Source organism: Saccostrea cucullata, unplaced genomic scaffold, assembly GCF_032062105.1.
Source record: "Saccostrea cucullata isolate Sc308-1 unplaced genomic scaffold, CSIRO_AGI_Scuc_v1 ctg7039, whole genome shotgun sequence".
Taxonomy (NCBI): Eukaryota; Metazoa; Mollusca; class Bivalvia; order Ostreida; family Ostreidae; genus Saccostrea; species Saccostrea cuccullata.
Window position 1 is genome coordinate 1 of NW_026935160.1, and position 63214 is coordinate 63214.

Below are 63214 nucleotides of genomic sequence, written 5' to 3' on the forward strand. Positions count from 1 at the left end.
TTTTTATGAAACGTTTCAAAATTCAAAGAATAGAAACACATTAAAAGTGTAGTCACGATGATATAGCTTTCATGCATTGCACCTTCGCGCGCGTGCAATGATCAAATGACTTGTATACTTGATATGGCTGTTACTTTTATATTTCTTTATGAAATGCTTTGATGACCTTGACCTTTGACCTTGACCTTTGACCCCTTGACCCAAAGGTCACAATCCAGCTCAAGTTCGTAGATGTATTTACAAACTCACTTTAACAAATGCTTAGAATAAAAAAGTCACCCCCCCCCCCCCTTCTCCTTAAAAAAAAAAAAAAATCAATAACAACGTAGAAAATTTCTCTGAAACTCGATCAACACCTGGGATCGACATAAAATTTCACTTAAGGTGCAGAAAAGACTTCATAGAAAGTTTCCTGAAAGTTTTACGGTAAGTCTCTAAAGTATATAGAAATTATGAATTTTTACGGCAAAAATTACAAATTCTGTCGTGTTTGAAATTTAAGTGCAGACGAACAAAGATATGATATAAACCTTTTAAAGCCTATTTCTCCAGATGTCGTTAATAGCATTCAATTCTATTGATATGAATTAATATTTTAATACCAAGCATTCTTCTTTTATTTCACCATTGAAATTTATCTGAATTTTTTTTAGAATTACACAATCCCCAGAAATAGCGAGTTTCGGTATATTAAAAAGCAATACACGTTTCTTTCCAGTAAAACCTCACGTGTTTGAATTCATGAAAAAATATTGATAAGGGGGTGTTAAACAATACCTGTCACATTAGCTGACACCAAAAAACCAGGGTACGTACACGACATTTTCTGATTTATTTGCAAATGCAAACAGGGCTACCCTCAAATCCACGTGTTTTCCATGTCTTTATAAACATCACAAAAGCACCCCAGGAAGTAGCCTCCTATGCCCTGGAGAAATAGTTCCTGTTAAAAAACTTTATTTATTTATAGAGTAGATAAAATTTCCTAGGCACAGGTACCAGAGTTGTCAAACTGGCCTGGAAGGAAATTAAAAAAACTCTCAAAAGAAAGGAAAATCGGCTTAATGTATGGACCTACAATTGACTAAGTTCATTTTGATTGGTCAATTACCGGTGTGGTACCCCTAGTCGCCTTGAACCCAGTCCTGTCTTTCTGAAGAAAACCAACTCCGAGCCCGATGTAAAAATCTTAGTAGAGAAATGAGAATTTGAATTTTGCTGCCTTATTATGTTCCCCAAACGAAGTTTGGGAACATATTGTTTTTACTCTGTTTCTTATTATTATTATGTTCCCCAAACGAAGTTGGGGAACATATTGTTTTTACTCTGTTTCTTATTATTATTATTATTATTATTATTATTTTTCTTCTTCCTGGGAAAATTTTGTCCACGAGTGATCTTGTAAACTACACATCTGACTAAGGTAAAATGTTTTTAGGGTCAGTAGACATGTTATGCAGATTTGCCAAACGAAGGTCATTTTGCGCGCACGTGCTTGCAAGAGCGCGCACGTGCAACACATGAAATTACCAATGGATATGGATATTGCTGTAACATTTCTCTTTTTTTATGAATTTTTTTGAAACTCATAATGTAAGGATACATTAGTAGTATAGACTAGATGGCATGGTCAAAATAGCAAGATCTCACGCGCATGCACGTGCGCTTCGCTCTGATTGGCTGAAAATAAAGCCTCAATATCTTTCTTGTTTCTTGTCATAATCTTTTGAAATTTTGAACATAGTCCAACATTATGAAGATCTACAGCATGATATATAAAAAAATTCATGAAAGCATGCGCATGCGCGCGTGCTGCAATCTGATTGGCTGAAACTTTAATTGGCTATATCTCCTTTGTTTTTTGACGAAATGCTTTGAAATTTAAAACATAGTCATGCATTAGGATATCCTAAAATATGATATAGAAAAAAATTCATGAAATCACGCGTATGCACGTGTGCTGCAATCTGATTGGCTGAATCTTTATATGGCTATATCTCCTTTGTTTTTTGACGAAATGTTTGGAATTTTAAAATATAGTCATTCATTTAGATATCCTTCATTACGATAAAGATAAAAATTTATGAAATCACTCGCATGCATGTTTGCTGCAATCTGATTGGCTGAAACTTGAAATGGCTATAATTCCCTTGGTTTTCAACCAAACAGGATGGGATTTAGAACATAGATAGATATAAGGGCCTCCTACAAGAAGGTATGGTTATCATGCACGTGCACGCATGTGCATGCATTTGGAACGAGTGAAATTGAAAATACACTTGAATGAGTGATTTTTAATATTTTTGGACTAAATGTTTTCATATACAGTATATTTTAATATATAGAAAGTGTAGACAAGATTATATGATCATTATGCACGTGCATTCACATGGGAACGCGTGCAATGTAAGAATTTGAATATAATTGGTATCCTTCTGGGAAAACGTTGTTAAAGTCAAAAATGCACAGATGTTGTCTTATTTAATAAGGCTTACAGGGAATATGGCACCAAAAAGGAGTCAGGGAGCGTTTGGGGAACATCTGTAACGGTCCCCGTTACAATTAGCACTAGTTATTATTATTATTATTCTTTTTTCTTCTTATTTCTTCTCCGGTACTTTTTTGTCCGCGAGTGTTCTCAGAAACTGTTCACCCAACTGAGCTAAAACCTTTTTAGGGTTAATAGGTGTGTTGTGTAGGTGTGCGGAACGAAGGTCATTTTGCGCGCATACGCCTGCACGTGCGGGCGCGTGAAATGACTGAAATGACTAATATATTTAATATAGCCATAACTTTAACATTTTCCGATGAAATGCTTTGAAACTCATTATATAAGGATATATTAATAGTGTAGATAATGTGACACTGTCAAATTAGCAAGAACTCACGCGCATTTACGTGCGCTTCGCTCTGATTGGCTGAAACAAAAATCTCAATATCTTTTCCGTTTTTTGACGAAATGGTATGAAATTTAAAATATAAGCATACTTTAAGATGTCCTACAACATGATGTATAACATTTGTCATGAAAGCATGCGCATGCACGTGCGCTGCAATCTGATTGGCTTAAACTTCAAATGGCTGTAACTCCCTTGTTTTTCAACCAACCACGATGAGATTTAGAACATAGACAGACACAATAGACTCCTATAAGAAGTTACGGTCATCATGCACATGCATGCACGCGCATGCACGTGCGCTTTGCTCTGATTAGCTGAAACAAAAATCTCAATATCGTACTTGTTTTTTGACAAAATACTTTGAATTTTAAAACATAATCATACCTTAATACGTCCTAAACTATGATATATAAAAGTTTTCAAGAAACCACGCCCATGCACTTGTGCTGCGATCTGATTGGCTTAAACTTTAAATGCCTATAACTTTTTTGATTCTCAACAAAACAGGATGAAATTTAGAATATGAATAGATATGACGGATTCTTACATTATGCTACTATCAAACTTGAATGCAAGGACTTGCATGCACGTGTGCGCGCGCAATGCGTTAAATGACCGATTTACTTGATATAGTCGTAATTTTTTTTATGAAACGTTTCAAAATTCAAAGAATAGAAACACATTAAAAGTGTAGTCACGATGATATAGCTTTCATGCATTGCACCTTCGCGCGCGTGCAATGATCAAATGACTTGTATACTTGATATGGCTGTTACTTTTATATTTCTTTATGAAATGCTTTGATGACCTTGACCTTTGACCTTGACCTTTGACCCCTTGACCCAAAGGTCACAATCCAGCTCAAGTTCGTAGATGTATTTACAAACTCACTTTAACAAATGCTTAGAATAAAAAAGTCAACCCCCCCACCCCCCCCCTTCTCCTTAAAAAAAAAAATCAATAACAACGTAGAAAATTTCTCTGAAACTCGATCAACACCTGGGATCGACATAAAATTTCACTTAAGGTGCAGAAAAGACTTCATAGAAAGTTTCCTGAAAGTTTTACGGTAAGTCTCTAAAGTATATAGAAATTATGAATTTTTACGGCAAAAATTACAAATTCTGTCGTGTTTGAAATTTAAGTGCAGACGAACAAAGATATGATATAAACCTTTTAAAGCCTATTTCTCCAGATGTCGTTAATAGCATTCAATTCTATTGATATGAATTAATATTTTAATACCAAGCATTCTTCTTTTATTTCACCATTGAAATTTATCTGAATTTTTTTTAGAATTACACAATCCCCAGAAATAGCGAGTTTCGGTATATTAAAAAGCAATACACGTTTCTTTCCAGTAAAACCTCACGTGTTTGAATTCATGAAAAAATATTGATAAGGGGGTGTTAAACAATACCTGTCACATTAGCTGACACCAAAAAACCAGGGTACGTACACGACATTTTCTGATTTATTTGCAAATGCAAACAGGGCTACCCTCAAATCCACGTGTTTTCCATGTCTTTATAAACATCACAAAAGCACCCCAGGAAGTAGCCTCCTATGCCCTGGAGAAATAGTTCCTGTTAAAAAACTTTATTTATTTATAGAGTAGATAAAATTTCCTAGGCACAGGTACCAGAGTTGTCAAACTGGCCTGGAAGGAAATTAAAAAAACTCTCAAAAGAAAGGAAAATCGGCTTAATGTATGGACCTACAATTGACTAAGTTCATTTTGATTGGTCAATTACCGGTGTGGTACCCCTAGTCGCCTTGAACCCAGTCCTGTCTTTCTGAAGAAAACCAACTCCGAGCCCGATGTAAAAATCTTAGTAGAGAAATGAGAATTTGAATTTTGCTGCCTTATTATGTTCCCCAAACGAAGTTTGGGAACATATTGTTTTTACTCTGTTTCTTATTATTATTATGTTCCCCAAACGAAGTTGGGGAACATATTGTTTTTACTCTGTTTCTTATTATGTCGCCCCGAACGAAGTCGGGGACGACATATTGATATTGTACGCATGTTTTTTTTATCCAGGCTGTTTCTCGGAGATGGCTGGGACAATCTTCCTGAAACTTTCCTCAAAGGACGATCACTGGTTGTAGTTGTGCAGTGAGGTCGTTCAGTTCCAATATGTCTACCGTTGCCATGGAAACCTGTAAAAAGCGACAAATTTTGTCCGAGAGTGTTCTCTCTGGTCCCTTAAATGTTCGTCATGAAACTTTTCTTATTTTAAGGATTAGTATCTGTAGTTCTGCAACTCGTATTTAAAATTTTCATATAATCGATTATTGCCATGGAAACCGGGTGAAAGTAAAAATTCTTTAATTTCGATTTTCTCAATAACTACTCAGGCAATCGTTTTGAAACTTTCAATGTTTATTCCTTGCAATGTGTCAAAGTGATTTCTACTTTCAAAATAATTGTAATGAGTCGCTCACGGTTGCCATAGAAACGAAACAGAAAAAAAGATTCAGATGTACACATGTGTTCTCCAAGGTCTAGGTCAAAGGGTCAAAGTTCGTCGTATCCAATAAAAGTTCTTTTCACAAGGATTACATATTTGAAATACGAAAGCCCTAGTACTTACCGTTCAAACGTTATGGCTATTTACTATGTTCAAGACGACCCCCCCCCTTTTTTTGAAGCACACAGCCAAGTAGAATACACAGATATAACATATACAACTTACAAGTAACTTTTTAAAATCTTCATTCATAAAATTCAGTTCCCGTCATGTGATATTTTGCCACCATTCATTCTCCTTCTGTTTTGTCTCTTGAATTTATAAATATTTTATTTTATCTATATAAAAAAAAATAACGATTGTCAGCTGCATTTATTATCATTTCGCGTTTTCTTGTATATCTATCACTTGTATATTATTCATTTCATTAGATAGTGCAAGTATAAATTAAAAAATTGGTACGTCATTTCCATAGTTTTTATTCATTCATAAATTCTTTGATCCGCTCCTGATGGTTCGCAAAGCCTTGATCACCACTGTATACAAAACATTCATCTCGCCGAAAATGTTCATGATTCCGCTAAACTGAGAAAGTTCACACATGATTTATCATCTCATAACACACATCAGCTCTCTGCAATGCAGAAATGCTCGAATTGAAGGGGAAAATTCAGGAGTTATTGATGAGAAAAATTCAGGAGTTATTATGTCGCCCCGAACGAAGTCGGGGACGACATATTGATATTGTACGCATGTTTTTTTTATCCAGGCTGTTTCTCGGAGATGGCTGGGACAATCTTCCTGAAACTTTCCTCAAAGGACGATCACTGGTTGTAGTTGTGCAGTGAGGTCGTTCAGTTCCAATATGTCTACCGTTGCCATGGAAACCTGTAAAAAGCGACAAATTTTGTCCGAGAGTGTTCTCTCTGGTCCCTTAAATGTTCGTCATGAAACTTTTCTTATTTTAAGGATTAGTATCTGTAGTTCTGCAACTCGTATTTAAAATTTTCATATAATCGATTATTGCCATGGAAACCGGGTGAAAGTAAAAATTCTTTAATTTCGATTTTCTCAATAACTACTCAGGCAATCGTTTTGAAACTTTCAATGTTTATTCCTTGCAATGTGTCAAAGTGATTTCTACTTTCAAAATAATTGTAATGAGTCGCTCACGGTTGCCATAGAAACGAAACAGAAAAAAAGATTCAGATGTACACATGTGTTCTCCAAGGTCTAGGTCAAAGGGTCAAAGTTCGTCGTATCCAATAAAAGTTCTTTTCACAAGGATTACATATTTGAAATACGAAAGCCCTAGTACTTACCGTTCAAACGTTATGGCTATTTACTATGTTCAAGACGACCCCCCCCCTTTTTTTGAAGCACACAGCCAAGTAGAATACACAGATATAACATATACAACTTACAAGTAACTTTTTAAAATCTTCATTCATAAAATTCAGTTCCCGTCATGTGATATTTTGCCACCATTCATTCTCCTTCTGTTTTGTCTCTTGAATTTATAAATATTTTATTTTATCTATATAAAAAAAAATAACGATTGTCAGCTGCATTTATTATCATTTCGCGTTTTCTTGTATATCTATCACTTGTATATTATTCATTTCATTAGATAGTGCAAGTATAAATTAAAAAATTGGTACGTCATTTCCATAGTTTTTATTCATTCATAAATTCTTTGATCCGCTCCTGATGGTTCGCAAAGCCTTGATCACCACTGTATACAAAACATTCATCTCGCCGAAAATGTTCATGATTCCGCTAAACTGAGAAAGTTCACACATGATTTATCATCTCATAACACACATCAGATCTCTGCAATGCAGAAATGCTCGAATTGATGGTGGCATGTCAGATTCGTTTTTCGGTAGAACCTCTAAAATGAAAGTGAAAGAGGGACATTTCAGAGTTCCCACTGGCGTTACAATACACAAAATAATTCGGCTGATCTTCTTCATAAATTACATTTCCCAAGCTTTTATGATAGGAAAGATACTGCCAATTAACAAGTATGAGGCTCAGTTCAGTACATCTGCCAGATTTCGTTTATGCAAGTCTGCAAATTGAGGAACTTGTAATTTTCCTGCACTACTTCTTCTCTTCTCCTACCGATTCTAAAAATAATGAGAGGGATGTACCGAATTAAGGTCTTCCGTTTCCAATGGAAAGGACTGATATAACTCAAAGGTTTTCAAACTTAGCTTATGGACTTTTGTTTTAGTGATGAGAAAAATGAAAGTCTTGTCTAATACGGGGCGACATATGCTATTGCTTGCAATAGCAGACTTTCTAGTTATTATTATTATTTTTCTTCTCGGGAAAATTTTGTCCGCGAATGATCTTGTAAAGTACACATCCGATTAAGGGGAAACCTTTTTAGGGTAAGTAGGCATGTTATGTAGATTTGCGTAACGAAGGTCATTTTGCGCGCACGTGCTTGCAAGAGCGCGCACGTGCAACACGTGAAATGACCAATTTTCTTGAAATTGCCGTAACTTTTACATTTTTCGATGTAATGCTTTGATATTTAGAATATATAGACATATTATAAATGTAGATAAGATGACATTGTCAACATGCCATTTTGTGTGCACGTGCTTGCAAGAGTGCGCACGAGCAACACGTGAAATGACCGATTTAATTGATATAGGCGTAAATTTTTACCTTTTTGATGAAATGCTTTGAAACTCATAATATAAGGATATAGTAGTAGCATAGACAATATGACATGGTCAAAATAGCAAGATCTCACGCGCATGCACGTGCGCTTCGCTCTGATTGGCTGAAACTAAAGTCTCAAAATCTTTCTTGTTTTTTGATGAAATCATTTGAAATTTTGAACATAACCATGCATTAGGATATCCTACAACATGATATATAACAATTTTCATGAAAACACGTGCATGCACGTGCGCTGCAATCTGATTGGCTGAAACTTTAAATAGCTATAACTCCCTTGGTTTTCAACCAAACGGAGTGGGATTTAGAACAAAGATAGATGTAATGGACTTCTACAAGAAGGTATGTCACCATACTCATGTATGCACGTGCGTGCACGTGAAATGAGTAAAATCAAAAATACACTTGAATGAGCGTATTTTTTAATGCTTTTGGATTAAATACTTTAATATTAAGTATATTGAAATATATAGATTGTGTAGACAAGATGATATGGTCATTACGCACATGCATTCACATGCGCAGGCATGCAATGCTAAAATTTGAATGAACTTGGTACCCTTCTGGGTAAACGTTGTTAAAGTTTCAAATGCATAAAGTTTGTCTTATTTATTGAAGCTTACAGGGAATATGGCACCAAAGGGGAGATGGGGAGCGTTTGGGGAACATCTGTAACGGTCCCCGTTACAATTAGCACTAGTTCTTATTATTATTATTTTTCTTCCTGGGAAAATTTTGTCCGCGAGTGATCTTGTAAACTACACATCCGACTTAGGTGAAACCTTTTTAGGGTAAGTAGGCATGTTATGTAAATTTGCGGAATCAAGGTCATTTTGCGCGCACGTGCTTGCAAGAGCGCGCACGTGCAAAACTTAAAATGACCAATATATAATGGATATAACCGTAACTTCTCTATTTTGTGACGAAATGTTTTGAAACTTATAATGTAAGGATATATTAGTAGTATACACAAGATGCCATGGTCAAAAAAGCAAGATCGCAAGCGCATACACGTGTGCTTCGCTCTGATTGGCTGAAACTAAAGTCTCAATATCTTTTTTGTTTTTTGATAAAATCATTTGAAATTTTGAACATAGTCATACATTAGGGAGATCTACAGCCTGTAATATAAGATTTTTCATGAAAGCATGTGCATGCACATGTGCTTGCAAGAGCTCGCACGTGCAACACGAGAAAGTCCAATATAATTGATACAGACGTAACTATTAAAATTATTGATGAAATGCTTTTAAACTCATTTTATAAGTATATATTAGTAGTATGCACAAAATGACTTGGTCAAAATAGCAAGATCGCACGCGCATGCACGTGTGCTTCGCTCTGATTGGCTAAAACTAAATTCTCAATATCTTTCTTGTTTCTTGTCATAATCCTTTGAAATTTTGAACATAGACCTACATTATGAAGATCTACAGCATGATATATAAGAATTTTCATGAAAGCTTGCGCATGCCCGCGTGCTGCAATCTGATTGGCTGAAACTTTAAATGGCTACATCTACTTTGTTTTTTGACGAAATGCTTTGAAATTTAAAACATTGTCATGCATTAGGATATCCTACAATATGATATAGAAAAAAAACATGAAAACACGCGCATGCACGTGTGCTGCAATCTGATTGGCTTAAACTTGAAATGGCTATAAATCCCTTGTTTTTCAACCAAACAGGATGGGATTTAGAATATAGATAGATATAAGGGACTCCTACAAGAAGGTATGGTCATCATGCACGTGCACGCACGTGCGTGCATTTGGAACGAGTGAAATGAAAATTACACTTGAAAGAGTGATTTTTCATACTTTTGGACTGAATGCTTTAATATATTGCATATTAAAATATGTAGATAGTGTAGACAAGATGATATGATCATAACGGACATGCATTCACATGCGCACGGGTGCAATGTAAAATTTGAATATAATTGGTATCCTTCTGAGAAAACGTTGTTAAAGTCAAAATGCACAGAGTTTGTCTTATATAATGAAGCTTACAGGGAATATGGCACCAAAAAGGAGTTGGGGAGCGTTTGGGGAACATCTGTAACGGTCCCCGTTACAATTAGCACTAGTTATTATTATTATTATTATTATTATTTTTCTTCTTCCTGGGAAAATTTTGTCCACGAGTGATCTTGTAAACTACACATCCGACTTAGGTGAAACCTTTTTAGGGTTAGTAGGCATGTTATGTAGAGTTGCCAAACAAAGGACATTTTGCGCGCACGTGCTTGCAAGAGCGCGCACGTGCAATAGGTGAAATTACCAATATAATGGATATTGCCGTAACTTTTCTATTTTTTGATGAAATTTTTTGAAACTCATAATGTAAGGATACATTAGTAGTATAAACAAGATAGCATGGTCAAAATAGCAAGATCTCACGCGCATGCACGTGCGCTTCGCTCTGATTGGCTGAAATTAAAGTCTCAATAACATTCTTGTTTCTTGTCATAATCCTTTGAAATTTTGAACATAGTCCTACATTATGAAGATCTACCGCATGATGTATAAGAATTTTCATGAAAGCATGCGCATGTGCGTGTGCTGCAAGCTGATTGGCTGAAACTTTAAATGGCAATATCTCCTTTGTTTTTTGACGAAATTCTTTGAAATTTAAAATATAGTCATGCATTAGGATATCCTAAAAAATGATAAAGAAAAAAATCATGAAATCACGCGCATGCACGTGTGCTGCAATCTGATTGGCTGAAACTTTAAATGGCTATTTCTCCTTTGTTTTTTGACGAAATTCTTTGAAATTTAAAATATAGTCATGCATTAGGATAGCCTACAATGTGGTATAGAAAAAAAATCATAAAATCACGCACATGCACGTGTGCCGCAATCTGATTGGCTGAAACTTTAAATTGCTATTTCTCCTTTATTTTTTTTTTTGACGAAATTTTTTGAAATTTAAAATATATTGATGCATTAGGATATCCTACAAAATGATATAAAAAAAATCATTAAATTACGTGCATGCACGTGTGCTGCAATCTGATTAGCTGAAACTTTAAATGGCTATAACTCCCTTGTTTTTCAACCAAACAGGAGGGGATTTAGAACATAGATAGATGTAAAGGATTCCTACAAGAAGGTATGATCATCATGCACGTGCACGCACGTGCGTGCATTTGAAATGAGTATATTCAAAAATACTCTTGAATGAGTGATTTTTATTACTTTTGGACTGAATGCTTTAATATATAGTATATTAAAATATATAAATAGTGTAGACAAGATGATATGGTCATAACGCACATGCATTCACATGTGCTTGGGTGCAATGCTCAAAATTGAATATAATTGGTATCCTTCTGGGAAAACGTTGTAAAAGTCAAAAATGCACAGAGTTTGTCTTATTTAATGAAGCTTACAGGGAACATGGCACCGAAAGGGAGTTGGGGAGCGTTTGGGGAACATCTGTAACGGTTCCCGTTACAATTAGCACTAGTTTTTTGTGAGGAAACTTGTTTATGTACCTTTATTCCAATGACAAATTCTTAGGAAAAATTAATATATATTTTTGAGGAATGTGTCGTCTGACCTGAATGTTGTAAGAATTTTCTAAACATATATTTCAAATCATGGAATCTTAGCCAAAATATACCTGGTGGCATTCAAAAGAAAGGTAAATATTCTCAAAATATGATGAAACAACCAAAAAATATATGTCTGCATTGTTTGCTATATATTTTTGAACCTATTTTGGTTGTAAATGATAAACTTTCTAAAACATTAAGAAATTGTAAACTTACTATGATGTTCAAATTTTCACCTTCCTGTAACCATCCTTATAAATCTATACATGTTTTGTAAAATTAAATCTCCTTAGATCCCATTATTGTGAAACTTTTAATGAAAAATTAAAAGTCAGTAGTAATATTCAAATATTTGCCAAAAGTTTGTATCATCTGTCCTTAAAACAATTAAACAATATTCTTTTTTCAGCAGAGTTTGAACGAAAAGGTATAGTATGGAAAGAAAATTACAAAAGTTTTAAATCGATATTGAATTAATAAATTCTAACATTTGATAAATGGCTAAAATTTTATTTTGCACTTAGGTAGAGCATTTATTTGATTTAATTTTTTTTTAAATTTTATGTCATATTTCATATACGTATGTTCAATACATCTGCTCACCATTTTGAAAAAGGGAGTTTTGTAGCAATTAGGTGCCACCGATTCCCCCTCAAAACATAAGTAGAGCAATTATATTTCACTGGGGTAAATCGTACTACTACACAGAGTAGGATCCCCCCACCCAGAAAATTGACTCTGGAGAAATCCTACTCTAGAGTAAGTTTTCCAGGGGGGGGGATTCTACTTCAAAGCCAGTTTTCCGGGGGGGCTACTCTACAAGACCGGTATCAATAATGTGTTCATTTTTATAGTTTAAAAGGGTGTAGCTTGTTGCAACAAGATTTCTTTTCCAATGTATCTATGAAATTATTAGCATTAAAAAGGTGTAACTTGTTGCAACAAAATTTGCTTTCTAATGCATCTAGATAACCGGTAGCAGCAATGAGTTCATTAGCATCAAAAGAGTGTAGCTTGCTGCAAGATTTACTGTCCGGTGGCTTCTAGGGATTATATCTACAAAATCCTTGACCAGCATCATACACACAGGTAGTTTCGGTTTCCGCAGCACATTCCTCTGGCGTAGTATTTACAGCACAGACACACTCTCTCCCATACGCACTACAAAACTTGCTTAGAAACTCTAAAAGGAGAAAAAATAGAAATTTTACATATGAAATAGAATAAAATGATTTTGTTCAAAGAAACTGCAGGCTACTGTTGCTTATTGACACTATGAAACATTGAAATCGAAATTACAAAATCAAAAAAAATAATAATAATAACGATTTAAGTATTTTCGTTTCAACCGAAAAGACTCTCAAAAGAGATTGGATCCTGATATAATTTTTTTCCCATTATTTAAAGTTTATTTTGGTATCTTCGTACATCAAACAAATCTTGAGTTCTATGAAACATATGGGGATAACGAACAGTATTCAAGCTCAAAATTCTATAAAACAATACAAAATAGGAGCAGAGCAAACACGGACCTCCAAAACATCAGAGGTTGGATCAGGTGCCATGGAGGAGTGAGCATCCCCTGCCGACCGGTCACACCCACCGTGTGCTCCTTGTCATGATCAGGAAATAACGGAAAAATCTGTCGTCAATTCAGTGTACATAAATAATGGACTAACAATTAGTATGAAAAACGACAGTAAGCATTTGAGTGAATGATAATTTGTATTTGCTTACAAGGTCATAGTATCGATCATAGAACTTACAAAATGATGACTTTAAACGAGACCACTTGTTTTTCAATAATTCACCTCGTTTTAGAAATTGTTCATACGTAGAGCATGCTCATGCGTATCGAATCAACTGAGATACTGGGTATATAGACTCGTATTGAAGGTGATGAAGGCATCTTGCTGCATAAGTAAGGGAAGCTGACGATTGTAAAGTAAAAGTCATCACGTTTAACATAGAGGTTGGTTGTTAGATTACCATTAACGTCTTCTTCAAGTAAAATATCCAAATATGAAACAGATGTCTCAGACTCTGTGGAATATCCTTCATCTCATCGGGATATATCATATTGACATAAGAACAGAAATAACCATTGTTAATTGACAATACGTCGATATATCTTAATGTCGAGGTGAAGGCCACAGCAAGTGTTATCTTTTTTTCATGTATAAGATTTTGGACAAATTCTTCCTCATGTGAATACAAAAAGGTCTGCTAATAATGGGGCGCACTGGTTTCCATATGGATCTGGCGCCATGCTTGATTATATATGACCTTTTTTGCAGTGAACTAGTGTCTAAAACATACATCGATTTCTCGAAGTTTTTCCTTCAAATATTTTTTTTTATCCAAAAAAAATATGGGATCAAATATACTCTTAATCTTTAAAATCGGGATAAATAAAAAGGTTTCAAATAACTTCAAAATATCAATTATTTAACCATTATGCACTTTAAAATATTTTATGACATTGAAAATTTAAGAAGAAAAATATATTTTAAAATCTTACATTATTGCTGACTTTTAGCAAAATGATCAAAGTTATCATATATTCAGAAAAGAAAATTAAAAGTGGGAACTTACGAGGTAACTCAAAATATTTAAAAGGACTTTATTTATGTTTGATATATTTGTTACAAAATATGGTGACAGAATTTATAAAAGTTAAATAAAACAATTTAGATCTCTGTGTAGCCTGCACGGATGAATAGGTATCCAAACTTAACAGAACTGTTAATACTTCGAAAAAAAAAATAGTTTCTCTTTTTTTTTTTTTTGGTATGGAAATTATCGTAGGGTTTTAATTGAATGTAGTTTATTATGCATTGTAGATCAAAATTCAATAAAAGAACTTAAATATGATGCAGAACTTAGTCAAAATCTGCTTAAAAGCTCAGGATCGAATCTCCTTAAGGAGGCAAGGGGGTCAACAAAATTGACCACCAGATTTAACTTAATTTTTTGGACATATCTTAAACTGTCAACTATTTTTTGGCACGAGTTTATACGTATTTACATTTCCAAAATATTTTTCCTTAAGATTTTTTAAAATTCTTTAAAATATCACACAGTATGTATCTCACCCCTAAGTTTCATGTAGATCACCCATAAAACGCATTTATCTAAACCCCCAAAAATGTATGTATCTCACCCTAAAATGTATGTATCTCATCCTTAAAAAGTTTATATATCACCCTAAAAATTCTGTCCACCTTAAATTGGAAATGTTTATATCTCACCCTTAAAATGTATTTCACCCTAGAAACGTAAATATCTCACGCTAAAAAGTATGTATCTCACCCAAAAACGTATCTTACACTAAAATGGATATATATCACCCTAAAATTTATGTATCTCACCCTTAAAATGTATATACATGTATCTCACCCCCCCCCCCCAAATTATGTCCACCTAAAATTGTAAATGTATATATCTTACCCTAAAATGTATCTCATCTTAAAATATATGTATCCCACCCTTAAAATTTATGTATCTCACCCTAAAAAGTATGTATCTCACCCGAAAAATGTATCTCACCCTAAAATGTAGTTATCGCACCCTAAAAATGTATGTATCTTTACTTATAATGTATATAGCTCACCCTTAAATGTATGTATCTCACATTAAATGTATGTATCTCAACCTAACATATATGAATCTCACCCTAACAATATATGTATCTCACCCTTAAAATTTCCACCAAACTCAGTATCACAACCCGCTCGGTCGTCCTTTGCTTTACTTAGATCGTTCTTTGCCTTAGAATACGCCTCTTCACATTCTCTTTGTCCCTTTCTACATTCCTCCTCTTCTTCTCTTGCCTTTCGCAGCTTGGTTTCGCAATCTTCTAAGTCTTCAAGTTTGTCTTCGCACGCCTCTAGATCCGCCCTCAGATCTCGAATTGCTGAAGACAATATTGAAGTCGACGCAGTCACTGAGGAAAGAATTAAAAAAAACTTATTATGATCTGTTCACAAACAAGTTAATAGATTGTTTTGAAAAGACAGATACACATTATTCGAGAATTTTTTAAAATCATTAAAATCTTTTACTATATATCCTATAAAAAGTGCTAAAATTAACCAAGAATCAAAGTACTGAAAGTACTGTTACGAGTTGATGGTACTGATATCAAATTGGGTTATGTGACATACATAAAATATGACCATGCAATATTGTAATGCTTTTGCAAGTTTTAAAACAATATCTCTTTTTTAAGAAATCGTTTGAGAAATAAGCCTTAACTTTACCTTTTCTCTCATGTACTACTTTGACGTGTAATTTTTTGCATCTAATATAATGAATCATAAAACAAACCTTAATATATGAGAAACAGATAATTAAATTGTCGTACTTTGAGTAAATTGCTTAAATATAAAAGAATAACGATTCAGTTTGCATTGAAGTGGTTTATTTATCAAAAATATTGAAGAGCACCAACAATGTAAGGGTCAAATAGCACAGTTTTGGACAGTTGCCATCTTTTAAAAGAAGTAGAATATACAAAATTGACTAGAAATTTAAAGCATGAAAATAATGGCACACCTGTTGTAAAATCAATAATATTTCATATTAGAAAAGTTAAGCCACAAAAACAAAAATGGTTAACTTTTGTACATAGTACCGGTAATTGAATGTAACACTTTAATCTACAGCAGTAATTATCAAGTATGGAATTAATTTATACAAACACTTTAATGCAAGATACTTATTAAAAAAATCAAGTACTAACTACTCTCTATAAATGTGAATACATGCTCACAAATCAACAGCTAAAATAGACATAAAACATGCAATTAAACAAGAGGCCCATGGGCCACATCGCTCACCTGAGAAGCTTTGACCATTCTGTTCTTTACCAGATTTCACCCTTGTTATACATAATGCATCCCCACCCTACCCCACTGATCATAATTTAGACATTTTGAAATCTACACTACCCCATGATCCTTCCATGGGCACATATGTTTCAGCTTTTTTGGCCCAGTGGTTCCTGAGAAAAAGATTTTCAAAGATTTTTCCTATATATTTCTATGTAAAACTTTGATTCCCTATAATGGCCCCGCCCTTCCCCCGGGGGTCATGATTCCTACAATTTAGAATTTACACTACCCCAGAATGCTTCCACATAAGCTTCACTTTTTCTGGCCCAGTGGTTCTTGAGAAGAAAATTTTCAAAGATTTTTCCTATATATTTCTATATAAAACTTTGATTCCCCATTGTGGCCCCGCCCTTCCCCCGAGGGTCATTATTTGAACAATTTAGAATCTACACTATACCAGGATGCTTCCACATAAGTTTCAGATTTTCTGGCCCAGTGGTTCTTGAGAAGAAGATTTTCGAAGATTTTTCCTAGATATTTCTATATAAAACTTTGATTCCCCATTGTGGCCCCACCCATCCCCCGGGGGTCATTATTTGAACAATTTAGAATCTACATTATACCAGGATGCTTCCACATAAGTTTCAGCTTTTCTGGCCCAGTGGTTCTTGAGAAGAAGATTTTCAAAGATTTTTCCAATATATTTCTATGTAAAACTTTGATTCCCCATTGTGGCCCCGCCATTCCCCCGGGGGTCATGATTTGAACAATTTAGAATCTACACTATACCAGGATGCTTCCATATATGTTTCAGCTTCTGGCCCAGTGGTTCTTGAGAAGAAGATTTTCAAAGGTTTTTCCTATATATTTCTATATAAAACTTTGATTCCCCATTGTGGCCCCACCCATCCCCCGGGGGTCATTATTTGAACAATTTAGAATCTACATTATACCAGGATGCTTCCACATAAGTTTCAGCTTTTCTGGCCCAGTGGTTCTTGAGAAGAAGATTTTCAAAGATTTTTCCTATATATTTCTATGTAAAACTTTGATTCCCCATTGTGGCCCCGCCCTTCCCCCGGGGGTCATGATTTGAACAATTTAGAATCTACACTACCCCAGGATGCTTCCACATAAGTTTCAGCTTTACTGGCCCAGTGGTTCTTGAGAAGAAGATTTTTTAATGACCCCACCCTATTTTTGTCTTTTCTTGATTATCTCCCCTTGCGAGGGGATATGTCCCTTCATTTTAACAATTTAAATTCCCCTTTACCCAAGGATGCTTTGTACTAAGTTTGGTCAAAATTGGCCCAGTGGTTCTTGAGAAGAAGTCGAAAATGTGAAAAGTTTACAGACGGACAGACAGACGGACAGACGGACAGACGGACGGACAGACAGACGGACGGACGGACGACGGACAAAATGTGATCAGAAAAGCTCACTTGAGCCTTCGGCTCAGGTGAGCTAAAAACAGTAGTACATGAAATAACAAGAAAAATAATGCTATCTGAATTGCTAATTACAACTAAATGTTAAATTTGGAACATATAAACTTAATGAAAGAATCAGCTCATATTTTAAAGTCTTTACTGTTCTAATGTAAAAAGCAATTATCTAGTAAACAAGAGGCCCATGGGCCACATCGCTCACCTTAGAAGCTTTGACCATTCTGTTCTTACCAGATTTCACCCTTGTTATACATAATGCATCCCCACCCTACCCCACTGATCATAATTTAGACATTTTGAAATCTACACTACCCCATGATCCTTCCATGGGCACATATGTTTCAGCTTTTGTGGCCCAGTGGTTCCTGAGAAGAAGATTTTCAAAGATTTTTCCTATATATTTCTATGTAAAACTTTGATTCCCTATAATGGCCCCGCCCTTACCCCGGGGGTCATGATTCCTACAATTTAGAATTAATACTACCCCAGAATGCTTCCACATAAGCTTCACTTTTTCTGGCCCAGTGGTTCTTGAGAAGAAAATTTTCAAAGATTTTTCCTACATATTTCTATATAAAACTTTGATTCCCCATTGTGGCCCCACCCTTCCCCCGGGGGTCATGATTTGAACAATTTAGAATTTACACTATACCAGGATGCTTCCACATAAGTTTCAGCTTTTCTGGCCCAGTGGTTCTTGAGAAGAAGATTTTCAAAGATTTTTCCTATATATTTCTATATAAAACTTTGATTCCCTATTGTGGCCCCACCCTTCCCCCGGGGGTCATTATTTGAACAATTTAGAATCTACATTATACCAGGATGCTTCCACTTAAGTTTCAGCTTTTCTGGCCCAGTGGTTCTTGAGAAGAAGATTTTCAAAGATTTTTCCTATATATTTCTATGTAAAACTTTGATTCCCCATTGTGGCCCCACCCTTCCCCCGGGGGTCATGATTTGAACAATTTAGAATTTACACTATACCAGGATGCTTCCATATAAGTTTCAGCTTTTCTGGCCCAGTGGTTCTTGAGAAGAAGATTTTCAAAGATTTTTCCTATATATTTCTATGTAAAACTTTGATTCCCCATTGTGGCCCCACCCTTCCCCCGGGGGTCATTATTTGAACAATTTAGAATCTACATTATACCAGGATGCTTCCACATAAATTTCAGCTTTTCTGGCCCAGTGGTTCTTGAGAAGAAGATTTTCAAAGATTTTTCCTATATATTTCTATATTAAACTTTGATTCCCCATTGTGGCCCCGCCCTTCTCCCGGGGGTCATGATTTGAGCAATTTAGAATTTACACTATTCCAGGATGCTTCCAGATAAGTTTCAGCTTTTCTGGCCCAGTGGTTCTTGAGAAGAAGATTTTCAAAGATTTTTCCTATATATTTCTATATAAAACTTTGATTCCCCATTGTGGCCCCACCCTTCCCCCGGGGGTCATTATTTGAACAATTTAGAATCTACATTATACCAGGATGCTTCCACATAAGTTTCAGCTTTCCTGGCCCAGTGGTTCTTGAGAAGAAGATTTTCAAAGATTTTTCCTATATATTTCTATGTAAAACTTTGATTCCCCATTGTGGCCCCGCCCTTCCCCCGGGGGTCATGATTTGAACAATTTAGATATTACACTATACCAGGATGCTTCCATATAAGTTTCAGCTTTTCTGGTCCAGTGGTTCTTGAGAAGAAGATTTTCAAAGATTTTTCCTATATATTTCTATATTAAACTTTGATTCCCCATTGTGGCCCCGCCCTTCCCCCGGGGGTCATGATTTGAACAATTTAGAATCTACACTATCCCAAGATGCTTCCACATAAGTTTCAGCTTTTCTGGCCCAGTGGTTCTTGAGAAGAAGATTTTTTAATGACCCCACCCTATTTTTGGATTTTCTTGATTATCTCCCCTTGGAAGGGAACTTGGCTCTTGATTTTAACAACTTAAATTTCCCTTTACCAAAGGATGCTTTGTACCAAGTTTGGTTAAAATTGGCCCAGTGGTTCTTGAGAAGAAGTCGAAAATGTGAAAAGTTTACAGACGGACAGACAGACGGACAGACGGACGGACAGACAGACGGACGGACGGACGACGGACAAAATGTGATCAGAAAAGCTCACTTGAGCCTTCGGCTCAGGTGAGCTAAAAATGATAGTAAAACAAACATGTAATAATGAGTACTACTAGTGCACATTTTCCCATAGTAGTTTCTTATATTTTTTTTTTTCAATTTTTCTCCTTAACAGGTGTCTTATTTCATACACGTAGCAATGTTTCAGCAATGTACAATTATGAAGACATTTAAAAAATTACAAAAAGCTTTTTCTTAAAAATGTAAAATCACTTAACATTAATTTGCACAAAACAAATATTAATTAACAAAGAAATTTTCAAGTAATATGAAAATTTATTGACGAACACAATATGGTAATCCTAAGCAATTTTTTTTAGCAATTAAACAATTGCCTTCATCAATGACTACATATATTGACTACATCCAGTAAGATGTAACTCTTAGTCCAATGTAATTAATCTAACAACAACAATACATATCATCAATTTCAGGATAGGAACTAGTATACTAATTACTCAAGTAAACTATGACTAAAAATCTATGCTAATTTTGGGACACTGTCCTCATGAAAGTTATATTTACACTATTGTACCAAAACTGAATAAGAAGAACCTGAAAATCTTGCCATATGTAATTTACTGCAACTTCAGATGTTGCATTTACTTTTTTTTAAGTACTTCATTATCACTTATCATACTTTAATTAAAACAAAAACAAACAAATATTGACAAAGAAATTTGCAAGAAATACAAATTTAAAAATTAATTGTTGAATACAATATGGTAAACCTGAGAACAAATATTTTGCAACCCTGAGAAAAAAGTTTTCAAATAAACAAATATTTATCTACCCTTAGAAAAAAGTTTCAAGATAATCATATTGCAAAGACTCATCTTTTAAACCAGATGTGATGACCTTAAAACAATATCTCTGAAAACTTGAAATTTACTCTAAAAATTAAGAGAACATCTTGTGCATCCAGTGCAATGTGACCTAAAGATATTAAATCTTAACAGTTAATGAAATTTTAATTTTAAAATATACTTTCTACAAAACATTCAATGAAGGCAAAAAAAAGAAAGATGATATCTTTATGCAGTACCTGATTGACTTATTTCTTACAAAATATTTTGTGTCATACATTTATAGCGCAATAGTAATCAAACAATTGTCTAAAACAACATATCATTAGTTATACACAGTGACTACATGCGATAAGATGCAACTATTGATTCCATGTAATTAATCTAACAACAACAAAATTTATCATCCATTAAAGGAGAGGAAGTAATATACTAAATACATGCATATCCTTTGGCTAAAAAATACACAAAGTTTAGATTAGTGTAATTATGATAGTAATATTTACACTAACATAGCAAACTTATAATAAAAATGAAAATCTTGCCACATTTTATTCTCTGCGACTTTCAAAATTGTTCCTTTTAAACCTAAATCTGTATTTTAAAAAATGCATGTACATGTAAATACAATCAATCACATGTGTTCTATGAAGTTGGATTTGAAATACAGAGCATACAATTTTACTTGTACATGTATTTATATAAGTAGAAACATATACCATGTTTTCTTTTTTTCACACTTGTAATGCTTCAGAAAAATACATCTTCTCAATACAGAGGTCTCAATACAGATGTTTGTTATATCATTCCTCTACACACAACAACAGAGTTAAGACACAGAAGCTTTGAGATAGTGAACATGAAAAAATAAAATCCAGATAATTTCAAACCCCTAGAAAATACACTTTCACCTCAAAAATAAGACATACGAAATAAAATGCCAAATGGAAAATACATACTTGAACAATCTGAAGAAATACTGGTTAATTTTTCTTTAAATACAATTATAAATTACCATATCATGATACAAAAAGTTTATGTCATTATGCTAATGAACACCTTGTCTTCAATTGTTTTTACTCAAATTTAGTGTGTGATTTCTTCAATTGTTGTGTTTTTAACTTGCATCATGCAAGGGAGAGGAAGTTTTGATTGTAATGTTTCTGTCAAATTCTCTAGGGTACAGCCAAATAATTTGACTAGGATTTCGGCTGAAACGGTGTATGTCGGAAAATCTTCACCAACAGACACGAGCAGGTCTAGACTTACGTCATTTGGTTCAAATGCAATGATGGATCCCCGCACAACTGTTGTTGGTTGTTCTTTTTCCTAATTAGAAAGACAGAAAATATGAAAGAATGCTCTTTATAACACCTCTTTTTATATTAAGTGCTAGGAGTATAAATATTTACACAACAAATTGTGATTATAACTTTTTATTATGATTTTTGAATCTATTTAAATGTTGTGATAAGAGAATTTAGATAGAAGGAGCTTCTTAATCACTTAAATTCATAAAGAACTAGATGAGAAAACAAGTTTCAAAAAGCCTTATTCTTAAAATGTTGCATAATTCAGTTACCTAAATTAGATTGTATGATTCAATAGACAAAGATACATTGTTTCAAGTAAAAAGAATTATTATCTCTATCATAATTTATATTATACCTTAATGGTTGTCTTTGATGTGCTTGAAACAGAAACTTCGTCATTGTAACTCGTAACCACTAGGTCCGTAAAGCTCAAAAATTTACCAACTCCAGCTGAATCTGAGAGGTGTCTCCATAAGGAAACTTTCACAGAGTCAGTTTCATCCTTAATGGTGACTGATTTTACTTGGACATCATTTCCTTTAACTTTTACAGTTCTAGTCATCTCTTCCTGAAAAAAAAGATATTGTTTTTGATAACTTGAAAAATTTATTTTTTCATATCATTCATTTTCAAGTATATATCAATATCCTTAAAACAATATTCTGGTAAAATGAAACGTGACTTACCGAAACAACTCGACCCTGAATGGAAACCAGGGTTTTCACTGGACTGCTCTTCACTTTATTAATTGTAATGGTCTCTGCTGGTGGAGGGTTGGCAATGAATCTTCCCCTATCCAGCAGCTCTTCTCCAACATCAATGTTGGATGTCTTCATGACTTTGGAATTTTTTGTTAATATTATTGATTCTGGTTCCGTCTTGTAGATATAATTCATAAGAATTACAGAGTTTCCTTCCTCCACCATGTTCTCTTTTGTCATGTCATAGAGTATGGCTTTCATTGCCAAGGTTCTGTCTGCAACTCCCAAAACTCTGTACTCTTTTTTCTCTCCACCATCAACTTGATAACTAGTCACTCCACTACGTCCACAAACTTTGACTTTGAGTGGCAGGGAATAAGGCTTATTCCCTCTTGAAACTCTTAGCTTTGCTAGCGTCAGCATCTCTGCAAGAATAAAAATCAATGATCAATTTACAAATATCAACTTTAGATTAAAATGTTTTGAAGCATAAGAAACTTTTACTAAAAATAATTTGTTTAATTTCTACTTACCGACTGATTGTAAATTTAGCTTTTATTCTTTTAAAAAATGCAGTTAAAATAAGAAAAAAATACATGGAGAATACGGCAATAATTTTGTAAAAATGTTTGGCTAATTATTCTATCATTTTTAAATAAAACTGCCTATTTAATTGAGACATATAGTGATTTATGGTCAGAGTAATATGATTCTTGAGTGCCCCAAAAATTTATATGATTAGAATGTAAGTTTGTGTAAATATGGTCTAAAGCAGAACCATAGTCTGTGGTGCTGTCTGTTTGCAAATATCGAAGATTGAACTCATTCAACATATGTTTGGCAAATTCATTTGATTTTAAATTGTCAAAATTAAAATCTCCTGCCAAAACCACAGAATTAGAATTGTTTGAATGATGCTTCAAGATTTCTTTTAAAGTTTTTTCACCTCATTGCTTTTCTCGTGTGGAGGAATGTACAGAAAAATTAATGACACTTGTTCTCCAACATCCATATCTACTGACAAAACCTGTATCTTTCCAAAAGTACCTTCTGTGATATTTGTTACTTTAGATGAAATGGCATGTTTAACATAAAGTGCCAAACCGTAAGAGGGTCTGTTTCCATCTCTGCTAAAGAAATCATTTCGATGCAATGTAAAACCCTGGATTTCAAATGAACCACCATTATCAGAGGCCATGAAACGAGTTTCGGAAACGAAAATCATATCAGATGGAAGAATGGTAACATCTTCTTTCAGGTCAAGAATGTGACGATGAAGAGATCTTGCATTGAAGAAGGAAAAAATGGACCCTAGTGACAAATAGTCATTTAAATTTCTGATACATGGTTGAAGCATACTTTCTTGTCTTAGTCTATCCATTTCCTCTTGCACTGAAATTGACACAGAGATTTTATTCTCATTCAAGTGTAAAATGTGCAAATTCTTCAGACACACAACCCTACTTAGTCCAACATAATGCATATGGTCATTTCTCCTTGAACCGAAGTGAACAACTGCATCTGAGAGTGTTGAACCTTGGGATTTATGAATAGTTTTTGCAGCACTCAATTGTAAAGGAAACTGTTTTCTTTTAACCTGGTATGTTCCATTCATGTGGATTTTGAATATCCTGGTTATTTCCAAAACTGGTGTCCATGTTTTACTTATACCAGATTCATACAACCTTGCTAATTTTGCTCGTGCAGCTTTTCCAGTTTCCTTTTCAGTAAATTCAACCCAAATAATGCTGCATCTGTTGGATCCATCTACTCTAAAATCAAAGTACTTCACTTTGCAAGCAGCACCATTTGTAATACCATCCTGAACATCAACATTATTTGTTATTTCAGCTGGAATGTTCAAAACTAGTTTAAGTATGGAGGATAACCCCATGGTTTTAGAATTATCTTCTGGGATTCGATTCAGAACTCTAGACTGTATATTTGAATCTGACGTTCCAATAACCCAGTCAATGGCCGGAATAGCAACTTTCAGATTCCCTTGTGCATTTTGGTACACCCTAGTGTTATACATTTCTACCTCCTTTCTTGTTGTATACAGATGTGGTAATTCAGAAATCCCAATAGCATCTTCTTTCACATACATCTTCAAAATATTAATATCAATTGCAGTTTGCTTTCCCTCTCTGAGTCTGTTTAACAACTCTGCAAAATCCTTGTCATCCTTTTGTCGCATTATTTTTGTAAGTTCATACATTTGAAAATTGTCTTTCCAAAGATTTGCACTTAATGGACCATAATCTCGCTCAGACTGAGAAAATATCCATTTATCCATGACTGGTTTCAGTTGGTACAAATCTCCTACTGTTATGACACTCACACCTCCAAAGGGTTTCTGGCAGCCTCTTATTTCTTGCAATCTCAAATTCACAAAATTAAACATGTTCTGACCTACCAAGGATACTTCATCAATGATCAGAACTTTTAAATGTATATATTTTGTTCTTAATGTATTCAACTGCTGCATATCAAGTGGTTTATATGAAAAACCTTGTCCTACAGGAATACAAAATGATGAATGAATAGTTGCACCACTTATATTGTGAGCTGCTTTCCCAGTTGGTGCACACAACAAAACATGAAAGTTATCTGGGGACTCATTTAACTGGTGTAAATAATACTTCAGTAACCCTTGATACAAAGCCCTAGTAACAACGCTTTTTCCAACGCCAGCTCCCCCTGTTAAAAACGCATATAATGGATCAGTCTTTGTTTTCAGCCAATGCAAAACATGGTTGAAGAATTCTCTCTGTTGCTCATTTAAACTTCTAACCATTTTTCTGTATGAATGTTCATCCATTTCTCCAAGTTGAGATATGTCTTCTTCTAGTTGTTTTCGAACTACCCCAATGTCAAGTCCAATATCATACTCTGGTGCATGTTTTCCAGGGTTAAAACATCCATATTTTTCTGATAATGTCATTCCTTCGTCTTTGTCAATTTCATCTTGATGCTCACAACCAGGAGCAACATACTCTGAATTGCATGTATCTTCATCCATGTAGTGTAACAATTTCTCTACATCATTTATGTTTATCTCCCTCTTTTGGTACTCCCCTAATTTCTTTTCCACTTGAGATATACAAGATTTGACACTTTCCTCGAAGGATGAAAAAGTTTTGATCAGATCCTTTTCCTCATTACGCCATGGAATGAACAACAAAAGAAGTTCACGGTAATATTTTTCTGAATCTGTTTCTTTATCAAAATGGACCCACCTAAGGACACAAGGTTTCTTCCTTTTGACAATCTCTACCCCATTTTTGAACACATAACTTTTGGATAATTCTGCAGTTTCTAATGGAGCAGAATTATGGTCCTCAGACATATCTTCTTCATATTCATCTTCAGGCAAATATTCCTCATTTAATGTTTTTCTGCTCTTTGTAGCTTTATACTTTACATAGAACTGTGAAACAAAGTCTGCCAAACACAATCCCTCTATGATTTTTGGTCTTTGCTGGTACAAAGTCAACACATTGCCTGATTCAATATCAGTGCAATCATCCTTTAATTCCTCTAAAACATGCTTTGGCTTTAACAACACTACACGTTCTTCAGGTGGAGAAGTGTTAATGAAGGTTACAAGCCTTGATGAGTGTCGCAAAGGTATTTGAAGAACTATGTAAGCTGCTTCCTGAGCCCCTATTTCAACATGTGTTAAAAATTTGTTTCCTATTCTGCGAACCTGTTGACGAATATCAGAATCATTCCTACGAGCCTCTTCACATGCATGTCGAAGCAAATTTGACATCCCTCTTTGTCCTTTTGAAATATACGAAACAATGTATGTTGCACAGGCATATGGATCCAATATAAACTGAATGTCCAAGTTGGCTTGCCAGCTTTCAAGTAATAGAGGATTGTATGCATTCACTCTGATATCTTTCGGATTCCGTTTCAAAAATATTCTGTCTTGCTTTAGAGATGATCGGATAGCATATAAATAATTTCCAATGTCTAGATTTAGTTCCAACAAATATTCTTCAAATGTCAAATCCTTTGTTTTAAATGTATCGGAGTTCAAGTATGCACAAATATCACTGAAGGTGGTAGCGGCAGAAGCAAAGTTTTCATCTTCCTCATCTAAAGGTGAAAGGATAATAGTATATGGCATTGGGGGAATAGGGAAATTAAACCTACATATGGGTTTGTTTTTCTTCATACATGTTTTTGCATGCCTATGGGTCTGATAGTTCACAAGTACTTTGTCTGCTCCATTGTTGTCACATGTAACATATTTATCAATAAATTCTTCTATTCTTCTTTTTTCATGTGTTTTCATGTTTGGAGCATCTTTTATCCATAGAAGCATGTGAACATGAGGAGATCCTCTTTGCTGAAACTCCACCCTGTAAAAGTGGTCTTCAATTTGGCCAATTGGATGTAATTCATTACACATGACATCTGAGAAAAATTTGCTGAATCTGAAGTCAAAATATCTTGCACAGGTTACTGGGTCAGCTTTAATTAATTTGCTTTTTTGCTCCCAACTCATGCTTAAAATCTCATCATCTGTATATGATACATTTTCTATCAATTCACCTAAAGTTTTTAATAATGGTATCCACTTAGTTTCCGCAGCCGAAAATGAGCAAAACCATGTAGGTAATCCTAATTGATTTATCATAGCAAATATGTCTTTTTTTGCTTTTTCCCAGTATGGAGGAGATCCACGTAATGATCGCAAAACCTGATATCCTTCATTCAATTTGACAATAGCCTGAGCTGTTTGTGAGTCAAGAATCTGTGCTGCTGTATACTTTTTACCATTCATTTTGCATTTTCGAATTGCCAGCATGACCTTGTCTTGAATTTGCTTGATTTGCAACTTTTTCAATTTGTAAAACAAGTTGGGTATGCATGTTGCACATCGCCTATCTACATTTCTCAATTCCCATTTACAGATGGTACTATAATGTAAAGGAACAGGTCTTGAAGTATTGTCAGGTCTTGACTGTCCACAATAAATCGCAGGGAATGCAAGAAATTCGGAATATTTATCTTGAAATATACTAAGTGGTGTATTGTTTTCTCCTGGTGCTACACTTAAAATTTGGTTAAACTCTCGAAAATCTACAATTTGTAGCATAGTATCTGTATTTCCAGATGGTCTGTCTTCAATATTTGTATCTTCGGTCCATGTATCAATAACACAATCATCTGATGTTGATATTGAGATATCCTCAGAATTGTCATCACTTTCAGAGTCTTCATTTTGGAATTCCCATTCCTGATTTATTTCTATTCCTTCACTTTGAAACAATGCACTGTTTTGCATTAACCATTTTGTTGCTGCTATGACTTTGTTTGGACGAATTCTTTCAAATGCAACTGAATGTTTAAAACTTAGACTCCGTTTAAATTTCAAAGGTATTGTTTCATTCTCACTAAGAAGTCTTGGAAGCTTCTTAACTGTTGTTGTTACATCAGCTGGAACATTTACAACATTGCCAGTTATACTTAGCTGTCCACCTCTTGGCTTCTCATGCAGTTGCATAAATGGAATTCTTGGAGCAATTAGACGTTCCTCCAAATTAGTTAAATCAAGTTCTTGAGGTCTGACAGGAAATTTTAATCCATTCATAGATGAACATGGTGGAATCTTATTCTCCTTCAAATGTCTGTAACATGTGTGGCATAAAGTATCATTGGAATTCAATGAACAATGCTTAAGAAACTCCTCAGAAATCCCTGTAGCCTTTATAACAGAGTGTTTAAACCATATTTGGGAGCAACTTTTACATACAAATGATGGTCCTGTAGCAACAGAGTTATGAAAGCTTTCAATTACTCTACAATGCCCAATATGATCAGCCTCGAACTTTGATACATTTGAGCATGCACTGCAGCTATCATTATTCGATAAACATAATCTCTCTTTTATACGCAGAAATGAGCTTTTACCCATTAAAGTGCTTTTAATTTGGTGCAAGTCAAAAGTACAACTTCCATCAACATGAAATATTCTACGCAAAAGAATCTGGAATTGTAGAAAACTTTGGACTGTAAGTAGTACTGCTGATCCATCTGGGCATGGGTTTCCAAACTGGTCACGTGAATGAGGGTCAAAAACATGAAAATTAGAGTTTGAATAAAATATTGCAACAGCACTTCCATTACAGACTAAAATTCCTGAACATGAACCATCAGCAAGACAGCAGTTTAAAGCTATTGGAAGTGAATGGAATGGGATATCATCTTTGAATGAACAACTCATATCCCCGGAGAATGTATTCTGAGTGGTTAATTTTAGAAGTTTATCAGAAATGCATAAACCCTTTGGCAAATCACTTGGATGTAAATATGGAAATGAACACTTGCCACGTGCATGTCTGTAAAGCTCATCCCCCTTTAGAAGCAAAAAATCTAAGTCGTTTGAAATCCATTTTTCAACATGTTTTCCTGGCAATTCCTTGTAAGCTATACTAAATAGTGCATTAGCAACACATTGCCTGCCTCTACTTTCTTCTGAAAAAACACCTGACCCTTGATGCACATTTGTTGTAATGCAATGAATATCTAATATTGTATTGGGGCTATTCATGTCAATTTCCAAACTAGTGGATATACTAGAATTTCTTTTATTTGCAACCTTTGCACCAATATTCTCACTATCATTTAGTCTTTTTCTTTTATTTCTTAGGTTGTATTTATCTGAATTTTCCATTTTATTGCTTTGATTTTTGGGAGCTTGTTTGTTTTTATTTTGGTTTTAGTTAATTTTTCCTCATTTTACTTAAGCCACAGCTCTCGAGATACTAGTAACTCAGCAATACAACATAAATTTAACTTTCACATTTACATGTACACAATCAATTTTTAATTCCTGTATTATTTTCAGTTTCATACAAATTTAGTAGTTTTACTGCCTTATAAAATTTTCATACTCTTGATATCCATAATCTTGAGATTCATTTTATGCACAGCATTATATTTCATCTCTTTTGATTAAGCTACTCTTGAAATTCATCTATTGTATAATCCAATTCTCTTGATTTAGCTGCTCTTGAAATTCAACTCCTTGTCTTTCATCAATGACATCACATTTGATAATTCAAGTCTCTTAATTTAGCCACTCTTGTAATCTAATTCCTTGTTTTTCATGATCATTGATATGCACAATAAGTATTTAAATTTCTCTTGATTTTAAGCACTTTTGAAATTCAACTGCTGAATTTTTATTTAAAATTATTTAAAATTGCCATTCAATATTGTATTTCTTCTTTTTTTGGTTTTGTCACTCTATAAAATTAATTGATATGCACAATATTTCATTTGGTTTGATTTAACCTTTGTTGAAACCCAACAACTTCAGTTTTAAAGATAAATAGATTTATTATTCGATTATAATTCTCTCAACTTTTCAAGATTTACTTATTATTCATCAAAATGACAATTGTATTGACTGTTTACATTATCTATCTGCAGTGTTGTATACAAATTTTATGAATTTGATTTCTCACCTTGTTGATTTATAAACATGCATTCTTTATTTACATTTCATTTTCCTTCAGAAAAAGTTGACCTATTTTAGGAGACTTATTTACTCACTGAAGTTAAATAATTCTCTTTTCACATGGTCAGCATCTAATGGCCAAACACAGCTGGAAATAGCTAAGGAGCAGTGCAGACAATTAGATAAGAATCACGGGCCTGTTAATGACCGACATTTGCTGGTCAAGTATATAACCTGCTGTGAAACAGGTTTGGGGAGGCAGCAATATTCCTAACTCTGGTTTTAACAAACATGTAATCTATCAAGGTTTTAGATATTTTGTCTCGTAATTAGACTTTTAATATCAACATGACAAAATGTTTCACAAAATTATGGCAAGCCCTTTTACTATTTATTCGAAAAATATTTTTTTCTTTCAAAATGAGAGATATCTCTCTTGCATAGAGAGATATCTCTTTCGCTTATAGAGATATCTCTTTGATTAATATAGATATCTTTATACTTTAGAGAGATATCTCTTTCAACAAAAGAGATATCTCTTTTTGTAAGAGAGATATCTCTTTTTGAAAGAGAGATATCTCTTTTTGTAAGAGAGATATCTTTATAAGCTAGAGAGATATCTCTTTAAGCGAGAGAGATATCTCTAAAAGTTAGAGAGATATCTCTTTAACAAGTTTAAAAGAGATATCTTTCTTAGTTAGAGAGATATCTCTTTAGATTTTCAAATAGAGATATCTCTCTAAGATAAAGAGATATCTCTTTTAATGAAAGAGATATCTCTTTTCCAATCACTCTTAAAATAGAATAATTAATTCTCCTATTGAAAACGAAAGCGAAACAGGAAGTAATGTCTGTTAAGTCGTTCGTTTTTTTATTATTGAAAAGAAGAGGAGAAAATGGATTAATTGATACAGGTAAACAACGTTTATTAATTGCTTTACTGTTTTATTAACTGACGTACATGCAAGCTATTCCGAATGGGTCACGATTAGCGAGCATTTTAAAGCATAAAAGGTAAAATAAAATAGTTTTAAGCTGAAATAGTGTGTTTTCAAACTAAAACGTTCCCCAATGCTTGGTTTCATATATTTATTCCATTGATTTAGCTCACGGGACAGCTGAGGTCGGGATATAGAATGCAAAGTCAATAAAAAAACAAATAGGCCTATGAAATACATGTACCAAAATTCATCGAGCAAAGGTATACATGGTTGATTACTACGTCGATTAAGCATAATCCTGATAGAATTAATGTTCTTTTTTAATTTATTTTAAAATAATCCAGAAATAAAAACGTTCAACATTACTTCTTTCATGTACACGGAGATGTATATATTCAATTTCAATATTAACTGTAGGACGTACTACAACATAAATGTACAATCAATATATATTAATTGTAAAGCCTAATGACCCCCTTCCCAAATACCCTTACCAGGGACCTATATACTATAGTATATAGGTCCCTGCTCTTACACTTTTTTTTCTTAAAATAGACATTAGAAATAGGAATTTTCTTATTTGTCATAGCTAGAACAATCTAACGGTGTCACCCAACAGATTCACACTGGGTCTATTATTAGTTATGTAGACACTTAGAGGGGTAATACGAAAATATGTGGGGTCCTTGAAAAAATCCATATTGGGCGAGGCGTAAGTCGAGCACAGTATGTATTTTTTCAAGGACTCCACATATTTCCGTATTACCCCTCTAAGTGTCTACATAACGAATTTATCCTGCCGATGGTTCACTAAAAGACTAAATATTTATAGTATCGATAAACCGCTTTCATGCACTGAGCATCTAAGCAAGACGTTCTGCATCCTTTGTTGTCGTCAGACGCATTGTGATGTCGGTTATCAAGCTCCATGCGGGTCACGTGAAAGCAGTATATTAATGATGTGTGGTTGGTTAATTGTTAATATATGGTGGGTAGGTAACGTGGAGGGGGCACATTAGCAATGTGGGGTGGGTAGCAGCATAACATTGTTTCATGCAGTATTGCTCTCGACCAATGAAATTTCACAATTTTTATCAGAGGCAGGATAAAGGACATTCATCGTTCAATGATAGAACATTTTATCTACATTTGTCATTAACATATTTTACAGGGATCCAAGAGGTACTGAAAAGGGGACAATGCTTGACTGAATGTGTCATCCATTTACCAGTATGGATCTGTTAATGAGGCATATCCAATACTTCTTATACTCATGAAGAGTGTGGCAATTTCCAAGTAGTTAATGATGGCACTCATTTTAAATTAGGAACATGATAAATTTTTGGGCTGCTTTTTTCTTTACTTCAATAATTCAAACTTACTAGTTTAGTATAAAGTTCATAAAAGCTCTCACACCATGGTAAATCAATGGACCTTAATGCTAGTTAAATTTGTCATTTGCTTTCTTATTAAATTATCATTTGAAATCTGATTGGTAAAAAACATTTGTTAACAAGTACAATTTTACTACTGTGTACCTAACATTACATCCCAAAGTTTGAAAATGCACATTGATAGGTTCTCCATAAAAGTTGCTAACTGCGCAAAATGTTTGCACATTTGTTTCAATGAATGACATTTTCTTAATTACCCTTCAGTATAACAAGACAAATATTGCATGTTTATTATAATACACTATAAATAAACTTAAGAACAAATTTAAGGAAGTTTAATTTGTATATTTGGTAGTTACATGTTTAATTAGTTGTATATATATATATAAAGAATGTACACAAGCATTTTATAACATTTTTAATATTCAGGTAAGTTTTTTCTTGTAGATGCTCACTTCTAGGATGTTTTCCAGGTTAGCAACAAATACTTTGCCGGTGGAACTGTGACATCAATCAACTGCTCATGCCACTGCTAATTGGCAGAATTTCCTTTGGGACAAACAAACTGTTTCAAACATTTTACACTGCAAGTTAGTACTTATGAAAATTTGTTTGAAAGTAGCTAAAGGCTAATGAGTACTGAAAATATAAGCCAGATGAAATATTAAAGTGTTGATATAAGTCATTTAGAATTTTCGTTTTTTTTGCAGGTAGTGATGAGTGTACCGGAAGTTTTTTCAGGATCTCGTCCAACATCATAAGTGCAACTGGTCACTGTGCTTTCTTGGTTATATAAGCAGGCATATTGTTAAGGCGTTGACGTATGTAGCTCCAAATAATGCTTGACTTTTTTTCTTCGATTTATAAGTAAACCTGGATTGATCTCTAATGCAGTAATATAGAGCCTTGTCATTTGAAAGAGCTTAATTAGTGGAAAAGGCACTCCAAATATACTGAAAGGAAAAAGAAACGCAGGGTAAACTTTTGAGGTGAATTAAATTTGTTTTTCTTAAAATACTTTTTAGTTTTCCTACCTAACTTTTAAAATCATCTTTCAAAAAGAATTAACCAAAGTCTCATATGATTTTGTCTAATTATTCATGAGTTATTGACGTTCAAATGACGATACCCCCCAAAAGTGAAAATCGAGAACTCTCATTATTATCAATGTCTATCTCGTGCATTTGTCAGAGTCTTATTTTTCCTTTGCATGGAATTTCATCGGAGTGTTTATCTTTCAAATCCTGGCTATATTTAGCATGGGTAACCACGCAAAAAATAAGTCTAACGGCGCGCGCATGCGCCAGTGAGAGGAATACACCAGTAAGTTGACTGGCTCAAAAATCCAAATTGCGGAATTGTTTTCTTTCAAATTTCGTATGAATGTAATGATTATAATCGTCTACTCTATAAATGGCTGTTTTTGTGGTAGTAAGGTGGCGATTTAAGAGATGACAGGACGAGTAACCCGCACGTAATATGGCTCTGTTTTGCGTTAACGTCATCGTCATGGTTGATTGAAAACCACTCCAGACCCTCTCTGACAACGGGTAAAATGTTTTATGGTGGAAAATTTACAAGAGACTGCTTTGTAAACCATTGTTGCCTTATTCATTAATTAGGCAATTCGAAAACAAGACCTCATTGAACTTCCGTAAACTGTGCCAAGATTGCAATAGATTCATAATGTCTCTTAATATTGAAAAACGATGTGCATACCTCACATGCATCAAACAATGCAACAAGATTTGTTGACAAACTCGTCGTTATCAAATTGCACGTGTTTTGGGCTTTTAAGCGTTTTCCCTACGTGACGTCATAAATTTTACGGTTGAGTAATTCTGAATACTGATTTTGATGCACAGTAACTAAACTTCCCCTCTGACCAATTTTTATAATTTTCGGTCAAGTGGTCAAATTTTTATCGAAAATAATGCTTTCCTGCGTTTCTTTTTCCTTTCAGTATATGTCTTTATCTTAAATGAATCAAAAGTTTTGGGGAAAGTTCAAAAAAACTATTTTTAGCATATTGGTCACAGTCAAGGTCACAAGATCATTGACCTTGGTGTCATTTGAAAGAATTTAAAACGTGGAGTAAGCATATCAAATATGAAGTCTCTATCTTTCATGGTTCAAAAGTCATAGCGGAGGTTAAAGTTGACAACAGACAGACAGTCCATTTAGTTTCCTTTCATTTCCTTCGCAACCATTTAACATACTGAAATTAAATTTGGTATACAGATACAACAGATAAATATCTAGGTCAACTTTTGTTTTGGGTACGATTGCGCCATTTTTGTCAGAATTATGCCCCTTAGACTTAGAAAAATTCCAATGTGGGGGGAAGGGGGCATATTAAGTGTTTTACAAACATTTCTTGTGTGTGTGTGTGTGTAATTGTGGTGGTGAGTGGGTGAACATTGTTTGGTATCTGTTTGTATATATGGATATGGAAAAAGCTTTAAAAAAAAGTTTTGGAAAGTATGGCAATCATATTATACCAGTACTCAGAAATGCTAAATAAGGCTTCGTAAGAGAAAAAAAAATTAAAACTACCAATCAAATAAGTATTAAATTTTAATCTTTTAAGATGAAGGTTTTGCTTTGTCAGATTCTTTGCTTATAGGGACACTTATCTTTAATAATGTCATGACAGGTGAGGCACATGGCTGGTCTTCATGCTGGATCAGTTCTTAATCAAAACCATCCAGTAATGTCCTAAGATTGCCAGATGTGCAGACAAAAACCTGTAATTTAGCAAGCTTCTGGAACATGTCATTTGAATTATTGCATAGTTGTATGTGCAACTGATAAAAATTTAGGACTAAGGTGCCTGACAAATAATGAGTTGTAAATCTTGCAAATATCCATTTATGATTTATTTGATACAGATCTTAACTTTCTTCATTAAATTGTTATCAATGATTTTACAAGAAAACCAGAATAAAAATTGTCCTTCTTGTACACAGAAAAATATTTTCATGTAAAATTTTTTATTTAAAAATATTTGTTGCATATTCGGAGTGCCTTTCCAAGGCCAACAATAATCATCAGGCCCATGGGCCACATCGCTCACCTGAGCACTCTCACCTGAGCACTGTGGCTAGGAAAAAGTAGAAACTGGTTTATTATTGTAAAGTTTAAATCCAAAAGTAGCCCCATGACCAATCATGGATTTGCTATTTTTGAGAAGATGTTTAAAGAATTTTCCTATATATTTCTATGTAAAACTTTGGTCAGCCATTCTTGTCCCACCCTACCCCCGGGTGTCATGATTTGAACAAACTTGAATCTACACTACCTGAGGATGCTCCCATATAAATATGATGAATTTTGACTTTGTCATTCTTGAGAAGAATATTTTAAAAGAATGTTCCTATATATGTCTATGTAAAACTTTGGTTGGCCATTCTGGCCCCGCCCTACCCCCGGGGGTCATAATTTCAAGCTTGAATCTAACACTACCTGAGCATGCTTCCACAAATGTTTCATCTTTCCTGGCACAGTGGTTCTTGAGAAGAAGATTTTTAAAATATGCTACCAAATTTTCATAAATTCCCAATGATCTCCCCTTGAATGAGGGCTTGGCCCTTCATTTGAATAAACTTGAATCCCCTTCACCCAAGGATGCTTTGTGGCAAGTTTAGTTGAAATTGGCACAGTGGTTCTTGAGAAGAAGATGAAAATGTTAAAAGTTTACGACGACAACAACAACGACGAGGATGACAGACAACGGACAAATTTCGATCAGAAAAATGATTTGTTTGATGTACTCTGACCGACCTGTTAAAAAGGCCCCTACCCATTTGCAATCCTGACCGACCTGTTAAAATGGCCCCTACCCATTTGCAATCATTTTTTGGGCACTTCAAAATTTTCAATCCCTCCCCTTAAACATGTTAATTTCCATAGATGTTCTAAAGATAAGCCATAAGGTACCAAATATTTTTAGGATGCTTTTCAATTTATAAATATAAAGTCTTTCTAGCTAGTAATGAAAACATCAACAGGTTTATGAGGCTTTGTATGACAGTTATCAATTTATTCTATACTGTAAAGCCAAAAAAAAAACAAAACAAACAAACAAAACTACTGGTGCCTAACTTCCAACCTTGATAAAAGTGGATAGGAGTACATCAAACAAATATATTTTTAAAGATGGCCAATGTTGACTAGTATATTAGTCATTTTGTAAAAAAAAAAAAAAAATCCATACATGTATGTATAATTATTAAACATTTAATCTGTAAACAAGGGTACCCCATTTTAATAGTGAGGTGAGAAGACAGTCTAGTTGAATTATGGGTCAATGTCTAAATCCTTAAGGTGGGGTGAGGGTAAAGCATCCCTGGACATCAGACAGAACTTTTTGTCATTTTTTTTATATGCTATGTCTTACAAAAAATAAATTCTATATTTGTCCTACTTTGTTGCATCAATATCATACCTTATTTGATTTGCATTGTTTTGGATGCTGATAATTCAAAGTCGGTTAAGTCTTAGGTGGATCTCTTAGCAACTGCAGCTTTCATCTGTGTTAATGGTTCTCTTGTACCTCTGCTATAAAATAAGTTTTAATGTATACAGTTGTGTAATATCAATGAATATACTGATTCACATGTTGAACAGGCAGATTGATTGTTTGTATACTGTTTAGCATCCTTCTCAAGAATTTTTCACTCATATGGAGACGCCACCACTTGCTGGTGGAGAGCTGCAAATTTTACTCAGCGCCATTTAGCAGGCATGGATCTTTTTCCTGCTAACACCTACTGTGACACAGGGCCACAGTTTATACTGTATCATCCCAAGGATAGGTCTCCACATCCCAAAGTGAGATTCAAACCCACGACGCAAGGTTCAACTCCTTACTTGGCGACTCTAGAGCAGATGCTCTAACCACTGGGCCATGCGGGCAAATTTGAACAGACCAAAAATTGAACAAACACAAAGCCACTTTCTAGTAGCAGGGAACATACCATAGTTGCCAACTCACCCGATTTCGTCGGGTCACACCCGATTTTTCAACCCGTAACCCGATTATTTTTTATGACCCGGCGGTTCATGCTTATCACCCGATGTTTGCCGAACAACACGAAAATCTCTCAATTTCCGGATTTGGTTCGTAAATTAGGTTGCACTTTTAACTTCCAGTTACAACCCAAGCTTAGATCTACGTAAACAATGCCAATGGATTAATTATCAGTGCAGACCTGTGTAAACAATTAACTGGGTGTTGTTTTGACAAATCAATGTTTGAAGTCAATTAAAATGGCTTCAGATAGAACTAGATCGTTATCAGGGCCAACAGGAACAAACTGAACCAAACACATGTCTCTGATTGAACCAAGAAAAAGAGAAACGATATTTATGTACATATAAGGAATCTTGGAAAAAAAACTTTCATTCTAGATAAAATAAAATGATCAAAGACAATGTAGGCCTAACTTCACATTTAAAACATATTGCAGTAGTTAATTAATCAATAGAGAGGAAAAATAACTTTAAAACTGAAATTGGTATACTTTCAGTTTCAAATTTAGCAGAAACTGAAAAGGCCTTTTTTTTTTTTAAAAAAAATGCACACTTAATTCAGGTCAATACTAAAAAATGAAACCTTCAATTCTCATTTTTAACATGTAAATTAAATCAAATTATGTATGAATTTTTTGCCATAGTAAATTAAATCCTTTTTCAATAAAAGAATTCTCAATACACAAACACTTTGTATATATGTATAGAATTTAATCATGGTAAATATGTCGTGAATGTCGTTACGCGTTATGACCAGATTTTTTACTTTCCAAATCTGGTCATGACCAGATTTTTACACGCTGGAGGTTGGCAAGTATGGAACATACTCTCTTAAAAGTGAGAAATATGGTCATGTTATAGTAGTGATCTGAATTTTGTTAGATGCAGAGAGATGGCAAAATATACATGAACATCAATACCCTTGTGAAATAGATCTAAATTGCTACAAACATTTAAAGCACAAAAAGTTAATCCACAGAAAGAAGACAAGTAAAACTTTACTGAAAAGAAAAACAAAATTAAAAAAAAATATTTACCCAAACAAAAGTGATGCAGCAACAATATGATGTTAGTACGGTACCCATTGGACACTGACAAAACTCCTCCTCTATAATCAGCTTATTATTACATTATCGTCCTCGGATTCATGAAACATCTGTTAACAAATTAAGGCAAAAGATGATTATGAAACCATTTCATTTGGTTGAGAATAAAACACTTCATTTTCCCTCAAGTCAAAATAAACAAGAAACAGATGACACCATACATGTTAACCTATTGTGATGAAAAAGAGGGAGATTCAGACCTCAAAAGCGGTAGCATTGCGCGCGTGTTGTTTAACGCTTGGATTATCGATATCTTTCATGTAATGTACATGTATATTATAAGCCTTAAATGAAATCAGGTACCTACACTAATTAATCTTAAATATCAACAGCAAAGAAGAAGACAGAAACACCTTAAGTTTGACATAAATTGAAAATTCAAATATTTTTCATGCTCATCATTTTGCTTGGATTGGCTGCTTTACTTAGCCTTGTGAAGAGTGATCTTTGCTGATATAGCCTAGAAGCAATAATTCAAAATATTCATTCAGTTTTTAAACAAAACAAATGATAAAATGGTTTAATCTAGATCTAAAACAAGTTCCTATCTTTCGTTATATAAATCAGATTTCCCGCGATGATCGAAAACGAAAGTAGAGATGTGCCACATGGCTTGGTCAATCGAGTGATTTCTATTGACTTTATTGATAAAGTTGTGAGCTTCTGTGCTTTTAAAGACGATGTCAAATGTTTTCATCTAATTCTTAAAAGCTGTATCTCATTTTTCATGGCAGGGATGTTGATTAATTTATCGTAACCAAGGTAATCACTGGTAGTCTTGTGTTGTTGTCGTTGTCAAATCCGTGCTTGAAATCTAAGTACAAAAAAAGCGTTTGTATGATTCCGAGTCAAATCACGCGATATCTAGCAAGATTTTATGAGAGTGGCTTCAAAAATGGATACCCAAGCGAACCAAAAATACTTTAGACGCAGCTTTTGTAGAAAAGCGGTAGATTTCTGCATTAAATCGGTAGGCGGGAGATGGAGTGAAAAAGCGGTAGACTCCCGCCTAAATCGGGAGAGTTAACATGTATGGATGACACTCTCTGATTTGTTTACCTGTGCTTCAATCAAAATTTTGCTAGTGGACGCTCGCACCCAAGCTGTTATGACATGAAATTCATCCATCGTAAGTCGGAAAACCCTTCCGCTTTGTAAAACTATCTAACTTTCCCAAAAAGCTTTTTGTAAACCAGAAACATGCTGAACTCAATACACAACTCCATGTGTGAGGTTCCCGGAAGTGAATATTATCAATTTTATACTGGAACAGTTGTTGAGAAGGCTTCATCTTCTTTATTCAGTATTGGTGCAGTAAAAGACTGTAAATTACATAAAAAGTTATTAGAAATTACATACAAAATGACTGACATAAAATGTAGAATATATTAAGTAACATTTATGACTGAACCGAGTTTCCATACTTTTTTACTTTTAACAGCAATCTACTACTAAACACAAGAAAGCAGTAATAAGTTATAGTTCGGCAAGAAATCAACAAATTATCCTTATATATTTACATACTCAAGTTTAACATACAGTGACTAGATAGTATAAATCTCAGAAAATGATTTGAACACAAACCACATGTTTAGCCTTACACAAAAAACAAAACAGGTCATGTTAACAATGCAAAAATAATACTTGAAAATGCTGAAACATTTGACATTACAAGGTTTGCATTTTAACACATGAATTCTTAGATCTTAATATCATATCAAATGAAAGTGTACTTACACTATAGGGCTACAAAGTCACAAAATCTAGAAACAAATTTTGCACATGTGTAAATATGGCGCTTGCCAAACTACGGGAAATAACTCTAGAAATAAACAAAACAAAAAGTTAACTCGTACATAGTTGATTCGGAGAAATTACACAATTAAAAAGCTTACTTCCGGTAAAGGGAGAAGTCATTTTAAATGAACTTTAAATAAAAACAATGAAGAGAGATATCGATTCGCAATAAAGAGATATCTCTTTTTGCCTGAGAGATATCTCTTTTAGACCCTTTTGAAAGATATCTCTTTCACTATAAAAGATATCTCTTAAGATAAACTTAGAGAGATATCTCTTTTACTTTAAGAGATATCTCTTTTACTTTAAGAGATATCTCTTTTACTTTAAGAGATATCTCTATTAGTTGGAGAGATATCTCTCTAGGTGAAAGAGATATCTCTCTAGGTGAAAGAGATATCTCTTTAACGTTCAGAGATATCTCTTTAACGTTCAGAGATATCTCTTTTCACGAAAGAGATATCTCTCAAAGAAAAAGAGATATCTCTCTAAGTATAAGAGATATCTCTCTAACTTTAAGAGATATCTCTTTCTTATAGAGATATCTCTTAAAAATAAGAGATATCTCTTTAAGTTGAGAGATATCTCTATTTTTTAAGAGATATCTCTCTAAAATGAGAGATATCTCTGTAATTTTAAGATAAAATTTATTTTCCGAATAAATAGCAAAAGGGCTTGCCATACAAAATGGTGCACTGATGATAAAATTTAGTTTCACGTACCCATACACATATTCACGTGTAGCTATCATTAAATTATACCTGACACATTACATACGTTCTGCTTTCAGAGCTCTTAATTGGTGAATCTACAAAAACATTATCCTTAGACAGGAGTATTAATGAAACGTTCCAGTAACATGATGCATCTAATTCATGAAATGTAAACACGCTCATCTCACATGCCACTGGCGTTTCTAAAGCTATTGATGAATAAATAACTTGTCTGTCGTAAAATAATTAGATTTCAATCGATATATATTATTGCTTGCAAGAGAAAATAAACTGTTTCATTCCAAAATTACCTTTTCAGTCGGTTTAACTTCTTCTGTTTTAGATTCCTCAACCTTCGATTCTTTCCAGCAAACTTGCGTTGTTTACAAACACAGAAAGCATGTCGCGTAAGGATATATGTAGATATGATAGTTTTTCAGATTTTTTTTTAAAAAATCAAAACATTCCGAAGAAAATATAACTGCAGTGTCTGTGCAAAAGTTAAATCATATGATTACCAATTATACCGATTTATTTTCAATATAATCCCAAAACACCGGTTAGATAAAGTGACCTATTTTTCAATGCGTTGTTCTCAATGTGGAACGATTCACCGCTACCGCGGGAAAAACTGCTCTGCTCATTAGCAAGGGATAAAACTCCCCGTCGAGGCCTCATCTACAGAGAGCAAGCGTGTAGCATGAGAGCGCAAGAATTTGTTTCTTTAATTATACCACAAGTACGTCAATATCATAAGCCCCTAACTATTTATTTACCATGATCACTTTGTCAATTTCCGTTAAAAAATTGTTTTCAAAATAATATGTTTAAAAGAAAACATCGATTGAATATTTTGTACAAGTAAACAAAAACACTGATTATATGCCGTATCACTTTTTATTAACGAATGTCTCTCACACTATTTTCTCTCGCGGATTGACACAAATTCCAATAAAATTAATAATAGATATTTTAAGTTTATAAACACTTCAAAGCATATCAGGAAACATTTTCTTGTTCTGTAGATCATGAAAATTGTGAATAAACTAATATAATACAGGAATCTGTACGCAAAATACTCAAACGAAAATGTGATTAGTTCCGATACATGGGGAATCCCTTAGCAAACACATAACTTGAGTTGATGCCATCAACTCGTAAAAAAAACCACGTGATTGTCTTTTTTATGTTTCAAACCACTGTAAAACAATTGTTTTCAAAACGTATGTAAACTAATATAAATTCGAAAAATTTACATGTTAACAATTCAAAACTAAAGAGTAAGGAAGACGTGAAGTGACAAACTAGCCACAACATAAAATCGTACAACTAAGTGTCACTTAAGGGTTTCCGAATTAGAGTTTCAGGAATTTTCGCCTTTTTTTGGCCAAGAAAAATAAATCTAGATAATACAAAGCGGTTTTTGGTTGTTGTTGATTTTTCTTTCGTTATTCTTTTCTATTCTCTCTTTATATATTTTTTTGATTAATTTATTTTGAATTTTGAAAATGCATGCATTTCGGACTGCGTGTTGATACTTTATCTTTTTTATTTAAATAAAATGTATTATATGCAAACATATTTTATGTATTCATAAAAGGTAAATATAGTAAGAGTTATAGGTCTTTAGCTAAAAAGTCGACTTTCATTTTTGTTCAGTTAGGATTTTTTAAAAGTAAATACACATTAGAAAGTGATTCAAAATGTAAATGGTAAGCTCATCGTCAGCTATTCAAATATTAAGATAGAAACAGATTAGGTTTGAAATACAATCATATAACAGAAACTTTAGTTTAAGGACAGCTGATACAAACAATTTTTTTTTATGATAACAACTTGGGCCGTGTTTTAATGAATAAAATGAATAGGTTTCATCGCGTATTTTTATTATTATTATTTTTTTTTGTTCAAAGTTGCACAAAAATGGAATTTGAAGTAAAAAATATTAATATAGAATAATAAGGATGGTTTCAGAAGGGTAGAACTTTGAACGTCACAGAGGGTTTACAATTTCTTAATATTCTAGAAATTTATTATTTGCAGCATTTGCAATGATATTAGGTCAAAAAATATACACCAATACAGGCATACATTTTTTGTTTGTATCATCTGTTCTTAGACGAATATTATTATTCAGGAAAGAAAGCCCTGGCCGTTAAGTCAATCTTTAAGTAGCATGCATATTAAAACGTAATTACAGTCAATCCTAGTTATCTCAAACCCAATGGGTCTGTGAAAAAAAAACTTCGAGATATCCAAGAATTCGAAATATTCAAGGTAAAATACTTATAAGAAAAAAACGATTGGGACCCCCCCCCCCCCCCCCGATCATTTCGATATATCCATGGTATTCAACAAATCAGTGTTCGAGATACCGAAGTTCAACTGTATTTAGGATATTTACTGGAAATTCCTACGACTCCCAGAGCGCCTATCCCAGGCAATTCGGATCCAGTCTGCGCATGAGCAGTGGTCAAAATGAGAAGGAAGCAGCCAATGGCAAGGAAAGTTCTGTCCAAGCCAAGTCTTTTAAAATGGGAGGAGGTCCACATGTCTTATGTTGAAGGTGAATAAGTTGTTTTTCTGTTTAAAAAAAAACGTTAACAATTAACAATGAAATAGTTTTCAGAAGCAAATTGAAAGCGTGTCGGGGAGGGGCTTATACTGATCTTTTTTTGGGGGGGGGGGGAGCTACACCAAAAAACGTTTCAATTTTCAATGCCTTTATTATATCGGCAAATACGAGGGCTACCCCCTCCCCCGTCCCTCCCGGATCCAATGCATATAAATGAATACACAATGTAGCAGTTATTCATGGTGTGATTTTTTTTTGGGGGGGGGGGAGCTACACCAACAAAAAGTTTCAATTTTCAATGCCTATATATTATATCTGTCTTTGCAAAAAAGAGGGCTACCCCTTCCCCCGCCCCTTTCGGGTCCAATGCTTATGAATGAATACATAATGTAGCAGTTTACCATGGGGTTGAAATTTTTTTATAAAAAATTTGTCAATTAAGATATAATGAATGCATAATTTTCAAATCGAAAATTATACTGTTAGAATTGCAAATTACAATGAAAATAAACAAATTAATTAACAAACACGTCCACTGTGTAAAAATCTACCACTCCATGTTAATATCTTAATACCAGACCCTGTATGAGATCAGACAGCCTCGGGACTTTGACTCAAGGTAATGTTCATATAATGAATGTTCAGGTGTTTACAGTATGGTTTCTGTATTAATTACTGTGCAAAATATTAACCGAACGTCACTATTTGTGGCATAATATACAGGATTACTGAATATCTAATGAAAAAGAAAGACTATTTCAGACTGAGAAAAGGAACTAAAAATGATTGAAGTGCTAAAAACAATGCTTATATAATCAGATTCTCAAATTGCACCTCACGTTCCATTTTTTTTTTATACCTGCATATCAAACTTAAGATATTTTATTTGATCATAAATGATTTTTATATAAACTTCCGATTTAAATAATTAAGGCTTAAATTAATGAAGAAGAAACATAAGGGATTTAATTAAAGTGATTTAAAAAAAAGTTTTGTAAAAAGTAAACAACCCCTTGTCTATTGGAAAGAAACATATGGAGAACACGGACAGTGTTTAGGATCAAACGTCCATAAAACAATACCCCCCCCCCCCCCAAAAAAAAAAAAAACAATACAAAATAGGAGCAGAGCAAACACAGACCCCCGAAACATCAGAGGTGGGATCAGATGTCATGGATGAGTGAACATCCCCTGCCGACCGGTCACACACGTCGTGTGCTCCTTGTCATGATCGGAAAATAACGGGAAAACTCCGTTGTCAATTCACTGTATATATAATGGACTAACAATTAGTATGAAAAACATCAATCAGTATTTGACTCAATGATTGTTATTGCTGACAAGGTAATGACATTGACCAATTAGGGATATCCTTTAAAAGACTTTATAATGAATATATCTCTGAAATGTCATCAATATTATATAAGAATTTAATTTAGCTGCTGGTTATTTTAATTTTTAAACAATTTTTCCATGCATACTCTAGCTTATTTCTAATTTAAGTAGCACGTTCACATTATTCAAATTTAAAATAAAACAAAACTAGTTACGGCGCATATACAGAATAGTTAACGTTGCATACACGGTTATGGTCAAACCTAAACTATTGAAAAAGAACCAGTTACGGTACATATACATAAAGTCTAAATTATGAATGATTATACTTACGTGATTTTCTCTGAATTCCGGTCAGACTAGGCACACACTGTTTTTCTTTTCTGTGTTTCTGCAGTGGGCTAACTAGTACAGACTTCTCGGGTAGAACATCATAACATCGTTCAATCAAAACACGGAAACAGCTTTACATGTAATATTCCGATTAATATTACTACTGTACATTTCATTTGTTAATATGTGTGTGCAATAAAGAATTCAACTCTCATTGACTGATCGTTAAATTTATCAGAGGAAACCGATCTCTAATGGTCAAGGATGGGCATCTTTATTCATTTTTTATTAAAATTGTTATTATTATAACACTGGCAGTCGACTGACAAATTATACACTGAACCAAACTACGAAGTGTTCACCCTTAACATTTTTAAAGTTCTAAAGAACAAATGCACATGCGCGGATGAAATTTGCAAAGCTATTAAATTGATATACTCAATAAACTAAAGCAAGAAAAAAGTTACCCCCCTCTGGTAAACGCAAATTTGGGTTAAATTGGTATTTTAAAAAGTCACAGGTTTGAAGCATTAGAAGTCATCGACTCCTCCCCCCGCCCCTCCCCCTCCACACACACACACACACCCTCACACACACACACACACACACACACACACACCCACGAAATAGGTTTTAAACGTTTGGGCGAGTTTAGTTTTTTGTTTTTGTTTTTGCCTGTCAAGAAATTCTTGGGTTGGAACCCCCACCCCTCCTGGAAATTCATATTTGGCCTCCTTAGCGTCAGACACAGAGACAGATGCGCACGAGTTTTGCATGCATATTAGGCGACCATAGTATCTGACCTATCCACTTGCCTAATTAACATTCCGGCAGAATTATCAAGAAGCAACTCCGCTAACTTTCAAGCAGTTATCACAGAGAAAAAATTATGAATGGAAACATTAAGGTACATTTCTATTTCATTGTAAAATAAAATTGTAGATTTAGACTTAAAAAATGTAGAGATATATTTAAATTGACTCCCATGCCAGTCATCGCCCAAGGATGTCAAAGGCAGCCGCACATGATTTTCATGCATATAAGACCTCCTTTGCCCCTGACCTATCGACTTGCCAATTTACATTCCGGTAGAATTATCAAAAAATTAACTCCGCTAACTTTCAAAGAGTTATCACAGAGAAAAAAATTAGAAATGGAAATATTAGATTATGCATGTACAAAACTTCCGGGGTATGTACCATACGTAGGATATTTCAAATAAGCATAGTAGCTGTATTGTCAAGGAATCACTGTCTAGTTAGTATGGTATGACAGGGCATACTTGGGATAATTGGGCGAATCCCGATATGCATAAATTATCCCATGTTTCCCAATATCTTGATGTCCCTGGCATATCATACTAACTAGAGAGTGATTCCTTTTATTTCCATTTCATTGTGAAATAAAATTGTAGATTTAGATTTTAAAAATCTAAACATAGATTTAAATTACACGAGGACTCCCATGCCAATCTCAATAGTCCTCGGTCACGGACGTCAAACACAATGGTAGCAGCACGAGATTTACATGCATATTTTGCCTCCTTAACGCCAGACACAGAGGCATATGCGCACTAGATTTGCATGCATATTAGGCCTCCTCAGCTCCTGACCCATCGACCTGCCTAATCTACATTCCGGAAGAATTCTTACAAAATCAGCTCCGCTAACTTTCAAAGAGTTATCATGAAGAAACAAATTAGAAAAAGAATATTAAAAATATGTACATATGTTAAGAGGAGCAGATGGTATCTTCTGATTTGGTTTACCTACCATCTGACAGACATGGCATGACTTGCAAAACTTCGAAACATCCTTTCTTAGCTTAGGCCAATAAAAATGACTCAAAATCCTCTTATAAGTCTTATTGACACCTAAATGACCTGCCATAGGTGTATCGTGAGCTAAACTCATGACATCTCGACGATAAGCAGCTGGGACCACTATCTGGTGAACAACACGCCACACTTCATCTGGAGAAGCGTCAGGTGGTCGCCATTTTCGCATAAGGATGCCATCTTTCATATAGAAGCATTCTCCAACTTAAGTAGCCTCTTCTGGTGGAAGTGCCCTCTTACTAAGTTGAATGATATCTGGGTCTTTATGTTGTTCAGAGAGTAAACGTTCTCGGCTGAGGATGTCCTTGCCTTGGCTAACTAGTGGATGCAACTCATCATCCTCACCACCAAATTTTGGTAAAAGTTCTTTCTTCTCTTGCTTCTTGATATTGTGTGGTTCCATGCTTGTTTGAGTGCCATCAAGGTCAGATAAGAAAGTGTCATTCAAATCAATATCAACATTGGAATCTGTCTCGTCAAAGGCTTGAGTATGGTCTGCCTCCATTTCTCGTCTTCTGGCCATCGCTCTAGTAACAGCACAGGCTGGATAAATGTCATCATCTTCATCATCGCACATGACATTGGAAGTGATTTTCTCACAAACTATAGGATCAGGTACAACCTTCCCACCAGCTAAATCGTTGCCTAACAACAAAGAAATGCCTGGAACGGGACGAGTAAGTCGAACACCTACGATAACAGGTCCAGTAACTAAATCTGACTTCAAACTAATTCTATGCAGGGGAACATCAATGACGCCTAGCTCCACACCCTGTAATAAAACTGACCCACCAGTAGAAGTCTGCTGAGACAAAGGAAGCACGCCCTCTAACAATAACGTCTGTGCAGCACCAGTATCTCTCAAAATCTGGACAGGTTTTATTTCGCTAGAGTCACCGAGTGAAACAAATCCCTGAGACATAAAGGGCTTATAATCCTCCATAGAATTAATAGAACTGGACTGTGAACCCTGGACATCAGGAGTGTCGGAACAAATCTAAACTAAGGCTTCTCTATCACCTCTAACTGCCGCACAAGCATGTGGTTGAGTTTTATCAAAGTCATTTTTTCTCTTAAGTTTAAAGCATTCACTAATCAGATGACCTTTTTTCTTACAATAACTACAAGTAGGAAGCGACCCTATTCCAGAAGATCCTTCAAAACGTCCTGGACTGGACTTAGAACCACCTTGGGATGGAGACTGGGAACTTGTGAAAGACTGAGACCCTGAACCACTCTTTTTATATGTGTCTGAATTGGTAGAATTACTGCTAGTCTGAGATCTTGATACAAAATTCTTTTTATGAGACAGAGCATAAGTATCAGATATGACTGCTGCCTCTTCAAGAGTTTTCACATTCTTATCTTCTAAATGTGTTTTCAAATCTTGAGAAACACATTCCTTAAACTCTTCTACCAGGATGACTTGGCGCAAATTATCAAAAGTTTTATCAAGTTTCTTAGATCTAAACCAATGATCGAATAAATCTTCTTTCTCTCGTGAAAATTCAACAAATGTTTGATTATCAAACTTTCTATACTTTCTGAACTTTTGTCTATACGCTTCAGGTACTAATTCATAGGCTTTTAATATTGCTGCTTTGACCTTCTCATAGTTTGAACTCTCAGCTACCCCTAGTGCAGAGTACACCTCAGCTGCTTTGCCAACCAGTACACTTTGTAACATCGTTGACCAAACATTTTGTGGCCATTTAAGATTCTCTGCGACTTTTTCGAATTGGGGAAAATATTTGTCTACAGATTTTTCTTGAAATTTTGGAACTAATCTGATATTTTTTGCTGCGTCAAATTCAGTTTTGATAACTGACGGTTCTGGTTGGTTTTGTAATTTTAATTTCTCTAATTCAAAGTTCATTCACGCTCTCTCTCTCGCTCTTGTCTTTCTCTTTCTCGCTCTTCTCTTTCTCTTTCTAATTTGTCTAATTCAAATTTCCGTTCACGCTCTCGTTCTTCTCTTTCTCTATCTCTTTCTCGCTCTTCTCTTTCAAATTTTTCTCTTTCAAATCGCATTTTCTCTAACTCTAATTGAAACTGATAGTCTGCCATTTTGTAAGAGCCTAACTCTGATTTAACTGTATATTCTGGAAGATCGCATTTTTCAAAGATGTTTTCTTCTACTAGTTTGTTTGCAACCTTAATTCTAATGTCTTGCTTTCTCTGAGAGGATTTAACATCTAACCCAAAATGCAAACCTAATGCAATCAAGTCATCCTTTTTTAACGTATCAAAAACCTGAACACTTGGTGAACTAAGAAAGTCTGTGACCGAAAACACCATGTTGATTTCTGCTGGCTTATAATCAAATGTAACGGTTCAATTAACAAAATTTTGACAATAAACTGCAAAAGTGCAAGAAATTCTTTATCCCGGACGAGCCCCCAATTCTGTTATGGGTCAGAATAACCCTAAATGCCAGCAAAGATCAATCACACAGTTTAAACTTAACAATAATTTATTTACAGTAATATACAAATCATTTAAAAGTACAAACTTAGCAAAAATCTAAAAATACATACATCAGAGTGCCCGTGGCTGCACACAATGTCCCAGTGAAATTATATCCCAGTAATACCTCAATGATGCTTATACGACAATGTATATCTATACATCGAATTGATAGGGTATTTGTACAGTATAATAAATCTACAATATTCTAGAAGTTGTGAGTCTATGATATTACTGGAAAGTTAAGTACATATACAAAGTTCAAGAATGTTCTAGAAAAAATTACCGAACATGTTGACCACTCTGGAATGTTCAAGAAACTTAATGTTACTAATAATATACATGATGAAACAATGCACACCTCACAACAATATGTACATATGTTAGGCCTTTACAATCTGTAATATTTGTTCAGTGTCCATTTCATCATTTTTTTCTTTATTTTCCATTTCACTATCGCTTTATTTCTTACTAGTAAATGCTTACATCCACCGATTTATTTCTCATTTATTGTCCCCCACTTTCGCAAAAGCGAGAGGACATTAAATCTCATCTCATTCGTCTGTCAGTCTGTCTGTCACATAAACTTTATCCTTGGTGACATACCGTTTGAATGAGAAAAGACAGGGCTTTCATATTTCACATGTACATTACCTGTGACAAGACCTTTTCAAATACAATACGCTATTATTTTTACCCTGTGACCTCGAAGTTTTACGTACTTTTCAAAATGTTAACATTACTTTAAATTGGTCATAACTTTTGAAAGAGAAAAAATAGGGCGTGGATATTAAGGACAGATGCGACGTTCGTCAATAATAAATAATTTTATCACTGAAATATTACTACCTTAATATGTATACTCACAAAAAAATTGAGGTACCTTACCAGGCATTTGTGCAAGATAACAGAGGGGCAGTGTTTCTTAATTATAAAATCATTTTCAGGAAAAAAGAATTCTTCAAAATCAACTTTTTAGTGTTGTATTTATTTAAATTAAGATGATTAAAAACAGGTTTAAAAATCAGAATGTGATACAATTTTGAATATTTTTCATACATTTAAAAAATTTACAAAACAGATATATGAGGAATGTATCTTCTGACCTTAATTAAACTCCCATTACCAGTGAGAAGAACTCTCTCAATATTCTATGAATTTAACTCTTTGACTTTGAAGTGTGTGAAGCAATTAATTTATGAAGCAATGCAGTCAAAGGGAGATTATCATGATTTTTAGATGAATATTTCGAAATGAAAGAATTTAAATAAATATTCTATAGTTTCATTTCTTTACATTTTCTAGTATTTCCCTTTCCCCACTTTCTTAAAGAAATATTCAAATCTTGTGTATGTTGTGCACGCTTGAGTGTTTTTTATTCAAAGAGTCGTCATGTTACGAATGTTGTTTTTACGAAATAAAATACTTAGAATTGATTTTGTGTCATTTGTGCCTTATTCTATGACCATATATTGCACAATAAGTGTACTGAGGGCCACAAAAGGGTCTAGATATAATATAATGTTAATGGCTCAATCAATGTTGAAAGAATCTGATCTACAACATGTACAAAAATTAGTTTTTTTAATTTATTCATGTTGAGATAATGCACCTTTTGAATTATGGTTGCAGTTCTGGAAACTTGCATGCAAGATTACAAATAATTGCACGCACCCTTTTGTTCGAGCAAAATATAGAGCGATATATGCCCGCTTCACTTGTTGGCCGGGTAAAGCCGTTTGCTGCCTGTACAAAATGGAGGGCTGATCGTAAAGAGGTTTGTGATAATCATTAAATTTACATTAGAATAAATAAATATTTTGACTTTTAAAAGTTAAAGAAAAATTAAGGATAAGTATTTAATTTTCGATTTCGTATATCAATCGCTTTAATATGATATAAATATTATTTACTCTAAAGTAAGGATAACATGCACCTGGCTGAACATTTTTTTCAAGACATATCTAAACAAAAGCTGAGTCACAAAATTAAACTCTCTGGGTCGCAAAATTAAACTCGTAATGTAATTTCAAAATAATCTGTTAGACAAGACAGGTCCCTTGTACAATAAATTAATGGTCGGCTAGAAATGGAAATATAAAGAATTATTAAGTATTTATATGTAAGTATTTAATGCTTAAAATGTTGAAGAAGATAGATGTTTGGTTATCGTGACATGAATGGGTCATTGACAGAGCGGTAGAACCATCGCGTTCACAGGTGCTTGAGGACAGGAACCCCCCCCCCCCCCTCGATATAGACCCCTGAGCTTTTTCGATTTTTTTCTCATTAAAATCTTTCATTGCCATATCTGTGATAAGAGGTATACCAGCAAATCGAAAAAATACCTAAAACAAACGTTCTATTAAATCTACCCTACATTCTCTAAATAAAAAATAATTTATATACAGAGAGGGTAGATATTTATATTTAATATAAAAAAAATTGAATAGCATGAAGTGCATTGTATTGTCGAGAAATCAGATGTAAGAATGCCTTTCCTTTTGTCGCGAAAAGTGGCGAAAAATATTTTCAGTCCAGTGGGAGCCCTGCATGTACCATTGAAGGACTTAAATAATTCAAACTAAGATCCCGAGTCAGCAATTGGCTTCATTAAACAGTGAGGGTTCTTTATCGTGCCAAATTTAACATGTATCTGATTCGGGAACTCGGTGAGGATTTTTGTCATAAATGCCTATTAATGTATTCCCCATTATACAATGGCAATCTATTCCTATCAACCACAAACACACTGAAAGTCAGACTCCAGAGCTACCGTACCTGCTTGGACATTTAATACTGCAGTACAAACACCTGCTGTACAAGATGAAAAATGAATGAATCGTACATAATGTACATGCATGATCAGCTTTTACCGTAATTTTCAATAATTTAACACCTAATGCCAGATTTTTTTTGTTTACTCAGTTACATAGAACCGTGTAATTATTCTTTACTTGTCAGTAATCCCTGGCTTACATTTTAAATGTGCAAGGCCAAATCACCTGAATGTTTATTTTTAGATTGACTACTACCCAAAAGCAGACGCACATTTGGTCCTTCCAAATTATTAAAACCATGTACGGTTTTAACAGCTCGTCTGCCTATCAGTAGATCTTTTTACAGATACGGCTTTAAATTGCAAAAAATAAAATGTGCATATTGTGTCATATCACGTGACTTTTGTGCAAGTAATTGTACTGAGGACCACGAAAGGATAGAATTAACTCAAGTTAATAACTGTCACTATGTTGATAGAAATTTATAAAGAGATAGTCATTATAATATAAAACTTTATTTTTTGGAACAATGCATCCTTTAGATTTTGAATGCAGTTTTGGAAACTTTCAAAAAAACATGTTAACTCGATGCATCTACCCCTTTAAAAGGCCAAGAGTTCAACTCATATTTATTGTTTGCTATGTCTGTTGGCTTGGTATATTCAAGGTGGAAGATTGATTATCGAAGGTTTGTTAAAACATTTTATTGTTTAGAACAAATGTATTTGATTTAAAGTTTTAAATTAAACCTTACAATCCATTTATTTTGATGAAAATTTCGGGCCGTTTAACTTGTTTAATTATACATGTGTATATATATTTTATTTATTATTCATTAAGTAATTTTTCTTCGGCGAGTTATTAATTCTTTATACTAAGTAAGGGGGGACTGCTTAACGTAAAAATTATATGAAATGTCTAAACTAAAATGTAAAAGTAGGCTTCAACATTAAAACCTATATAGATCTTCTATGATTCTATGAAACCTCATAGACAGAAACGGAAAAAAGAGAAAACAATGACTGAGAGGGAAAAATGCTTTAAACAAATGAATAGACGTTTATATTTGTAGTATGGAAAGGAGGAATGAGTAAACATACATTGAAAATTCATAAATACATATATATTGAAAACATATGGCTGGACCGGGAATCGAACCCGGGACCCCTGTATTTCTAGTCAGGTGCTCTAACCACTGAGCAATCCAGGCCGATGTCCTCAGTCCAGCCTAATTTCCTACATTCCCCCTTCCTTAAATAGTCTTCGACCCCGAAGACACAACTCAAGTTCACCTTGTCAGGACTTTAACATTAGTAATTATACATTGCCTGAACAAGGTAGGCCACGGCACCATCTGTAGTTAGAAAGGAGGAATGAGTAAACATACATTGAAAATTCATAAATACATATATATTGCAAACATATGGCTGGACCGGGAATCGAACCCGGGACCCCTGTATTTCTAGTCAGATGCTCTAACCACTGAGCAATCCAGGCCGATGTCCTCAGTCCAGCCTAATTTCCTACAGTACATTATTTTTCTTTCAAAATTTAAGAATTTTGTGTATTATACAATATAATATCAAATTTCATTTAAGAGGTTTTAATCAGCATTGAATATTATACAGCTTTTCAACATAACTTACACATATTTCCCCTTATTACGTCACTTGTCGAAATTACCCCTTGATAACTGCAGGTCCAGTCCAAAGACTATTTCTACCTACGTAGCTATTAAAAAAAGGCGAAAAAATGATTACTTCCTGAATCGGCAATTTTACATTAGTTTCTATGCAAAATTGATGAATTATGAAGTTTTCAATTTTTTGGTCAAATTTTTGTCATATTCATCATCAGTGTGACTGTATCAAGAAATTGTGTGCTCACCATGATGCGCCGTTCATGCATTTGGCCACAAAATGCAAGTAAAGCAGAAAGTAGGTAAAAATAGCTACTTCGGGTAGCTTTAAATACCTACATGTAGGTAGCTATTAATACCTACGTAGGTAGAAATAGTCTTTGGACTGGACCTGAACTGTATCAAAATATAAAGCGTTTGACACAAGAATACATGTAGTACGGACAAGAGATATGATTTTTTAGCTGTAAATAAATGTAAGATACGTTTTTACGAAGATCATGAAATTTTTCCTAGACTATAAATCTGTTTCATTTTCTGAAAACTTGTTAAAAGTTTGACAAATAGAGAAAATTCGGACGAACAAAGTTGTGTCGTGAAAAATGAGATAATTTAAAGCACAATATTAATATAGGTGGCCATTTTAAATGATGAAGAAACATTAGTAATTCAATATGAGAAAAAAATGCTGTCAATATTGATGCAGTGTTCTTTAAATTACGATCATAATTTAATTACAATCTCCCTTCTAGACAGTACATAACAGAGTTTAATTATCCTGAATAATCTAAGTTACCGATTCGGAGAGTAGAAAATAGTGATTTTAACCTCTTATGTTCTCCTACTTGTCTCTGATCCAATACTTTCAAAATCAAAACAAAAGCATGTCATTAATTAAATCAGGGGTTTGTTCAACAATTGCATCTGCATGCAAAAGTTGTATTATGGGAGTAATGAGTGTTTTCTGGATATCGTTTGTGACAATTATTTTTACTTTTTTAGTCTTCATGAAAATTCATGAACATTCATTACCTTGAACTATTAAGTTTTTTTCTTTAAACTGAAAATTAACAATATTCATATTTGTTCATCATTTGTTCATGGACTATGAATTATGAATGTTTTCATGAATTTTATTAAATAATGTTGGTTTTATTGAATCAGTTTAATGTGTGGATGTATACCCGAGGTCTCATAGATTATAATGCATAAACCCTTTTGATGGGTCCCAGGATTTCACTTGATGTGTGATCCACTTGACTTGCTGGCCGGGGAAACTGTTGGAGAGTGGGCTGTAAAGAGGTTTGTTGGAAAAATTACTTTAAATTAAAATATTTAGGTATTTTATTTATATTCATTAATTAGCTGTAATGTAGTTTTAAAAATGTCATTTTTTTTCTTGGGGGGGGGGGGGGGTTGTACAATGGTATAAATATTTGTTCTTGATTTCTGCACAGTAAAAACCTAGTTGACATTAAAATTCGTTTGACTTATGTTAATTTTATCTAGGTTACAAAATTCGAATTTTGACAAAACCTTTTTGCTTGCTGACATTGTCTGATACGGGAAAAAAGATTTTAAAATGTAAGGGGTTTTAATTTCGAAAAGATATAACATATATTTTTTTTTATTTTGGGTGAAAAACTGTAGCTTTATGAGAGAGAAAAGCAGAGAGCAACAGTTCGGCAACTGAAAAAAAACCATGTGTTTGAATTTAAATAGTTCAAAAACTTTCTAAAAAGGAAGATAATTATAATGAAAGTAAATATTCTTTTTCTATTTAATTACTAGTATATATAACCAAAATAATTAAGTGGACTAACATTTTTAGGTCACCTGAGTAAACTCAGGTGACCTATTGCTATCTGTTTTCGTCCGTCGTCGTGCGTCGTGCGCGTGCGTGCGTCGTCCGTTAACATTTGAACATTTTCAGCTTCTTCTCTGCAACCACTGAACCAATTTTAACCAAATTTGGCACAAAGCATCTATGGGTGAAGGGGAACAAAAATTGTGAATTTCATGGTCCTTGCCCCCCTGGGGCCTGGGGGGTGGGGCAAAAACTACTAAAATTAATGCAATCTTTAAAAATCTTCTTCTTTACTCCTGGACATCAAGCAGTTAAACTGTTTGCATTATTGTAATCAGCATTGAGTCCTCTACCAAAATTGTGAAATTTATGGCCCCAGGGTCAGGGGTTCTAGTGCTAGGGTGGGGCTAAATAAGTATATAGTGAAAGTGCATTATTTCTTTGAAAATCTTCTTCTCTGCTCCTGGGTATTAAATAAACTAACTAAGTGCATAGTTATGATGAGCAAAAGTGCCTCTACCAAAATTGTGAATTTTATGGCCCCAGGGTCAGGGGTTCTAGTGTTAGGGCGGGGCTCTATAGATTATATAGTGAAAATTCATGAATTCTTTGAAAATCTTCTTCTCTGGTCCTGAGTATTAAATAAACTAACTAAGTGCATAGTTATGATGAGCAAGAGTGCCTCTACCAAAATTGTGAAATTTATGGCCCCGGGGTCAGGGGTTCTAGTGCTAGGGTGGGGCTAAATAAGTATATAGTGAAAATGCATTATTTCTTTGAAAATCTTCTTCTCTGCTCCTGGGTATTAAATAAACTAACTAAGTGCATAGTTATGATGAGCAAGAGTGCCTCTACCAAAATTGTGAATTTTATGGCCCCAGGGTCAGGGGTTCTAGTGTTAGGGCGGGGCTCTATAGATTATATAGTGAAAATTCATGAATTCTTTGAAAATCTTCTTCTCTGGTCCTGAGTATTAAATAAATTAACTAAGTGCATAGTTATGATGAGCAAGAGTGCCTCTACCAAAATTGTGAAATTTATGGCCCCGGGGTCAGGGGTTCTAGTGCTAGGGTGGGGCTAAATAAGTATATAGTGAAAATGCATTATTTCTTTGAAAATCTTCTTCTCTGCTCCTGGGTATTAAATAAACTAACTAAGTGCATAGTTATGATGAGCAAGAGTGCCTCTACCAAAATTGTGAAATTTATGGCCCCGGGGTCAGGGGTTCTAGTGCTAGGGTGGGGCTAAATAAGTATATAGTGAAAATGCATTATTTCTTTGAAAATCTTCTTCTCTGCTCCTGGGTATTAAATAAACTAACTAAGTGCATAGTTATGATGAGCAAGAGTGCCTCTACCAAAATTGTGAAATTTATGGCCCCGGGGTCAGGGGTTCTAGTGTTAGGGCGGGGCTCTTTAGATTATATAGTGAAAATTCATGAATTCTTTGAAAATCTTCTTCTCTGGTCCTGGGTGTTAAATAAACTAACTAAGTGCATGGTTATGATGTGCAAGAGTGCCTCTAACAAAAATTGTGAAATTTATGGCTCCAGGGTCAGGGGTTCTAGTGTAAGGGTGGGGCTCTATTGATTATATAATGGAAATACATGAATTCTTTAAAAAAAATTCTTTTCTGCTTCTAGGAATTAAATAAACTAAGTACATAGTTATGATGAGCAAGAATACTTCTTCAAAAATTTTGATTTAATGGCCCTAGGGTCAGGGGTTCTAGTGATAGGGTGGGGCTCTATTGATTATATAGTGAAAATACATTAAATCTTTGAAAATTTTCTTCTCTGCTCTTGGGTATTAAGCAGATGAACTACCTATGTAGTTATGATGAGCAAGGACCCTAATCTTCCAGAATTGTGAATTTCAAGACCCCAGGGTCAGGGGTACCATAGGGGGGGGGATGTACTTATATACTGAAACTGGATGAATTGTTTGAGATCTGCTCCTTGGTATTAATCAAATATTTTTGAAAAGCAAGGGTGCCTTTTCAAAAATTGTGCAATGTGTGGATCTAGGTCCAAGGGTCAGGGGTTCATGTGTGAAAGGGGCGCATTACTGATTATTGCTGAATATTACTGATTACTTGAAATGCATTTTTTGTTCCCCCACCCTGCCTATGGGTATTAAGTAAACAAACTAAGCAACTGCCAAGTGTATTGTTATGATGATTAAATGGTGCCTCTTTCAAGATTGTGAATGTCATAGCATCTTGCTTAAAACATTAATCAAATTAAATTGCTGGAAAGTTGTTGGATAATGCTCAGGTGACCTATAAGGCCCATGGGCCTCTTGTTACTTAACATTTTCCTTATTTTATTTCTAGATAAAAGGATGGCTTCCTCCGTATTAAAACAAGGTCAACATTATATTGAATGTGGTGTTTGTAAAGGTCCTGTCGTTTTCACGTGCAAACGATGCCCCGTAAATTTATGCCATGCATGTGTAGAACCTCACCTTCTTCTCAAATCTAAAACTGGCCACCATGTTACCAAATACAACGTAGAAAACAAACCCGAATATGGAGAATGCCTGGCCCATCCCCAGCAAAAGTGTAGCGCCTTCTGCAAGACGTGTGATATTTCTATCTGTGTCATATGTGTATCGATCAAACATGGAGCTCATGAAATATGCGAATTATCCGAAAAAGTTGACTTATCCGAATTCATTGCGACAGAAAATGAGCGGCTGAAGATAATGAGAACAGAACTGGAGAAAATTCTGGAACATTTAGGTAAAAGATCGGCATCACTTCGAAGTGTTTACAAACAAACAAAAGGCAAGATTTCATTACATGCCAAAAACTTGCATAAGGAAATTGATAAAACAGAGAAGGCAATGTACAAAGAATTAGATGAATTGCAAGAAAAACATGCAAAACTTCTACTTCTGCAGAAAAAGGAATTTGACGAAATATTTAAGAAATTGAAAAATCTTGAAGAAAAAGTCGACAGCTTGGCAATTTCCAAAAACGTCTCTGGTTTAATGGAAATAACGCATGAACTTGAAAATCAACAGATTCCATCCTTTATTGAAGAAACACAGCCAGCATTCTTCCAACCTTTGAAGTTTAATGAAAGTTATAACTTCGGTTACATAGAGACACTACAGACACACAAACTGTCAATTGACGATCTTACACAACAAGATCAAACCCCTTCATCACGACAAGCTCTAGATGTACCTACAGTTCTGTCCTCCTTTGATACAGAGTTTCCAGCTAGTAAAGAATACAACAGCCGTCTGTATGACATGGTTCCCCTCGGTGATGACAAAGTGTGGGCAGGAGGAGCCAGTAAAGAGCTGAAGCTGTTTGATCTTCAAGGACGTCTCCACGACACTGTCACCATCACGGATTATGGTGGTTACCTGACACTTCATGATGGACACGTGGTGTACACCAATATTAATGACAAGACCGTTAAGAAGGTTATAAACGGTAAAGTAGACACGTTGTTCAGTACCGGGGAGTGGCATCCTCACGGTATCACCTGTACCGCGGCACGTGACTTCCTGGTCTGTCTCCGGACAACAGATCAAACAGAGTCCAAGGTCGTAAGATACAGCAGTTCCGGTGACGTGCTGCAGGAAATCCAGTACGACTCTCAGTACCAGCCTCTGTTTAAGGATGCAACTTACGTGGTGGAGAATGGTAACGGTGACATTTGTGTAGCTGACTACGATAAAAAAGCCGTCATAGTCGTTGACAAGTTCGGGATATTCAGGTTCTCCTACACAGGAAACAAAGCATCAAAGGAGAAATTTGACGTCAGTTCCCTTACCACAGACAGCATGCATCACATCATCATCACAGACTATTATAAAGACAAGATTCACATGCTGGACAGGGACGGCCGATTCCTGAGGTACATCATTCCTGATCAGGGGATACGGAGACCACGGGCCGTGTGTGTCGTTAGGGAGGGGGAATTAATGGTCGGGGAGTGTATAAAGGGAATGATCAAGAGAATAAAGTACCTACAATAAGGGAGGGGTTCTTTGACAATATGTATACTTCATGTGTGATACTAGTTCTATATTCCAATACTAGAATCTTAATTTATTGAAAATAATATATTGCTTTTACAAACAAGTATCGACGTAGTAGATACATATTTTATCTACAGATAATCTAATTCATATGCCTGTTTTTAGATATGTTATTCTTATTTATATTTTGATTAAATAATTGTGTTTGAACAGAATAAAGACAATTTTATCTGTGTGCATAAACACATTTATATGAAGATTGAGTTAAACAGAAATAATATGATTTTAAAAAAAAAACTCTATAAATAGAACAATAAAATTCAATAGAGTGACCCTTGTATGCAATGCAATGATAGAGAATTAAGTTACCTTTGTGAATAAAAGTTTGTTATAATTTGAAATTCATTATTCTCGTGTGTTCAGATTTGCTTTTTGTGTGTTTGGGAATAAAAGAAAATCTTGAGATTTCCGTTCTGATTGGTTGAAACGTCTAGAAAGGAAGTATTTAATTTTGTGTCGTTTCATACTACTTTCTTCATAATTTAAATGTCACCCGCGTGGCTAAGTGGCGGGTGTGTAGAAACAGGGGGAAGGGGCAGGGCAGGGGGCCTGCCACCACCACTTTTTTCCCCAGCAATACTTTTACCATTAAAAGACTGGTCCCCCATCCGTATATACTACAGGTAATGGATAATAGGGAAATGTAGCATAGAATGTAAAAAAATTGGTACTGGAAGAAAATGGCAGGTCTAAATCCAAGTAACTATAAGCCTACGTGGACCAAACTTTTATGAATGATGCATCTAATGATGGACGCTACTTAACTTGCTTCGGATCCTAGATCTAACCTACATTTACCGGATGACTGACCAGGTTAAAGTTTTTCGTAGTAGGTCCATTCCCAAATAATTACAAGCCCTATCCAAACCAAACTTGCATGGATGATGTATCTAGGAATGGACACTACCAGACTTGCTTTGGATGCTTGATCTGACCTACATTTTTCAGATGAGTAACCTAGTTATTCCCAAGTAACTATTAGTCTTACCTGGACCAAACTTGCATGGATAATGACACTACCAAACTTATTTCGGATGCTGGATCTGACCTACATTTTCCAGATGAGTGACTCCCAAGAAACTATAAGCCTGACCTGGACCAAACTTGCATGGATGATGCATCTGAAGATGGAAAATCGATACTTGCTTCAGATGCTGGATCTGACCTACATTTTCAAAATATATGACCATGCAGGTTAAAAATTTTGGAACAGGTCAATCCCCAGTGAACCCTAAGTTCTATTTAAACAAAACTTGAGAAAGATGAGCTTCGAAATCTTTGATTACCTATGTTTTTCTTTCTAAAGGTGAGGCGGAGTCACCTGTTTCCTGTTTTTGTATTCTAATATGCATTATATGTTACCAATAATGTAACTCTTTTGTCTCTATAAGCTGTTGTTAAATATATCGTTTTCGACTGATACATAATAAGAGAGTCTTTAAATTAGGAATCTGTCGAGAACTATTTTTTATAATTTTAAGAGTACTTTTCTGAATTACGAAAGCCCACTGAGCTCATTTTGGTAGGTAAAAAAAATCGCATTATAACGCGAAACTTTCGCGAATTAACGCGTAGCTTTCGCGTTATAACGCGTAACTTTCGCGTTTTAACGCGAATAAACGCGAAACTTTCGTGAATAAACGCGTAACTTTCGCGTTATAACGCGAAACGTTTGCGTTATTTCGCGAAATAATATATAATATATAATAATGTTACTCAGGAACCTTGATCTTGATTGACAGATAAGAACAAGAAAACAGACCGGAACTATTTATAAAATATAACTTCTTCAGAAGATGTACTGGAGAAATGATGCGAGAATAGAATAGATTAGTCATCAGAATATTTTCTTCTATTTTTAAACCTTACCAATTGATAAAATGTTTTTTTCTTTTGCATGTTTTTCAAATTTTAAATTCAAGAAATTCTTTAGACTGATTATTTTTAAAGAAAAATCACCACTTGAAACTTTTTTCAGGCTGTTTTTTAATCAGTAACACCTTCTACATGCACAACTGTACCACTAGTAAATTTACTAAAATTTTTACCCTATAGAAACATAACTTAAAAGTTAATGAACAGTGTATCACTTCATGAGCTTGACGGGCCATATGATGCTATTTAAATAACAATTATAATTGTATGTTGTTAATAACAAATTTATCCGGAGGGGTTGTAGAGAAATTCGTGGACTAGGGCCAAAAATTAAAACTATTAAGGTATATACGACAGAGTTTGTACACTTTGAATTAATTGTCAATATTTTTCCGATATCGTATTTCTATAGTGAATCTAAGGGAGACAAATGAAAATCTACTATCCAATTTTAACAATTCTGAGATCTTGTTCTTTATAAAATAAAATTATTTCAAATTTTCTAGAGAGTGCATAATTAAAGACGCCGGAAAGGGTGTTTTTCCCCGAAATTCATAATCTTTATATTTATAATAATAGGGATTGAAGTTTAACTTTTGGAAAACTCGCATAATCTTTGAATTCTTTGAACAGCGCTGAGAAAGACCATCTATGACGGTAAAGATGGCTTCAATAGGAAGAAAACTTAAACTTGTTGCCTGAAATAGTCCAAGTTTAAAATAGCTTTAATTGCTTATCATTGTAATAAAAAAACTTGATCACAAAATCAAAAGAAAGTTGAGACTTAAGCAAATATCATGGTTTAACAGCAGAAGTTTCGCGTTATAACGCGAAATTTACGCGTTATTTCGCGAAAGTTACGCGTTATAACGCGAACGTTTCGCGTTATAACGCGAAAGTTACGCGTTTATTCGCGAAAGTTACGCGTTTTAACGCGAACGTTTCGCGTTATAACGCGAAATTTTTATTTTTTTTACCTACCAAAATGAGCCCAATGGGCTTTCGTACTGAATAAATGAAACACAAGGTAAAAAAAAAACAACTTTCATTTTTAATTTTAAGAAAGTTCCCCACCACAGCATGATACACCCGTTATATATTGTTTATAAACAGAGTTTTTGAAAATTATGTCAACCTTAATACAAGGATTTCCATAATTTTTTCATT

At 34.3% G+C, this 63214-nt stretch overlaps 3 protein-coding genes across 4 annotated transcripts; 1 reads left to right on the forward strand and 2 right to left on the reverse strand.

Annotated features, from left to right (window-relative positions):
• Nucleotides 1–18094: 18094 nt before the first annotated feature.
• Nucleotides 18095–42084, reverse strand: LOC134242041 (uncharacterized). 2 transcript variants are annotated; one of them, XM_062724048.1, is made up of 4 exons: nucleotides 41654–42084; nucleotides 22863–23302; nucleotides 22532–22744; nucleotides 18095–22192 (listed from the first exon to the last, which is right to left on the reverse strand). In XM_062724048.1, exons 2-4 carry the CDS (start codon nucleotides 23298–23300, stop codon nucleotides 21950–21952), a joined length of 894 nt encoding a protein of 297 aa, XP_062580032.1. In that variant the 5' UTR covers nucleotides 23301–23302; nucleotides 41654–42084; the 3' UTR covers nucleotides 18095–21949. The 2 variants fall into 2 exon arrangements, with proteins under 2 accessions (XP_062580032.1, XP_062580033.1); XM_062724049.1 differs by lacking the exon at nucleotides 41654–42084 and having other exon boundaries at nucleotides 22863–23382.
• Nucleotides 23809–28485, reverse strand: LOC134242043 (uncharacterized). Its single transcript, XM_062724051.1, has one exon. It carries the CDS (start codon nucleotides 28483–28485, stop codon nucleotides 23809–23811), a length of 4677 nt encoding a protein of 1558 aa, XP_062580035.1.
• A 16364-nt stretch (nucleotides 42085–58448) lies between the features above and the next one.
• On the forward strand, nucleotides 58449–60251 carry LOC134242042 (uncharacterized). Its single transcript, XM_062724050.1, has one exon. It carries the CDS (start codon nucleotides 58457–58459, stop codon nucleotides 60107–60109), a length of 1653 nt encoding a protein of 550 aa, XP_062580034.1. The 5' UTR covers nucleotides 58449–58456; the 3' UTR covers nucleotides 60110–60251.
• The last annotated feature ends 2963 nt before the right edge of the window (nucleotides 60252–63214 follow it).

Coding starts and splice junctions, on each gene's coding strand:
- LOC134242041 (XM_062724048.1), bottom strand. CDS start 23,300: ATGCTGACGCTAGCAAAGCTAAGAGTTTCAAGAGGGAATAAGCCTTAT. Junction 22,745..22,862: donor TTCAGGGTCGAGTTGTTTCG/GTAAGTCACGTT, acceptor CTTTTTTTTCAG/GAAGAGATGACTAGAACTGT. Junction 22,193..22,531: donor CATCAAAGACAACCATTAAG/GTATAATATAAA, acceptor CTTTCTAATTAG/GAAAAAGAACAACCAACAAC.
- LOC134242042 (XM_062724050.1), top strand. CDS start 58,457: ATGGCTTCCTCCGTATTAAAACAAGGTCAACATTATATTGAATGTGGT.
- LOC134242043 (XM_062724051.1), bottom strand. CDS start 28,485: ATGAATGGATTAAAATTTCCTGTCAGACCTCAAGAACTTGATTTAACT.